The following is a 72,089-nucleotide window of genomic DNA, read 5'->3' on the forward strand; positions in this document are numbered from 1 at the left end:
ATCATGCAAGTTAAATGTCCCCTTTCCTGACTGACTGACTAAATCCAAGGGGTTGGGTTGTTTGGGGGAAGAGACCAAACAGCAAGGTCATCGGTCTCATCGGATTAGGGAAGGATGGGGAAGGAAATCGGCTGTGCCCTTTCAAAGGAACCATCCCAGCATTTGCCTGGAGCGATTTAGGGACTTAAATCAGGATGGCCGGACGCGGGATTGAACCGTCGTCCTCCCGAATGCGAGTCCAGTGTGCTACCACTGCGCCACCTCGCTCGGTCCCCTTTTCTCTAAAGAAGTATTCGTACTCCACTTTGGTACAAATTTTTCTCTCTTAATCTAGAGCAATTAAATCAGTTGCTTTTGGATATCCCTTCAGCTTAGTAACTTAATGTAAGCAGACCATTTCCTTTAGTTTCTGTACCAGATTATAATGTTTCCTGCATTTCAGTTTCTCACCTCACAGCGGCAAGATCGGCAGAAAAGAACAAATCGTCGTCGTGCGAACTGCAGTTACTATTCAAAGCACAAACTGGTGACTGCACAAGCATGCTCTGAGTGGGCGTGTCAGCCAATCAACCGACTGACAACATGCGCTAGACTTCGATTGTGCAGTCAAACTTAAATGACTAGAAATTACTTACGACTCCCATGCCGCCGACCACGATTTTGAAATCGTAGCCTAATATGAAGGCGCCTAGTATGGAGCACATGTTGACAGAGTCAGACACGCCGTACCTCTCCACTAACTACGCGCCTGGTCACCTAACGGAGGAAGTAGACAGACTCGTTCCACACACCTGTTTATAGGCAGCTTTCCACAGATAACGCTTTCGCCGTATCACGGCTGGACGAGTAACTTCTACCAAACAATGCCCTATACTTATCTGCTTCATTGAACCTTACTGCCAATAGCTTAGTATAAAAAAATGTAAAAATCGTATCTACGTATATTACGGAACGACTACCCCATACTGCAAATAGCTTAGTGCAAAAAATGTAAAGTCGTATCTATATTACTAAACGACTATCCCGAGGAACTTTAAGGCCCCTACACATGCGCCAACTGACCGACCGACCGACCGACAAATTGGACGAGTGCAGGCGTTTGGAGAGACGGGTCGACAAACTTTCCTTGTCGAGATGTCGGGAGGGTAGGACCACCCGACAGTCGACTCCCCCTCCACCTCCTCCCTCCCCCCCCCCCCTTCCACCGCACTGACCAACAGATTGCATCGTGTGTAACGCTGTCGTGCCAAAAAACGTCGGACAAAAGTTCGTCTTGATTCAATGCTGTTCTATAGAATACGAAGCGGACGAAACTTTGACAGGGTTTCTGAAGAAATTTAAAGACTGGAGATGTTTGTGGGTCACGTCATGAGAGGAATATGCCAATAGATATGCATGAAATGAAGCACTTGTTTCATTTTTTAAGGAACCCATAACGGTTTATGTGGCACATAGAGTGAAAGATAAATATTTTAAGAACTGAAGTCCCTCGACTTCCTCTGTTTCGGTTTTTAGGTTTTAGTTCCGATACTTGCCGGAAATGAAATGTAAAGATCTAAACACAGACAGATTAGATCTTAGATTTCATTTCCGACACATATAGGAAGTAAAACAGAAATATAGAAAGCCAATGGATTTTTATTTATAAAATACACTTTCTTCGTTTTTATAAGTGTTAAAAACTGGCACGATCACCGTTTGTAGTCTCTCTTTGTCTCTTTTGAAATGAAACTTACTGGCGATCTTTTATACTACATATAAAAATAAATTAACAAAGTTTACACGAACACATTTTGTTTTGTTTATTTTGCCTTAACATGATGTATTTCCTCAAAAAAATGGTTAAAATGTCTCTGAGCACTATGGGACTTAACAGCTGAGGTCATCAGTCCTCTAGAACTTAGAACTACTTAAACCTAACTAACCTAAGGACATCACACACATCCATGCCCGAGGCAGGATTCGAACCTGCGACCGTAGCGGTCGCGCGGTTCCAGACTGAAGCGCCTAGAACCGCTCGGCCACTCCGGTCGGCTGTATTTCCTCACACAACCATGAATGACGTTGCAGGTTTCAGGAATTATATATGTAATAATGTAGGGATACAACAGCACTGACTTTGAGGACCTCGTAACTTCTGTCAGTAGAAATTGTAATGTAGCTAACAGCCTCTCCTCGCAGGTTACAGTCTCTCTCATGTTTCCCATAAGAATAGTTTCTTGATATTCAGCAGCTCCGAAATGCATGTTCCATCCATTCTTAGATATCTACGAATATCATCAGGTCGCAGCTCCTTACGTAACAGAGCGCAGGTGAATTTCTTTCTCCGCATTAGCCACATCTTTTCCTATAGCTTTCTCTCGGCTTTTTTCGCCTTGTTATCCCTAAAACAGCCAAGACAACAAGGTAAAATCTAATTTTTGTTTCTTTGCATAACCAAAGGCGATCTTGTAAAACAAAGAAATGAACAAGCTTAAGATAAACTAATCACGACAACAGAACGCCCCTGAAATCGCTGCGTGCAATTGGTCGGGACGTTTGTATGCTGACACGAAATTGATCGCTCGGTCAGTCGGCCAACAAATTCACTCAGGTCCATTTGCAGATTGGCTACGTAAAGGAACCTATAACGCACTAACCGACAAATTGGACGTGTACACGTTTTGACCAGTCTACCGACTGATTTTCCTCATCGGGCGTTCGATTGTGAATCACCCAACAAATCGTGCCGTGTGTAGCGCTGTCCTGCCAGCCGCCCGACGAAAGTTCGTCTTCTGTAACTGTACGCGAGAAAAAACGCTGTTCAAAATGGTTCAAATCTCTCTAAGTACTATGGGACTTAACATCTGAGGTCATCAGTCCCCTAGACTTAGAACTACGTAAACCTAACTAACCTAAGTACATCTCACACATCCATGCCCGGAGCAGCCGCGTGGTTCCGGACTGAGCGCCTAGAACCGCTAGGCCACAGCGGCAGGCAATAAACGCTGTCCAAATATGGCTAACACGACAGAGTGCGAGACGAACTAAACTCTGAACACACAATTTCTGGAGAAGTATAAAGATTGCAGATGCTTATAAGACATATCATGCGAGGAGTATGGCAACAGAGATGCAAGAAGTAAAGCAGTAGTTTCATTTTTTAACGAATCCTTAATGGATTAATGTGGCACACAGAGACAGTGAAAGGTTTAAGAATAATAACCCTTCGACTATCTGTATTTCGATGTCAATTTTTGTTCCCGAAATTCTTCGGAAATTAAATCTAAAAAACGAAATACAGACAGATTTGAAATTAATTTCCGATACATATCGCAAAGAAAACACAATAATCGAAATATAAGCACTCCACTGACTTTATTCATAAAACATGATTGCTGCACTGTTAGGAATGTTAAAAAAATCTAGCCAATCGCTATGCCTTCTGCTATGAAGAACAAAGTGTACGACATTTTTATGGTTCGAAGAGTTTCATGCTACCTGCTCCATTTCTTATACGTCTTTTGTTGTCTTTACTACGTAATGCGCGTCACCACCATTATTAATCTTCCTTCATCCAATTTTAAGTGAGTTTCTTAAACTCTTAGGTGACGTCTGTTACTCTAGACAGAATGTTCACAAGAAAATAATTTTTTTTATTTGCTTTGCTTTATCAAGGGGTATTTCCTCATACAACTATACATCAGTTTTCGGATTTCAAGCATCATTTTAGATAATAATTGTGAGGATACAACTGCTGTGAATTAGAGGTCTTCGTAACTTCTGCCAGTAACTAGAAACGGTAGCATATGAGAGTGAGCTGAAAAGAAATTCCTCCGAATTATTTATCTGAAAACTCTTAAAGCTTCTTAAATAATATTTAACTAAAATTCTACATCTTCATTCTTCATATGCACATATTTATTTCTCAACATAGTCACCCTGCTGACGAACAAATCCTCCCAGTAAGAGACCAGTCCATTAATACGACACTGTAGAATGTTTGACTTCATTGATGGAACAACAATCTCATCTCTGTTTGCACTGCTTCGTCATTATCAAAGCTAAGTCCTTGAAGGTGTGTTCTTTAAGTTTTGGAAACAGACGAAAATCGAATGGGACCAAGACTGCACTGTATTTAGGATGGTCAGTGACAGAGAAACTAAGGCGTCAGATTGTTGCAAATCTCACAGGGCTTGCATGTAGTCTGGCGTTGTCATGCTGAAGAAGAGGGCGCGCCAAGTGTGGACAAAATTTTCACATTAGTGCTTTTAGTTTTCTGAGCTGTTTCTCACACACCAACATGATTACCTTACACACGGTCTTATTACATGCTACAATTAGGAACTCTCTAGTGTAGAGGGTTGCAAATGTGTGGATGCAAAGAAAAAAAATTTAATGTGTTAATAATGTTTGTTTTATTTGAAAAGCTTCAAGTTTTCACATAAAAAATTCCGAGGCATTGTGCTTCAGTATGCCCTCATAGCTAGAGTGTGCACAGAATAACACAGCCAGTAGATGTGTTATCGGCAGGGCATGTGTGGGGACAGCAATGGTGTTGGGGGTTAAGGACAAGAACTGTAGGAGAAATGCTGAAGGGAAAGTGCCATTCTAAACTGAAGCCTTAGTTCAAATTTTTTATAAATATTAAGTGGAGAAACTCCATGCTCACAACTACATGTTGACTATTCAAGCCGGACGGACTGGCCGAGTGGTTCTAGGCGCTACAGTCTGGAACCTCATGACCGCTACGTTCGCAGGTTCGAATCCTGCCTTGGGCATGGGTGTGTGTGTGTGAAGTCCTTAGGTTAGTTAGGTTTAAGTAGTTCTAAGTTCTAGGGACTGATGACCTTAGATGTTAAGTCCCATAGTGCTCAGAGCCATTTGAACCATTTGACTATTTAAGAAGATCTGCTTTGGTTAGCACCTAAAAGAATCCCTCTAGTAGTAAGTGGGTACATTAAGTGCACTTGGGGGAGAAAAAGAAAGACCATCCCTTGGGGTAAAAATAACAACTCTGGGCAGTAGCACAGCAGTGAGTAAGAGTAATTAAAAAATTTCAATTAAGCTAAAAATACCAAATTGTGAAATTCATTATCTTTATTTTTCATATTCTTCACTTCATTGAATCTCAATTTAACCTGACCTTCTTCAAAAATTTGAAAATCTCAGTTAGTCATTAATTTCAAATATGTGTTTGCTAAAAAAATGCTAAACTCTTTAATAAGCCCCATACAAGCTTTTTCTCCATATCAAGTATTAAAATATTCACATCCAGTAATGTCATACAAAATAATTACCTCTAGCTAATTAATTTTTTAAACAAATTAGAATTTAGTGCATTATTCAGATTCTTCAGAAGGGATTCCATTTATACAGAGAAATTTTTATTAAGATTAAAAAATTATACATCAAAACAGACAACAGTGACAGCAAATACAAAATTATTCAAGTTATCAACTAGATTTTTTAAAAGAGAAAAAATATTTAAATGAAAAAGAGAAAATATTTGCAACAATACATTGTTTAAAAAAGAACTTTGCTCCAAAACTCTGATGAAATGAACAAAATAGAAAAATTTCTTATTCTCATAACTAACAGACAAATGCTTAAAGGAATTAACAAAAAACTTAAGAAAAACCAAACAAAATATATATGCCAAAAATAAATATTTATAAAAAAATTATATGTTTGTTGAAAAAATATTAAATAAAGAAGAAAGTAAGTATACTTAATAAAGCCTGATATATTAAAAAATATTTTTCATATTTCTTACTTTCTGATTCTGATATTTTTTTATTCTCAAAATTATGAATTAAAAACAAAACAGATTTAGAAAATAGAAAAAAATGGAAATGTCGTGTGGCTAGGGCCTCCGGTCGGGTAGACCGTTTGCCTGGTGCAGGTCTATCGATTTGACGCCACTTCGGCGACCTGCGTGTCGATGGGAATGAAATGATTATGATTAGGACAACACAACTCCCAGTCCCTAAGCAGAGAAAATTTCCGACCCAGCCGGGAATCAAACCCAGGCCCTTAGGATTGACAGTCTGTCACGCTGACCACTCAGCTACCGGGGCAGACTTAGAAAATAGAGAATAGAATAAAGCAATTACTGTATTTATATAATTGTTTTACAGAAATTCCTGGTACAAATTATATTTTTATATTGTAAATATAGAAAAGTTATTTTATTTTTGATAGCCAATGTCACTGTATCACACTTTTCTAGAACTACTCTTTTGTGATACTGAAATAAGAATTTCCTTTTTGTTTATTTTTTGTGTTAACATTTCTGGTTATCTGGTTGTACTCTAATTGAATCGTTGTTTTCACATCATTCTCAGTTAATCTTATCATAGATTTGACATTCAGCTTTTGAACATTCTTATAGTTTGTGTATGTAGGGGAAACAGCATTACCAATAATGGCATCATAGAGATGTTGGTAGAACATAATCCCTACCACTTGGCATAGATTATTGATTTTGTAATTCTAATTATGTGATGAATGAAGCTAACACATTGCTAAAATTTCTGGGTTGTGACAAAAGCTTGAAATTGCACTTTCTCAATCAAAACTCGGGCTTCTTTCCCAAAATTTCTTGTAATGGGAAATGGTTTAGCAAGAAACGAATGCAAATTTCAGCAGCCATGAAATGTTATTGTGACTGCTGTTTAACAGACAAGAGTTGCAAGTTACTCACAAGTGTCGGAGTTCCAAATCATGCTTTAAGAAATAATTTTACATGATTTTTTTTATTGATTTCAGAAATCTTGCTGTATTGTTACATGTAGTCATAGGAGAAATCCAAGGAAACACTGAAATATATACATATAAACAGTTATGTGGTATTCAGTTACACAGGACTCACTGTTCATAGACATTTATCGTTCTTATAATATGTCTCTATATAAATTCATCATATACAGATTCAATGTGATACAAGTATATACTAATTACATTATGTTGTCATATTTGCAAATAAGTCATAACAAAGAACCAACGGTTATAACTATGAAATGATACAAATAAGTCAGATGAAAGTAAGGTATAAATGGTAACACATGCATATTTAAGATACATTCAACAAAGTCATTTTTGACTAGCACTAATGAATTCATATGCAGAACAAAAGCAGTGTTTCTGTAGCATTGATTTCATTTTGGGTCTGAATTCTTTCTGATAAGACTTAACTCTCAGGTGGCTTCTTGTGTAAAAGTACCCCCATGTGCCATACACTACTTTGGTTTTTACAAAGCCGAGGGATGAATTATAAATACATCCTTAGAATTCAGAGTTTCGTGATGGTGAACATGTTCATTTTTTGCATAAATGTGCACATTTACATGAATAAAAACATTGTCGTTTTAGTGTAGATACACTGCTCTAATAAGATATTGAGATCCTTAAAGAGCTGACTAGTGGTGGGACAGTAAGGTACTTGTTTCATTGTCTTAATTATTTGTTTCTGTGTAATTCACATCTTCTTGTAGAAATTGCATCAAAGTGGAATGCAGTACAATATTATTGAGTGCATTAATGCAAAGTAGGCACGTTTTACTGTTTCTGTGTCACAGATTTATTTAACGCATGACATGGACTACTCATCCTGCATAATAATTTAGCTTTGTATATGTTCCACTATACCATGTTGTATGTTCACACTCCAACGAATTTTGTGGCTAGTTTTTGGTGTATGGACATGTTCACTATCCTGATATTATCCATCATTGATGATATCTTTTATTGACATGCGAAAATTAGTATAGATTATATTTATTTAACAGAACCTAATCTTTATGTAACCAGTTTATAAGATTACAGTTTGGGTCGGCAGTTTTGTTGCTTCGCCGATGAGGACAGATTTGATGGTCAAATTTTATGTAATTTTTTGTGGCCGTTCTCACATGTTAGAGAAAATCTGTGGATACATGTGAAATCACCACACTAAACTATGTTATTATCGTTATCATATAATTTCAGACATAGTTCTTCATAATACCAGTTTTGGAGCAATATCCTATTTTAGTTTAGAAGTTCCCTTTCAGGAACATTAAAATTGAATGTTCAGTTAAGAAGAGGCTAAGATTTCTTTATCTCCTTAGATTTTTCACTATATCGCTTCCATTAATGACAAACGAAGTATTATTTCGTTTCTTTCAGCGCCTGAAGTGAATTCCGTAAGCTGTCCTCTGGCAAAATTATGGAACTGAAAGTGTGAGTCATCTACCAGATAAAAGTTAAAATCCTAGTTCGATGTTTAACATGAATTACATTCGATACCGTACTGAGTACACTGTACAGCAATACACAGTATTATCTTTGCGGGTGGGAGCGATATTTTGAAATGATGGTAACTTGGTTTTAGCAACAAAAAAATATCATTGTATGAATGTCGTACCGTACAGTTTTTGTTTTAAGTATGTAATATAACATTTTCCTTGCAGAGCTACGGGCTAAATGATTCGAGAGAGTTGCACGATTCCAGTTTGAATTTTTCACTCTCTGGGGAGGTGAGTAGTTTGTCTCACTTACCAATAAATCTTTTATAATTTAATTTAAAAGATGCTAACATTGTTGACATCTATCGCAAAGGTTAGTAACCACTTCCACTGTCACAGAAACCACTCACACATCGTTGTTCCTCAGAATTAGCCTCCTCTGCTGTTGGTGTTAGTATTCATAGACGTAAACATGACGGACTCGTAGTGTGACAGTTCTTTGCAGCATATTGCCGAAATCAAGAGTCTTTTTGTTTTTAGTTGAGTTGATGGAATGGCAGTAGATGGAAACATAATCTTGTTCCCAACCAGTTCAGTTATTTTACCGAGACTTCTGATGGGAGTGCTTTGCTTGAAAGAATTATAACCTATCATAATATGCAGTTCAGTGCGCCAACGATACAGTTATGTTCCGTCAAAGAAAACTACAGGCTAAGGTATAGCTCTGCAGTGAATGAGTATGTGAGTGTGTGAAAATTATTGAGAGAGTAATGCTACACAAGAGTGGTCACAATCTAACTGAAATTGCAAAATACTTTATACAAGTCAAATGACTACTTTTTTCTTATATTGTAATGTTGCCATGCAGTTTGTGTCTTATCTGTAAGTAAAAGAGAGATCTTAAATTGATGCCTTCTCACAATAACTTACTGTTAATATTCTGTACAGTCTTTATGTAGTGTACAAACTGTCTAAAATACTTGTTTATTTTTGCAATGCAGTTAGGTGGAATTAGTAGGGTATGGAAAGAAAATAAAACTAAATACTGATATATTAGTGTATTAATCTTTCATCAAATTTTGTACCTGCTGCAAGTACACGAAGAAAAATCACCCTGTTTTGGAGATATGATTAGAACCAGTATTTTGATAAATTTGGATTACCAGATGATTCACTATAGTTAATTTTTCTATAACTAATAACTCGCAATACACGTGCACAGGACTTCAGTGTTACATGAAGTTCAAGTTTGTGCAGTCTCTCCTGTATTTTACTGAGGCTCAACATGCCTCTGTTAGTAAAACTGACACACTATTTGTACAGTGCTTGTGTAAATGTTGTGACAATCATACTACATGATCTGTTTCCCGATTTGTTCGATTGATAAGATTACTGAAAGTAAGGTCATTGCTGTGTTGTCACTCAATCAGAATGATTTACGAAAGCCACAAATTGAGGAGACCTGAGCAGGGTCTAGAACCCTGCCCCTCCAGAGCAGTGTGTTGAATGATGCATGACTTTGCCCAGAAAAAATGAAATGATTGTATGGAATTTATTGGCTGGGATATCCCCTTGGGGTTCGGCCGCCGTATTCCAAGTCATTTTAGTTGACGCCACTTTGGCAACTCGCGAGTCAGTGATGATGAAAATGATGATGGGCCAGTCTCCTGCGAGGAATCGAACCCGGGCCCCCTTGCGTGGTAGGCGGTAACGCTACTGCTGCACTACGGAGGCAGACTAACAGATCTATTAGTGCAGTGCAACCATTTTCATATGCTCTCTGATGCATATCTTTTTCTCCAGTAGTACTAGAACAGGAGGTCAGTCAATTATAATGTACAAAACAGGGCGGTGGTGCGAAGCATTGTTTTTTTTTATGAAGCCCATATCCATTATCCACATATACCTATTAGAAGAAACTGCAATCAGTGACAAGTATCACTGAGAACCTTTTCTGATCTTAGCAGCAGCTGTACCAATTTATAGATGAAATTAAAACTTGAAATTAAGTTAGTTGTGTTTTGCACAGATCATATTTTAATTTCATCCTTGATGAATAGTTTCCTTGGAAAGCATACATCTGTGAAATAATGAAATACTTCACCAGTTAAGTTTTTCTCTTGCCCTGCAGTAGTCTTTTTATGGTATTAATGTATTGTGCCTCTTTCGTTAAGCAAATGTTATACACAGAAACACAACCAAACCATCACTAACACTATTTGCTTTATGCAGAATTGTAGTACAGTACCTTGGTACTTGAAAATGGGAATAAATTCCTGTATTCCGTATGCTACATTTGAAGGAGCAAAACTGGTGCTGCACTTTATTATTTAAATCTTAGATCATCTTCACACTAAATCTTATGACGTGGAATGTGTCTTCAAAAGAATGCATAGACCAAAAGCTGTTTATGTAGCTACTTGCCAGCTATTTACAGGTTTGGAATTGATTACTTACTTATATTGAAGAATTCTTCTATGGTGTAGAAGTTTCGGAGAAGCAATGTTAATATAAATTTTAAAACCCATCACCTACATCAGACATTTAATTTCATGATTAGATGATTAAAGATCCTTAGAGCTGTATATTTTATTCCTTTCTGTGCCAAAGTTAGTTCACCGTAATTTGAACTGACATTGCAGTTGACAAGTCAGTGAACTGATTGGTAAGGGCCAACCAATCGCAGTTCTTTCTCAAGCACCATATGCTCGCTATATTGCCTGTTTTGGAGGTAGTCACACAGCCTTGTCAGGTGTGGCTGCCCCATCCCTGTCACCTGTACTGCAGTCTATCATTCTCACATTTATTTTATTTGATGCATAGTGGGAACTATGGATCATTTCTCCTTCTAATATTGTATTGGATAATGTCTCTGTTACTCTCAATCTGCAACAAATTGTTGACAACATGTTTCATTGGTGAATAAATGTGCAGTGAAGATGTGGTTATTATTCTTGAAATACATGCCTGCAAGATGTGTATATGTGAACTGCACAATAATTCTGATTAGTTTCTTTCGTGCAACAAATACTTCTTGTGTAAGTGAAGAGTTACCTGAAAATATTATCCTGTAAGACATAAAATATGTGAACTTACTGATTTCTTGTCCGCATAGTAGCCAGTTATTATGACCAAAGTGTCATGTTGGGAGAATGGAAAGAACTAGGAATGAAAACAGAGGGCCAAATGCACATTCCTGGGAGCAAAAGAGAAGCCCAAAATCTCGATAGATAGATAAGCTATGAAATTTGAGCACATGGGATGTATTGTAACAGAGAACCTAATATATGACACAGAAATAAGATTGATAGTAGCAATAGTCGAGGAAGTGTTTAACAAAAAAGGGGTCATCTTTATTCAGGCCACAGAATAAAACCCTGAGTATACAATTGGCCATTGGCTAGTCTCCCTCCTCCCACCCTTGAGAAGACAGCAACTGTTCCAACAAGGAATTGAAGGATGATTAAGGTGAAGAGAGGGAGGTATCAACTAAGAATGATGTGTGTGGGGAGGGGGGGGGGGGGAGGGGGGAGGGAGAGTACATGGAACTGAAGAGAAAAGCATGAGGCAGGGAGAGGTCCGAGTCTTCTGCATGGTGGAACTACTACTGATTATTTTACATCACGAAAACAGTTAATGATCAGAAAACAATCAGGAACTAGTGTGACTTTAGAATTAGCAATTTATTTGTCCTTGACAATTACTTCCGTTGTTTTGCAAACTGTATCATTTGTTTTGCGTTGGATGTTGTGTATAGGTTTGCTTTCACATCATTCGGTGTCCAAATGGAAAATTATATAGTTTTTTTTTTCTTTTATAGAACCGAATAATCAAGTTAGTGTGTGGAATGATATCTGGAAGTTTCTCTGTGAGGTAATAGGTTGAATTCCGTTCATTTAACAGTACGAGATGGAGGATTTAGACTTATATCTAAAACTATTTTATGTCATTAAGAACATTGAAGGTAGTACATACATGTAACCATATTCTAATGCACATCCCCAATGCTTTCTACTTGGGTACAAAGTGCTCTTCTTAAGTCGTCAGGTGAATTTCCTCTTGTGCTTCAGCAAATATCTGTAATTTTGTTTTTTCATTGTGTAGCTTGAGTTAGCCAAAATAAATAGTCATCACGTCTTTCGTACAGCACCCAGCTTCACTGGAAAGTGTCAGTTTGTTTCTCGTTGCAGACAAAGTTATTTTGAAAGCAGAATTTTATGTGCCCATTTGGTAGAGTGGTCCCAGATTAGCCTAGTAGGATATTTGTTTTATTGATATGGATTATCAGGGACAGTACTCCAGCAGCGACAGCACTGCCCTGTGCCGTGCTGACTGGCAGCACCAAATGTGCAGTGCTACAGAGTTGCTCCCATATTACTGCTTGTTCATCATGTTTTACTGTACCTATTAATACATGTCAATAAAAGAAATATCACACTAGATTAATTTGAGAGTGTTCTGTTGAAAGTGTGTGTAAAATTTTGGTATAAATATGATTTTGCTTGTAATGGGAAACAAACCAACACTTTCTGTTGACACTGGGTGTTGCATGAAAAATGTGACAAGCAGTAAATTGCTTGGGCTGACTGCAGCGGCACAGTGCAAAAATGAAATTGAAGATGTCTGCTAAAACACCAAAGAAAATGCATCTGACGACATCTTGGGTGGCTGTAGTTGCCGTACCTACAAGGTTGGCTGCATCTGACAACGGTTCTCTCTCTCTCTCTCTCTCTCTCTCTCTCTGTGTGTGTGTGTGTGTGTGTGTGTGTGTGTGTGTGTGTGTGTGTAAAATGAAATAAAGGATTGTTAAATTACCATTAATTTTTAATTATGTTTCACAAATCTGTACACATCAGCTTTCATCTTGGTGTTCTTGTGCGTTTTTTGCAGCTCGATTCCTCTCAATCAAAAATTGGGAAAATCGATTGCTCGCAGTTTACGAGGTCTCAAACTATAAATCCTGTTTTGCTTCCACCTTTTCTGTTGGGAGAATCTTCAGCAAGGGTAAGTCTTCCATATACTGAAAAGACAGTATCCATTTCTTGAATAAAATTTTTTTCCCATTATTAATTATTGCAAATTAAGACTTCAAGAAATTTCCTTACCTATCAAGGATACAATGTAAACTTCTACTTTTATAATTATCATTTCCATTGGATGATGTAGGAATTGTAGGAATATGGTACACATGCATGACCTCAGAATAATGAGATTTTGTCAATCAATCAATTCATTTCTGAAGAAAAATTACATTTATTCTCTGTACATCCATCTTCACATGAATGTATGTAAATGGTATTAATTCAGTCTAACGTGGTTAACATTTTAAAGTACCTGTAGATGTTATGATACTATTTTGCTGTTTTTTATATAGTATGATCAATAATGTGTTTGCTGTATCTGGGAGCGTGAAGATGGTGTATTGTAGCATCAAAACCAGCTGCATATCAATAAAACCAGTAAACACTCTTGACAAAAAATCAAATGCTTTTTGAAACAAAAAACCACAAAAGTACAACAGTACTGAAAATATGTCAAAACCATCCAGAGCGTAGCAAACACCACTACTGAACTGAAGCAAAAAAATTTTTGTAGAGACAGGTGAAAACGTTCAAAGATTACTAAAGGTTCTTCATTATCTATAACCTTCTAAATGGTAACCCTTATGTTAGAATGTCTACTACCTGTCTATTGGTTGACGTGAAATTCAGTCTAACCTTATTCTCTTTAACTGATTGACGAATGCAATGATACCTAGTCTTTGTGTGTTTTAATCCTACAGAAAATCCTGATTAGTTAGTAAATTTGATAGCACTTTGGTTATCTATTTGCAAAATAGGAATGGAGGACTCATCACCAGCTGAAATTTCTTTCAGAAGTTGATCTGACCACACAAGAGATTTGCAAGCTTGACTTGCAGCCACATATTCTGTCTCCATTGAAAAAGAGCAACACACTGCTACAATTTATTTTTCCACACAACTGGCTCTCTATGGAACTCGAGTAGGTTGCCACTTGTTGAGCGTCTTGTGCTTCTGTCCCTACCATAATCAGCATTGCTAGAAGTTTCAATATTACTGTCTACATTCTTATCAATACCTTCTGTAAATGAATCCAAAGCAACCAACCAGTTGCAACTAAAGATGGCTTTATACAACCTTTTACTGTGGTTTTGATAGATGTAAACACATCATCTTCAGAAAAATGTGTAACCTGCAGCAAATGTAACAGCAATAGCTACAAACCCAGAAACATAGATGTCAAAAATTAGTGTCATACAGAGACTTGATCCCCACAAAGGGTTGGGAATGTCACATATATCATAAAATATAACTGAAAGCATAAAAAGTAGAATGTACTTACAGAATTTCACATTGGAAAAACACCAAGTAATGAAACGACCTGACATTTGTCCAAGGAAAATATGCTGTCAGTGCACATTATGAAATATACTGGCCCATATGGTCAGGGCTTGACAAGTAAGAGTAGTTAAAAGTCCAGAAATGAAACCTATCAAATAAAATGTCACACCTTTTTATGTGCCTCGTGCCAACTGACAGGAAATGGAGAGTGTGAACATCAGGAAAACAAGGCAGGTGGCATATGTACCAAGATCGATGTACACTTGCAGCATAAAAAGCTATTAAGGGGAGTTGGAACGCCCTAATCCAACAATGTTAAATTTAGTGACTTGGCATCCCTGTATTTCAGGAACCACTGTAACCACTGACATGAAACTTTTACAGGACATTATCCTGCATACTTATCGATTCTACAAGGTGGGCGTGGAATATTCATCACGGCACACATTGTTCCTGCTGCAGTGTGTCCTTTGCCAATAGCGCTCAATCCATAAAACCACCTAACATTTACTTCAAAACAATTGTCTTAACACTTATTAGAATTCCAAACTGAAGGAGTATATTTACAACTGGCACAATTAATGATAAGTTTCCTGGTTAGTCCATTTGATACCTCACTGTCTTCATGTAAACTAACTGGCCCTCCACGTAGTTTACAAAACACACATTCACCTAACACCCTTGTTAGGATGCGTAAATCTATAAATCTATCAAAAAATAACGTAATGTACCATTTACATCACTTTCGCTTTGAGAAAACTGCGTATCACAACGATTAAAATAAATCTTTGAAGCACTAATGGGTGTTTCTCTAGATAATAACGAGTTTGCCTATATTTCATTGTCTGTAACTTGACATGCCACATGTTGAACACAGTGTTTCCCTTTATTTGAATATCTATTACCATGAAACCCACGTTTCTTAAAAACACTTCATTTTGGCATCATACTTTACTTTTTGAGAGATTTACCAATCTGTTAGTCACTTTTCCTCTGGAAAACTTCACAAAATATAAAATGGGGGGAAAGAAACGTGTGAACAAATAATGTATATTAGAATTTTGAGGTATGGGCAGCTTGTAAAGGCTGCTGGCAAGCGCATGAAGATTTTATGCACAATATAGGTTTGAAGCCTTCAAAAAGCTGTCTGCAAACAAGGTGCAGCAGGTCATTCAGTAAATTTCTGTCCTTGAGCTATGGGTGTTGAAAGATCTCTGGTTCTTCCCAAAGATCCAATTGGCACATTTTGACTTCTCTGTACAAAATAACTGTCTCTTCCAAATTTTTCGGGCTATGATTAGTAGTCGGTAAGTGTTAAGCAACTGTAGAATTATGTACATTCACTCCTTTTTTATGTAACAGATGCTCCTTGTATCTTGTCTTCACAACTCTGGCTGTTGACTGAAGTAACAGCATGGGGCGTCATTACAGGTCAGTTTTTAGATGCCTGATTTGGAAAACAGTCACCTGTATTTTCCACTTTACTCACAAGGGAACCTCCCTATCGCACCCCCCTCAGATTTAGTTATAAGTTGGCACAGTGGATAGGCCTTGATAAACTGAACACAGATCAATTGAGAAAACAGGAAGAAGTTGTGTAGAACTGTGAAAAAAATAAGCAAAATATACAAACTGAGTAGTCCATGGGTGACATAGGCAACATAATGGACAATCTGAGAACAGGAGCGGGGTGGTCCCGTGGTAACGTGAGCTGCTGTGAAACGAGAGGTCCTTGGTTCAAGTCTTCCCTCGAGTGAAAATTTTACTTTCTTTATTTTTGCATAGTTATTATCTGTCCATTCTTTCATTGACGTCTCTGTTCACTGTAATAAGTTTAGTGTCGGTGTTTTGCGACCGCATCGCAAAACCGTGCGATTAGTAGACGAAAGGACGTGCCTCTCCAATGGGAACCGAAAACATTTGATCGCAAGGTCATACGTCAACCGATTCCTCCACAGGAAAACACATCTGATATATTCCATACGACACTGGTGACGGCATGTGTGTCACATGACAGGAATATGTTGTCGACCCACCTAACTTGTACACTTGGCGAATGGGTAAAAAGATTCTTCTACCTTGCCCGATTTAGGTTTTCTTGTGGATCTGATAATCACTCCCAAAAAATTGATGAAAACATAAGAGTTTGTCACATAAACTGAAAATAAAAAATTAAACTTTTCACTCGATGGAAGATTTGAATCAATGACCTTTTGTTCCGCAGCTGCTCACGTTACCACGAGACCACGGCGCTCCTACGTTCTCAATGTCCTTGATATTGCCTATCTTCCCATGAACTACTCAGTTTGTATATTTTGCTTATTTTTTCACAGTTCCACACAACTTCTTCCTGTTTTCTCAATTGATCTGTGTTCAGTTTTTCAAGGCCTATCGACTGTGCCAACTTATAACTAAATCTGAGGGGGGTGCGATGGGGAGGTTCCCTTGTCAGAAGCTTTTTCTTTAAATTCTTGTCTCTAAAGAAGGAAACACTAAAGTTATAATTTTTCAGTAGATGATGTTTAATCCCATATGAAACATTTCCTAAGAATGAAATAAATATGAATTTAGTAGCAACCTTATTTTTGAAAGAAGTTGTGTTGCTCAAAGTTGAAAGTTTTTGAGAGATTTTGTTATTGGAGATGTAATGTACCATGCCCTGATCATATCCATTGTGACTGGTAGGTTTAATCACGTTTAGTTCATGTTGGTGACTGGCGGGCGATAAAAGTGTGTTTACCTTACAGTGTATGGAGGGAAAAAAAGAAATTTAGTTTCTGTGCTTTTGGATGAGTGAGGTCGGCAGGGATGACATTGGCTGAACATGTTTCATCATGGCAGATATTAAAACTGATATGATCATTTCCTGTACAAAAATTGTTAAATTGAATAAATTGATTCCATGTTCTTAATTTTGAACTTCTTTTCTGAAATAGATTTTCTCATGGAAGTCATTGAATGTGCTGAAAAGGAACTCTAACTCGTGATCATTACTGTTAAACCCAGTGATAATATCAACAACATATCATGCATAAAATTTAAATTTTTTGATGTTGTTCTGAATTGATATTTAAACATTTTGTTCATATTGCTCTTGAACGTGAGGTAATTATGTTGAAGACCAACTTTAAGTAAACTGGTTAGTTCACCAGTCCGAACTGTATTCATTTTTATTTGTTGTAGAAGATTCTTCTCTATGAGAACTATAGTTGTATCAATTCAGGAACAGGATCTAAAATATCAAATGCAATCAACCTAGTGTCAACTATGCCTTGCATCATTGAATTTTGTTGATTAAATCTTTACTATTTTTATCAAAAAAGTTATGTTCCTATACAAACAAATCCATAATTTTATAATGCAGACACCTAGCAACTGTGTGATGGGTGCTGCCTATCCCATTGACCAACAGACTAATCAGGTGATCCTGTGTATGCAGCTTGAATTGACTTCAGAGGACAGGAGGCTTTAGATTCATGTTTCCACACCTACATCTGTACTTTGCATATCACCGTGAGGTATACGGCATAGGGTACATCCCGTTGTACCAGTTGTTAGGGTTTATTCTTGTTCCATTCATGTATGGAGCATGGGAAGAATGATTGAATGCCTCAGTGCCTGCAGTAATTATTCTAATCTTATCCTCAATATCCCTTTGTGATCCAAAAACATAGGGGGTTCTCGTATACTCGTAGATTTATAGCTGGTTCTCGAAACTTTACTTTCTCAGGGTAGATTACGCCTTTCTTCAAGAGTCTTCCAGTTCAGTTCCTTCATTATCTCTTTGATGCTCTCCCATGGAGTAAAGAAACCTGTGACTATTCATGCTGCCGTTCTCTGTATACATTCAGTATCCCTTGTTAGCCCTATCTGGTATGGGTCCCACACACTTGAGCAATATTCTAGAACTGTTGCATGAGTGATCTGTAAGCAGTCTCCTTTGTAGACTGATTGCACTTGCCCAGCACTCTACCTATAAACTTAAGTCTGCCACCTGCTTTATCCATGACTGAACCTTTGTGATCTTTCCATTTCATATCCTGACAAAGTGTTACACCCAGGTATTTGCATGAGTTTGGCCTGTGTGAAGTGCAAAATTTTATGTTTCTGGGACATTTAAAGCAAGTTGCCAATCTCTGCACTACTTTGAAATCTTATCAAGATGTGACAGAATATTTATGCAGCTTCTCTCAGATAGTACTTCATTATAGATAACTGCATGCTCTGCAGAAATTATGAGGTTACTATTAATATTCTCTGCAAGGTCATTAATATACAACATGAACAGCAAGAGTCCCCAACACACTTCCCAGGTGCACACATGAAGTTACTTCCACATCTGACGATGACTCTGCATCCGGCCTAACATGCTTTGTCCACCCTACCAAGAAGTCCTCAATCCAGTCATAAATTTCACTTGATACTCCATATGATTGTACGTTTGACAAGAATTGTTTGTGTGGTACTGAGTCAAATGGTTTTTGGAAATAAAGAAATACAGCATCTTCCTGATTCCCTTGATCCAAAGCTTTCAGTATGTCATATGAGAGAAGTGCGAGCTAGGTTTCACATGATAAATAGTTTTGGAATCCATGCTGGTTGGCATTGAGGATGTCATTCTGTTCAAGATACTTCATTATGTTTGAGCTCAGAGTACGTTATAAGATTCTGCAACAAATCAGTGTCAAGGATATTGGATGGTAGTTTTGTGAATCACTTCTACTACTCTTCTTGTAGATGGGTCTGACCTGTGCCTTTTTCCATGAACTGGGCATGTGATTTTGTTGGAGGGATGTAACATATATTTTAGTTCGAAGAGGGGTAACTGAGCTACCAACTCAATGTAGAATCTGTTGGATTCCATTGCGCTGTGAAGCTTTTTTCAGTTTTAACGATTTCAGCTGTTTCTCAACACCACTGACACTAGTACTTACTTTACCCATCATCTTTTCAATGGTACGAGGATTAAAGTGGGGCAATTCTCCTGGGTTTTCCTTGCTAAAGGAACATTTGAAAATAGAGTTAAGCATTTCAGCTTTTGCTTTGCTACCATCAGTTTCAGTTCTTGTCTTATTCGCTAGGGACTGTACAATAACTCTGGTGCCACTAACAGCCTTTATATATGATTAGAATTTCTTTGGATTCTGTGACAATATTGTGCTACAGTTGTCATTGAAGGGATCGTGTATTGCTCTCTTGACAGCCAAACGCATTATGGACTGGTTTACTGTGTACATTATGTGGTCAACTATTCTTTTAAACTTGAGCCATAGTTCCTCTACATGCTCCATCCCTGCGCTGAAATCTTGCGTTCCGTAGTGAGATATGACACTACCATTGTTTTTTATCTAGTTTACTTAGTGTATATCTAAAAACAAAGATGATGTGACTTACCATACGAAAGCGCTGGCAGGTCGATAGGCACACAAACAAACACAATCATACACACAAAATTCTAGCTTTCGCAACCAACGGTTGCTTCGGCAGGAAAGAGGGAAGGAAAGGGAAAGACGAAAGGATGTGGGTTTTAAGGGAGAGGGTAAGGAGTCATTCCAATCCCGGGAGCAGAAAGACTTACCTTAGGGGGGAAAAAGGACAGGTATACACTCGCGCGCACATATCCAACCACACATACACAGACACAAGCAGACATTTGTAAAGGCAAAGAGATTCGGCAGAGATGTCAGTCGAGGCAGAAGTACAGAGGCAAAGATGTTCATTACAGGTGAGGTATGAGCGGCGGCAACTTGAAATTAGCGGAGGTTGAGGCCTGGCGGATAATGAGAAGAGAGGATATACTGAAGGGCAAGTTCCCATCTCCGGAGTTCTGACAGGTTGGTGTTAGTGGGAAGTATCCAGATAACCCGGACGGTGTAACACTGTGCCAAGATGTGCTGACCGTGCACCAAGGCATGTTTAGCCACAGGGTGATCCTCATTACCAACAAACACTGTCTGCCTGTGTCCATTCATGTGAATGGACAGTTTGTTGCTGGTCATTCCCACATAGAATGCATCACAGTGTAGGCAGGTCAGTTGGTAAATCACGTGGGTGCTTTCACACGTGGCTCTGCCTTGGATCGTGTACACCATCCGGGTTACAGGACTGGAGTAGGTGGTGGTGGGAGGGTGCATGGGACAGGTTTTACACCGGGGGCAGTTACAAGGATAGGAGCCAGAGGGTAGGGAAGGTGGTTGGGGGATTTCATGGGGATGAACTAAGAGGTTACGAAGGTTAGGTGGACGGCGGAAAGACACTCTTGGTGGAGTGGGCAGGATTTCATGAAGGATGGATCTCATTTCATCTCATTTGAAATGAGACGGCGGAAAGACACTCTTGGTGGAGTGGGCAGGATTTCATGAAGGATGGATCTCATTTCATCTCATTCAACCAAACAAGTCTAGTAAACATGGGCACAAAAATGCAAACCTTAAGAGCTATAAGAAGTGCTCATAACTTTTTAAGATACATGTTTTAGAGCCCATGTTGACTAGACTTCCTTGCTTCAAATGATCGTTTTTGTCATACCCCTGAATATTGACCATTCCTCCTGGGACACTGTGTATTACAGCTATTTGTTATTAAAGAGGTGCTGCACTTCCGGTCTGTAAAAGTTACAATATTTAAGGTTCTATATAAATCATTTAAAACTAACAGTTAGTATTTTTTTACAGCATTCAGTCAGTGGACAAACAAAACCAAAGGAAGAGAAAGTGCAAACTGACGGCTCTTTCACTGCATCCACACCTGAATCAGAGAAGTAAGTCTAGTTCTTTTTCAGAATGCATTATTTACCTACCGTATGAATCTCCCCAATATCAGAGATTACGTGTTACACATTAGACCTATACTAATTCATTTGACAGTTGATGTGGAGTAGGAATTTCATGCCACAGAAGGTAATTACTGGTGGCAGTTTCCACCCGAAAGTATTTTTGCATCAGGTGGGTGGCTGTGACAAGTGATTGTGTGGTGTTCTTGTGTTAGTCTAATTGATGACTATGGAATGAAAGCAAGAGAAAGACCTAAGCACAGTGTCTTAACCTCTCAAACAGTACAAGGGTTGCTGCGAAGCTCAGCACTTACAGTGCTGGTCTCGTAGGTGACTGCTGGTACCTGCAGGGTGGCTGAAATGTGTTTTTTTTTTAGAAGTTATTAGTTATTTGTGGGAAACTATAGTTGGAAATTTGTAAAATTTTTTGGAGTTTCTGCCTTCAACACACAATTTTTGCTATTGAGTGTCGAAACTGGATATGCAGATGGAACTCCCAACTCAGTTCTATTTCTTGAGGGAAAGTAATTGAAAGATATTAATTATTTTCAAATACATAAGTAAACACATGATATTGTGGTCTACATTTCTTTCACAGCCAATTTGTATGACAATCAAACGTAATACAGGATATCAAAGTGAAATTCGGTATTCATAGTGCACTAAGGAGAACGCGCAAGTCAGTTAATGACTGTAAAGTGACAGTAATAAAGTTTTCAGCAGTAATGAATATTTCATCAGTGCCAGCCACTAACAACAACTGGTGTTCACAGTACAAACTACGAAGTCGGTTGACCCACTGAAGTTTAAGGTGTGTGTCAGTGCAGGTGAGCCGTGGAGAGCCATCATCTGCTCTATGAGTTGCACTCCAACCTTATGTCGTCAAATTAATCTTACTTGCTGTCATCAACATTGCTGTCAGTGCCTCAGTTATAAGACTCCCATTCTTCTTCTTCTTCTTCTTCTTCTTCTTCTTCTTGTTTTAATTAAATAAACACATTTGTCTTCATTTAAAAGTTTTTCTCTGTATAAAACTTCATTTTATAAATATCATATTTCAGTACGACCCTGACAAAACATAATACTTTATAAGACATACGATGTAAATGTTGCAGACTCTCTAATATGACCAATTAGTTCACTGTCCTTTCATGACCACTTGTTGTTGACAGACAGAAAAATAACCCTCAGCCACAGGTTGAAACTATTAGATTTTAAATAATTCTGCAGTATATCATGTGAATCTGTAGCCTTTTCCAAAGGTGTTTTATTTCTTTTTCCATAACTTCTTATTTATGGCGCACACGCATACACATTTTTGTTTGGAAATTAATTTGGTAGTGGAGAATTCCTTGACATCAGCTGTATGATGTAGAGACCTCTACTACCCATGCATGCACTGGTAGCGGAAGTGGTTAAGATGACTGCTGGCGATAAGGGAGAAATCTGGATTTGAGCCCCCATCCGGCACAAATTTTCATATCTCCAAGTTGAGTAGTAAATATATATCGAAATCAGGTGGATCATTTCATGTCAGCAACTAACCTTCGCCTCCCTGCTTGATCATCACAGATTTCGTTGAAATTTTAATTGAACATTCACTTATGTCCCCAGTATTGGAGGGCAGTGTGGAGGGTAAAAATTGTAGAGGGAGACCAAGAGATGAAAACACTAAACAGATTCAGAAGGATGTAGGTTGCAGTAGGTACTGGGAGATGAAGCAGCTTGCACAGGATAGAGTAGCATGGAGAGCTGCATCAAACCAGTCTCTGGACTGAAGACCACAACAACAACAACAACATAGTCACTTGTATGACTCCGTGTGCAACTTTACACTGAGCAAGTGTGAATTTATGGTGACTCTGAGCTGTTAGATGTCAGGCAGTATTTTGTTGAATCTGGTAATCTGGTCTGTCATTCTCATATTTTGTAATCTTCTTCACACTTCTCATATTTTGTAACCTTCTTCACACTTCTGTCCATGATATTTTCATCCTCAACTTATTTTGTCTGGAAACATATGGCACCCTGAATTTTCGATTTGAAAATCACGCGTTGTAAATGTGCTTCTTGTACTACCATTTGACCGAGCGAGGTGGCGCAGTGCTTAGCACACTGGACTCGCATTCGGGAGGACGACGGTTCAATCCCATCTCCGGCCATCCTGATTTAGGTTTTCCGTGATTTCCCTAAATCGCTTCAGGCAAATGCCGGGATGGTTCCTTTGAAAGGGCACGGCCGATTTCCTTCCCCATCCTTCCCTCACCCGAGCTTGCGCTCCGTCTCTAATGACCTCGTTGTCGACGGGACGTTAAACACTAATATCCTCCTCCTCCTACTACCATTTCTTTCAGATCCCTCTGCACTGGATCCAGTGTACCATGGTTCTCTTGTACACAACAAACTCTAGTATGTAACGTTTCAACCTCCACTGGTCCATTCTAAGGATGTGTCCAAAGAATGTGATGAGTGTTTTATTTAACTGTAATAATTCAAAATCAAGAGACAGTAAGTTCTTTTGGACCATTTGTCAGCATATGTGGTTGGACAATTCTAGATCTGTGGTTCCGATGGAAGTGTGAGCAAACATTAATAAATTGCATCAGAATACAAGGGTGATTCAAATGAAGATGTTAAAATTGCAATAAAATTACCAAAACTTGTACTATTGCTTTATTATTTGACTGGTGCGATCCTTCTGTTTGGACAAATCATCAAAGTTGACAGAACATTGTTGCAGTGCAGAAAAGTTGTCCGTGCAAAGATGGCCGCCCCATTCTCGCCTTGCATTGCAGTGGAGCAATGATCTTTGATACATTACTTTAGAAGTGCAGCTGTTAAACCTGTGGGAATGCATCACAGGATGAAAGCACAGTATGAGGGTTTATGTGTGCCCCTGCAAAAAGTGTGCAAGTGGTACAGGAAGATAAAAAGCTTCTGACCCAGACACATGATATAATGATGAACAGAAACATTACTGCAGTTAAAGAGCTTGTGAAGGAAACAGGTGCCTTACTGCAAATGAAGTAGCCACTGTTTTGAATATTGGTGTTGGTTCAGCACACAAGATTGCCCATGACATACTGCAATTGAATAAAGTGTCTCCAAGACAGATGCGACGTTGGTTGTCTGCTGAGTTAAGAGAGATCATCGTATTGTTGCCTGTGAAGAACTTTTATGTCATTTCCAGGTCGAAAGTAAAAAATTTCTGGGTATTTTTTTTATCACCTCAGCTTTCTCTCCTGTACCAACCTTTTCATCTAAGAGTAACACTTGCACCTAGTACCGTTCATTACTTATTGTATACATTCCAATCTCTTGTGTTTCCCTTCAGTTTATTACACATTTTTATTAGGCTGCTTTCTTGTCTGTACGTTAAAAGTTTTGAAATTGATGTATACTAACTTCCCCGACCCCCCCGTGAACCATGGACCTTGCCGTTGGTGGGGAGGCTTGCGTGCCTCAGCGATACAGATAGCCGTACCGTAGGTGCAACCACAACAGAGGTGTATCTGTTGAGAGGCCAGACAAACGCGTGGTTCCTGAAGAGGGGCAGCAGCCTTTTCAGTAGTTGCAGGGGCAACAGTCTGGATGATTGACTGATCTGGCCTTGTAACACTAACCAAAACGGCCTTGCTGTGCCGGTACTGCGAACGGCTGAAAGCAAGGGGAAACTACAGCTGTAATTTTTCCCGAGGGCATGCAGCTTTACTGTATGGTTGAATGATGATGGCATCCTCGTGGGTAAAATATTCCGTAGGTAAAATAGTCCCCCATTCGGATCTCCGGGCGGGGACTACTCAAGAGGACGTCGTTATCAGGAGAAAGAAAACTGGCGTTCTACAGATCGAAGTGTGGAATGTCAGATCCCTTAATCGGGCAGGTAGGTTAGAAAAATTAAAAAGGGAAATGGATAAGTTAAAACTAGATATAGTGGGAATTAGTGAAGTTCGGTGGCAGGAGGAATAAGACTGTTGGTCAGGTGAATTCAGGGTTATAAATACAAAATTAAATAGGGGTAATGCAGGAATAGCCTTAATAATGAATAGGAAAATAGGAGTGCGGGTAAGCTACTACAAACAGCATAGTGAACGCATTATTGTGGCCAAGATAGACACGAAGCCCACGCCTACTACAGTAGTACAAGTTTATATGCCAACAAGCTCTGCAGATGACGAAGAAATTGAAGAAATGTATGATGAAATCAAAGAAATTATTCAGATAGTGAAGGGAGACGAAAATTTAATAGTGATGGGTGACTGGAATTCGGTAGTAGGAAAAGAGAGAAGGAAATGTAGTAGGTGAATATGGATTGGGGAAGAGGAAGCCACTTGGTAGAATTTTGCACAGAGCACAACTTAATCATAGCTAACACTTGGTTGAAAAATCATGAAAGAAGGTTGTATACATGGAAGAACCCTGGAGATACTGACAGGTTTCAGATAGATTATATAATGGTAAGACAGAGATTTAGGAACCAGGTTTTAAATTGTAAGACATATCCAAGGGCAGATGTGGACTCTGACCACAATCTATTGGTTATGAACTGTAGATTAAAACTGAAGAAACTGCAAAAAGGTGGGAATTTAAGGAGATGGAACCTGGATAAACTGAAAGAACCAGAGGTTGTACAGAGTTTCAGGGAGAGCATAAGGGAACAATTGACAGGAATGGGGAAAAGAAATACAGTAGAAGAAGAATGGGTAGCTTTGGGGGATGAAGTAGTGAAGGCAGCAGAAGATCTAGTGGGTAAAAAGACAAGGGCTAGTAGAACTCCTTGGGTAACAGAAGAAATATTGAATTTAATTGATGAAAGGAGAAAATATAAAAATGCAGTAAATGAAGCAGGCAAAAAGGAATACAAATGTCTCAAAAATGAGATCGACAGGAAGTGCAAAATGGCTAAGCAGGGATGGCTAGAGGACAAATGTAAGGATGTAGAGGCTTATCTCGCTAGGGGTAAGATAGATACTGCCTACAGGAAAATTAAAGAGACCTTTGGAGAAAAGAGAACCACTTGTATGAATATCAAGAGCTCAGGTGGAAACCCAGTTCTAAGCAAAGAAGGGAAAGCAGAAAGGTGGAAGGAGTATATAGAGGGTCTATACAAGGGTGATGTACTTGAGGACAATATTATGGAAATGGAAGAGGATGTAGATGAAGATGAAATGGGAGATATGATACTGCATGAAGAGTTTGACAGAGCACTGAAAGATCTGAGTCGAAACAAGGCCCCGGGAGTAGGCAACATTCCATTAGAACTACTGATAGCCTTGGGAGAGCCAGTCCTGACAAAACTCTACCATTTGGTGAGGAAGATGTATGAGACAGGCGAAGTACCCTCAGACCTCAAGAAGAATATAATAATTCCAATCCCAAAGAAAGCAGGTGTTGACAGATGTGAAAATTACCGAACTATCAGTTTAATAAGTCACAGCTGCAAAATACTAACGGGAATTCTTTACAGACAAATGGAAAAACTGGTAGAAGCCGATCTCGGGGAAGATCAGTTTGGATTCCGTAGAAATGTTGGAATACGTGAGGCAATACTGACCCTACGACTTATCTTAGAAGCTAGATTAAGGAAAGGCAAACCTACGTTTCTAACATTTGTAGACTTAGAGAAAGCATTTGACAATGTTGACTGGAATACTCTCTTTCAAATTCTGAAGGTGGCAGGGGTAAAATACAGGGAATACAAGGCTATTTACAATTTGTACAGAAACCAGATGGCAGTTACAAGTGTCAAGGGGCATGACAGGGAAGCAGTAGTTGGGAAGGGAGTGATACAGGGTTGTAGCCTATCGTCAATGTTATTCAATCTGTATATTGAGCAAGCAGTAAAGGAAGCAAAAGAAAAATTCGGAGTAGGTATTAAAATCCAGGGAGAAGAAATAAAAACTTTGAGGTTCCCTCTTGACATTGTAATTATGTCAGAGACAGCAAAGGACTTGGAAGAGCAGTTGAACGGAATGGACAGTGTCTTGAAAGGAGGATATAAGATGAACATCAACAAAAGCAAAATGAGGATAATGGAATGTAGTCAAATTAAGTCGGATGATGCTGAGGGAATTAGATTAGAAAATGAGAGACTTGAAGTAGTAAAGAAGTTTTGCTATTTGGGGAGCAAAATAACTGATGATGGTTGAAGTAGAGAGGATATAAAATGTAGACTGGCAGTGGCAAGGAAAGCGTTTCTGAAGAAGAGAAACTTGTTAACATCAAGTATAGATTTAAGTGTCAGGAAGCCATTTCTGAAAGTATTTGTATGGAGTGTGGCCATGTATGGAAGTGAAACATGGACGATAAATAGCTTGGACAAGAAGAGAATAGAAGCTTTCGAAATGTGGTGCTACAGAAGAATGCTGAAGATTAGATGGGTAGATCACATAACTAATGAAGAGGTATTGAATAGGATTGGGGAGAAGAGAAGTTTGTGGCACAACTTGACTAGAGGAAGGGATCGTTTGGTAGGACATGTTCTGAGGCATCAAGGGATCACCAATTTAATATTGGAGGGCAGCGTGGAAGGTAAAACTCGTAGAGGGAGACCAAGAGATGAATCCACTAAGCAGATTCAAAAGGATGTAGGTTGCAGAGGTAGTGGGAGATGAAGAAGCTTGCAGAGGATAGAGTAGCATGGAGAGCTGCATCAAACCAGTCTCAGGACTGAAGACCACAACAACAACAACAACTACTACTACAACTACTTCCCCGACAAGCTAAACACTTGAAATTTTAAACATAGTTCAGGACTGGATGACAGTGCAACATTAACTCTCTATGTGACAATGCAGTATTTACTCACTTTCTTGTTAGTGTTTTTGGTAGAGATGGGGGTGAAAAACATTGGTAACGTCTGCCATTTTAGCTGCCTGCAGGACCCGTGTGTTGTACGGGTAGTTTCATAATGTGTTCCAGGTGGTGTGCAAGTGGATGGGCACAGCTGAGCAAAGAAATGGGGAAAGGGGAAGATACGTGCAGTATATTATGAGACATATGTGTATGTGAAGCTGTGGGTAAAAAGCTTGTGTGTGTGTGTGTGTGTGTGTGTGTGTGTGTGTGTGTGTGTGTGTGTGTGTGTGGGTGAGTTATTTAAATAAAAATATTTTTTAATAGAACAGTTTTTTACATTGGACTAAAAAGTATAAAATAGTTTCTCTTGGCCTCAAGCAGATAATCCTAAAATTTGTACTTCTGCATTTTTAATAACTATGACAATACTTGTAATATTTATAATGAAAAATATGGGACACATGCAATAGATAATAGTTAGGAGATGATCTATTAATGGATAAATTGTGTATTGTATGAGCCCAAGGTTTTTCGTTACAGATCTTACAAGTATTGCCATAGCTGTTAAAAAATTAAACTCACAAATTTTCAGGACAATCTGTATGAGATAGAAATCTTAGTCCAATATACATTAAAAATTTATTTTTATTTAAATAATTCTCTCTACAGTGCCATGGAAATTATTCCCCAGTATATTGAGACATGATCTATTATCCTGTCCTTTCTCCTTATGTGTTGTGCATATGCTCCTTTCCTTGCTGATTTCTTGGAGAACCTCCTTTCATAACTCCTCAGTCCACTCAATTTTCATTATCTTTCTATAGCACCGCATCTCAAACCCTATGATTCTCTTCTTCTTCAGTATTCGCACATCCACGATTCACTTATCTGAAATTTCTTCCTCAAATTGTATGATATTAGTTGACTTATTTTTTTACCAGGAGATGAAACATTTGCACAATTGTGTACCCAAAATGAAATGGCAATTTGTCAAAAAAAAAAAAAAACCGCACTCAACTGTTAGCAGGTTAAGTTATGCTCACTCTGTTTGGTGTGCTAAAGGGGTAATGTTGGGGAGAATACATGAAAAGGGGATTAACAGTGATTAGTAATTAAAGTCTAAATCTGGTACAAAATCACCTTTGCCCTGCAGTCAGGAAAGAACAGTGAGGGCTTCTGACTACAGGTTTTTTGTTGCAACTCAACACAGCTCAACTACACTCTGCCTGTTCAACTGTAGCAGCAATAAGGATATTAAATCTAAATGTCCTGAACATCAACGGAACTTACTCAAACTTACCCTAAGTGAATTTTGTGTGCTGACAGCTCAAAGTAGCACTGGGAAGCAAGTGTATCGTAAGCAATGAAGAAATGAAATCTGTAGTGCAAGAGAGACAGCTTTCACAATCAGAGGCATTCTGAAGATTCTGATTGCTCACTAAGCTAATTTTCGAATATCTAGTAATGCTACAAAATAAAATTAAGCATACTGGCAACTATAAAACTGAATAGTTTTTTACAACATAATATACATTTTAAGAGAATGAAACTGACTTCTTTTTTACTCAAAAGTCTCTCAGCTGAATGAAGCCTTTTCTGTATTTACTGTTTCATGTGATCTTATATGTTACTATGTGTAGGTACTTACTTTTTTCTACAAAATGTTATGTCAGACTTGTGCCAAAATGTTTTCAGTTTTGAATGCAAATTTTAAATTTGATTTGCGTAAAGACTACTCAGTTGTCACATATGTTGTGCTATGTATGTTTACTATTGACTTGGAAAATGGTTATATCATGGTAGTTGTGGGACTTGTTCTTTTTGCTTTCTTTTAAGTAAATTAGTTTTTTAGGATATGGTACGCATTTCAGAAAATGCAGTAATGCCAGCCAGACTGTTACGTGTAGCTATACCCTCTACGTGTAGACATATTGTATTGTTGAAAGTGCAGAAATCTAAAATGTGTTAACTTCACAAACTTACCAGTTCTGTAATTTCACCTGTCGTGGAATTTTTAATTAATAACTATTCTGAATAAGAAATTTTTCAGGAAAAGTATACAGGACTTTTGATTCATTGTTAACTGTTGGTTGATAGTGTAAATATGACAATGTTCTTCACTATAGGAAGAATACTCTTCCAATGTCTCACAGTTTGTCATCAGTAACACACTTTAATATATTTACAGACCTAAATGGCCACCAGTAAGGACACAGAATGACTTACTTGAAAATTACAATTTTGAATATTCACCATGGTATCCAAAGAAGCCATGGGACATCGAAACTGATAAATTGTAAGTATATATTAAAAGCTGCTGATTTTCTTTATATTGTATCTTACCTGTAAATAATTCAGAGAATGAAAATGACTTACGTGTTTTGCATATATATACACACACACACACTGTGGCTAAACATGCCTTGGTGCATGGCCAGCACATCCTGGCACAGTGTTACACCGTCCGGGTTATCTGGATACTTTAACTGACACCAACCTATCAGAACTCCGGAGATGGGAACTTGCCCTTCAATATATCCTCTCTTCCCTTTACCCACCTGGCCTCAACCTCCGCTAATTTCAAGTTGCCACCCCTCGTACATCACTTGTCACTCAACAACATCTTTGCCTCTGTACTTCCGTCTCGACTGACATCTCTACCCAAACTCTTTGCTTTTACATATGTCTGCTTGTGTCTGTATATGTGCGGATGTGTGTGTGTGTGTGTGTGTGTGTGTGTGTGTGTGTGTGTGTGTGTGTGCGCGCGCGCGCGCATACATGTCCCTTTTTCCCCCTAAGGTAAGTCTTTCCGCTCCCGGGATTGGAATGACTCCTTACCCTCTCCCTTAAAACCTGCATCCTTTCGTCTTTTCCTCTCCTTCCCTCTTTCCTGATGAAGCAACCGTGGGTTGCAAAAGCTTGATATTTGTGTGTTTTTTATTGTCTATCTACCAGCGCTTTCCTGTTTGGTAAGTCACAGCATATTTTTTTTTTTTTTAAATAGGGGGAAACACTCCACGTGGGAAAATAATATACGAGGTGTGGCTAGAAAAAAACCGGACTAGTACTGGTGAAACAATAAAACGAATGCAATAAGGCTGAAAGTCGCGTGGCCTGTCACGTGACTCTCGCTCCGCCTACTGCTAGAGTTTCATCTGCCTCCTGCACTCAGTCTGCCCGTGGCGTCTGTTTTAAGTAGTTGACGTTTTGTCTGTGCGTCGGAAAATGTTGAGTGTACAGAAAGAACAGCGTGTTAACATCAAATTTTGTTTCAAACTAGGAAAATCTGCAAGTGAAACGTTTGTAATGTTACAACAAGTGTACGGCGATGATTGTTTATCGCGAACACAAGTGTTTGAGTGGTTTAAACGATTTAAAGATGGCCGCGAAGACACCAGTGATGACACTCGCACTGGCAGACCATTGTCAGCAAAAACTGATGCAAACATTGAAAAAATCGGTAAACTTCTTCGACAAGATCGCCGTTTAACAATCAGAGCAGTGTCTGAGTTAACAGGAGTTGACAAGGAAAGTGTCGAACAAGTTTACCGATTTTTTCAATGTTTGCATCAGTTTTTGCTGACAATGGTCTGCCAGTGCGAGTGTCATCACTGGTGTCTTCGCGGCCATCTTTAAATCGTTTAAACCACTCAAACACTTGTGTTCGCGATAAACAATCATTGCCGTACACTTGTTGTAACATTACAAACGTTTCACTTGCAGATTTTCCTAGTTTGAAACAAAATTTGATGTTAACACGCTGTTCTTTCTGTACACTCAACATTTTCCGATGCACAGACAAAACGTCAACTACTTAAAACAGACGCCACGGGCAGACTGAGTGCAGGAGGCAGATGAAACTCTAGCAGTAGGCGGAGCGAGAGTCACGTGACAGGCCACGCGACTTTCAGCCTTATTGCATTCGTTTTATTGTTTCACCAGTACTAGTCCGGTTTTTTTTCTAGCCACACCTCGTATATAAAAAACAAAGATGCTGTGACTTAACAAACAAGAAACAGTGACCTGGTCATTTTGGCACATTGATGGATGACTGGAGTGTGGCTAATCTCCACCAATGTGCAGCCATCTTTAAACCAGTTGTACCACTCCTTATCTGTGTGATGCCCATAGCATCTTCATCAAAAGCCATCTTGCGTCTTCCGAATGGTTTCTACCTAGCTTTCACCCAGTTTCTGGCAAAATTCAGTAGCACTGCTCCAGTCATTCCATTATTTCTTGAAGAAAAAAAAAAAAGACACAAGCACTGCACGCTACCTCCCTCAACTGCTACTTGCCAGCAACTGACACTATCAACAGGTGGGAAAAAATTCACGCATGTGCACAAAGCTTCAAGGTCGGCTCGTGCAAGTGTACTAGGTTCAAATCCAACAGGGGTCTGCAGAAAGAAAGATACTTTTCTAATGGACCTCGTATGTGTAACATGTGAACATAGCTTGTAATATTGTTCAAATTCCTGCAATTCTTTAGTTGTTAATACAGTAATTACTTTCCATGACAAAGGTCGAGCAATGCAGCAGAGGCAAATGGCCTGGACAAGCGCAGCCACTGGGCACGGCTGTGGGTCACAGTGCTCGGAGTGCCACCATCGCTTCTCGGGCGGCGGAGGGTGTTAAGTCTCGTGGAGGACGTCTGCCGAGGTGGCAGGGGGTCGATATGTGAGGTAGCTGGTCCAGTCATGGGAGGCCGCAAGATGCATCTCCGCATGGTTACAGCAGAACTCGCTTCTCGCCTCTTGAGGAACAATGGCGGGCTTCTCGAGATGCCAGTTGAGGGACCTCCGATTCGTGCAGAACCGTGCACCAATCAAGTGAGTGTAGATTTATTTGAAAAATTGTGTAGTGTTGTAAATTGCCTGATCTAGTTGCAGTTCTCTCTCTCTCTCTCTCTCTCTCTCTCTCTCTCTCTCTCACACACACACACACACACACACACACACACACACACACACACACACACATACATACAGGTATGCACATGCCTTCCCACTTTCCCCCTTTCCTTGTATTTCTTGACTGCATTTTTCTTTTAATTTTTCATCTTCTCCCCATCTTCACTTCTCACTGTTCCTAGACAAAGTTCAGTGTTTCATTGGTGTTAACTGCTGGGTGCTGACTCGCTGAATATCATCCTATTCAAATATGTATAGGTGTGCATAGGAATAATAAATCGCTACCAAAGATACACAAAGAAGGTTTTCCTATTTTCCTGATTGTGAACTCAAGAAACAGACCAGATTATAAAATTACAAACAAATTTAACTCCATTCTCACCAAGAAATGTACATACACTAAAAACTACACACAAAAAAAAAGTCAACATCAACATCCCTCATTCACCCTTCTAGTATCATTTGACATCACAAACCTATAATCAAACATACCCATCCCAAAAAACACATTACGTCATCAGGTCAAACCTTATAAAACGGCCCAGACTATCACTGCCAGAAATTATTGAATTCATGGACATCCTTGAACCAGTACTAAACTACAACAACCGGGCTATCTGCTTCGTGTGGCAATTTCGGTGGGGCTGGGAGGGGGGGGGGGGGGGTCCGCCAAATTCATATTCTTGAGGAAAAAACCTTGTTTCACAAAGTGCCGAGCATCCAGTGCACATTGGTCTATCAATTATTCATATGATTTTGAAACTCATCCCTGTTAATTTTTGAATACATTCCAAGTTGATTTCTGGATGAATCATAAGTTGATTTTTGAATTCGTTAATAGTGTACATGGCGTCTCTGCCAGAGGAATCTCCGTTGCATTTAGAAATAAACTCTCATGCAGACAAAAGGGACAGGGTTTACGAGCTGAGTGGAATAAAGCCAAACAGGTGAATGTCAATCACTGTTTGTGGCTGACTGAGTTTGCAAATGATCAGCATTGTTATAATTATGAACAAAATCCATAGATTCTATCAGAGTGAGAATAAACGACTAACAGGAATAAAAGGCACGAAAAATTATGTATTAACTTTTCGATGTATCCAAGAGAATGATATTTTGACTGACAGTTTTTGGCCAAATGGCTACACTAGTAAGGGCCAGTTGTAGAGTCCCCAGCTAGCAGCCATTTAAGTTCTGTTCTGGGAGTAGCACGGAAAACGCATTGTACAAACACGTAATAATGCCTAACCAGAGAATAAACGTGGGGTAACTAAACCGGTGATTGTGGCAGGGCTAGTGAAGTTAACCGGTGAATAAGTTTTGATACTGGCGGGAATAGTTACATAATTAGTGATGACAAGATTGATTGATTGATGGAATGATGAAGGAGAAGAAACAGGGACATGACACAAATTACAGAAGAATATGAAGACTCCAAATTTATATAAAAATTTTGTACTACTACATTTTGATCTCATGCTTGAGAAGCTGGAGCGCATGACTGAAATGTGAAACAATTTCCTAATGTAAAGCTTTTTGCTTGTAGTAGGCCTAATAGGCATTTTATATTGGTACTTCATGAATTATATTCTGTTGTGTTATAAAACTGACCATTTGTGCCAAAACAGTCTCGCTTATTTGGTGTGTGTTAAAAGTTGCTGCAATATTAGGCAGGCCTATTTTGTTTTATCTAGCAGACAGTGACAAAATATTAGTAATCAGATCAAGAAACCACACCAGTCAGGGGTACTATTTGTACTAACAGCAGTTACAGTATTAGACGACGACATTTCGTTTTTTCATGTAGCAAAACATTTGACGATCTTTGATGAGGTAATAGATTTTTTCCCAGAAAGGAAAGCATGCCAAGTAAAGTTTTAGTAAGATCAGAGAGAAAAAAAATGCTGGGACCTAAGGATCGAAGAAATGAGTACTGTCTTTCTTGTCTCGTCTTTACTGGTTTTATGTAACCTATATTTAATTTTATGTCACACAAAACAAAGTCATTAGCTAATAGGCAAGAAAGAATGCTATTTTTCTGAAGAGTTAATAGCTTCTTCCTTTTCCAATTGTTTTTTTTTTTCTGCTTTATGGTAGTTGTCTCCTCTATATACTCCAGTGTCTCCACTTCCTTATACACAAATATCCCGCACGTTCAGGGCCTCGCTGCGATGGAGCACTTCCTTTCACGCCGATCACCTGCCACCCTACCCAAAACCTCTTTCCTCATTACCTTAGCCAGCTTCATCCTGACCCACAACTTCTTCACTTTTGAAGACCAGACATACCAACAATTAAAGGGAACAGCCATGGGTACCAGGATGGCCCCTTCGTACGCCAACCTATTCATGGGTCGCTTAGAGGAAGCCTTCTGGGTCACCCAGGCCTGCCAACTCAAAGTTTGGTACAGATTTATTGATGACATCTTCATGATCTGGACTCACAGTGAAGAAGAACTCCAGAATTTCCTCTCCAACCTCAACTCCTTTGGTTCCATCAGATTCACCTGGTCCTACTCCAAATCCCATGCCACTTTCCTTGATGTTGACCTCCACCTGTCCAATGGCCAGCTTCACACGTCCGTCCACATCAAACCCACCAACAAGCAACAGTACCTCCATTAAGACAGCTGCCACCCATTCCACATCAAACGGTCCCTTCCCTACAGCGTAGGTCTTCGTGGCAAACGAATCTGCTCCAGTCCGGAATCCCTGAAGCATTACACCAACAACCTGACAACAGCTTTCGCATCCCGCAACTACCCTCCCGACCTGGTACAGAAGCAAATAACCAGAGCCACTTCCTCATCCTCTCAAACCCAGAACCTCCCACAGAAGAACCACAAAAGTGCCCCACTTGTGACAGGATACTTTCCGGGACTGAATCAGATTCTGAATGTGGCTCTCCAGCAGGGATACGATTTCCTCAAATCCTGCCCTGAAATGAGATCCATCCTTCATGAAATCCTCCCCACTCCACCAAGAGTGTCTTTCCGCCGTCCACCTAACCTTCGTAACCTCTTAGTTCATCCCTATGAAATCCCCAAACCACCTTCCCTACCCTCTGGCTCCTACGCTTGCAACCGCCCCCAGTGTAAAACCTGTCCCATGCACCCTCCCACCACCACCTACTCCAGTCCTTTAACCCGGAAGGTGTACACGATCAAAGGCAGAGCCACGTGTGAAAGCACCCATGTGATCTACCAACTGACCTGCCTACACTGTGACGCATTCTATGTGGGAATGACCAGCAACAAACTGTCCATTCGCATGAATGGACACAGGCAGACAGTGTTTGTTGGTAATGAGGATCACCCTGTGGCTAAACATGCCTTGGTGCACGGTCAGCACATCTTGGCACAGTGTTACACCATCCAGGTTATCTGGATACTTCCCACTAACACCAACCTATCTGAACTCCGGAGATGGGAACTTGCTCTTCAATATATCCTCTCGTCCCGTTATCCACCAGGCCTCAATCTCCGCTAATTTCAAGTTGCCGCCACTCATACCTCACCTGTCATTCAACAACATCTTTGCCTCTGCACTTCTGCCTTGACTGACATCTCTGCCCAAACTCTTTGTCTTTAAATATGTCTGCTTGTGTCTGTATATGTGTGGATTGATATGTGTGTGTATGCGAGTGTATACCCGTCCTTTTTTCCCCCTAAGGTAAGTCTTTCCGCTCCCGGGATTGGAATGACTCCTTACCCTCTCCCTTAAAACCCACATCCTTTCGTCTTTCCCTCTCCTTCCCTCTTTCCTGATGAGGCAACAGTTTGTTACGAAAGCTTGAATTTTGTGTGTATGTTTGTGTTTGTTTGTGTGTCTATCGACCTGCCAGCATTTTCGTTCAGTAAGTCACATCATCTTTGTGGGAAACATTCCACGTAGGAAAAATATATCTAAATATACCCATGTATCTCCCTTCTATTCCAGTCTCGTATTGTTCGTGGAAAGAAGGATTGTCGGTATGCTTCTGTGTGGGCTCTAATCTCTCTGATTTTATCCTCATGGTCTCTTCGCGAGATATACATAGGAGGGAGCAATATACTGCTTGACTCTTCGGTGAAGGTATGTTCTCGAAACTTTAGCAATAGCCCGTACCGAGCTACTGAGCATCTCTCCTGCAGAGTCTTCCACTGGAGTTTATCTATCATCTCCGTAACGCTTTCGCGATTACTAAATGATCCTGTAACGAGGCGCGCTGCTCTCCGTTGGATCTTCTCTCTCTCTTCTATCAACCCTATCTGGTACGGATCCCACACTGCTGAGCAGTATTCAAGCAGTGGGCGAACAAGCGTACTGTAACCTACTTCCTTTGTTTTCGGATTGCATTTCCTTAGGATTCTTCCAATGAATCTGTCTGGCATCTGCTTTACCAACGATTAACTTTACATGATCATTCCATTTTAAATCACTCCTAATGCATACTCCCAGATAATTTATGGAATAAATTGCTGTTTCCTCTTCATTTATTGCTCTCAGGTCAAATAAAAAGCTGTCAAGTGAATTAAAAATACATGTTATTAGTTCCTGATTTTATTTTACTTCCACCTTTCTGGACATCTAGCATTAATCGCCTTGCAGAACAATGAAGTTATTTTTGTCGGCTTGCTACAGAAATTTATCTTTTATTAATCTTTCCCGCTGGGGCAGTCAATTTATTTGAAACTAAGTTTTTAATTCCAAACTATTGGTTGTTCGCTGCATTTCAAATGCACATTCTCATCTTCTAGCATGTGTGGCATAATGCCACAATAAAGAACCAAACATGAGATAATATGGTACTGATACTCCAAGAAAATTTACATATGAATGTGCATTTTAAACCGAATATTACTTTTTAGTATGGTTCACAAAATTCCGATGCTCTTAGAGTATTTTCTAATCTTTTGTTTCTTTTATCATATAATGTAAGATCTTTTAATGTTTTACACGTACGAACATATGGGCTCCCTGCCTCGTCATAGCTGCGCAAGTGTGGTGACATCTGTTATTTGGCCTCCTGTAACAACTGCAGAAATGGACCTATATCTAACTGGCCACAGGAAAATATTGCAAATGGTTGTTTGAAAAGTGTTACTTTCAAAGTAAATTTCCTTCTACACAAGATGAACTATGTGCGAGAATGTATGATGAATTTCTCAAGTCACAGAGCCTTTGATTCTCATCTGAAAATGAACTCTTTGAGTATGATCATTTGGAAGAATTTAGAGTCCAGATCAGACATTTATGTCATTGTTAAAACTTTTACTGACACCTTTGTGTGATGTAAATGTGCAAAAAAGATCAACATTATATGTGAAAGCTTAGCTTAGCTTCTCTTGCAGCTTATTAATCTTTGAGATCATTATAAGTGAAAGCTTTTCCTTTCTTGTAGCAACACTGTGTATATTAATTTAAACTATTAACTTTTCCTATTTTTGTGTTTGCACTACTTAACAGTGATGCTGTTGGCTGACTACATCACGTGCCCTATGCTCTGAATATCTGCTGTCATCGGCTGGTGAGATCATGTGACATGAGCTGTGACTGGCTTACAAAGGCTCATCGCAATATCGATTTCAATGCTCTGGAAAGTAACATACGGTGTTCGGTGGAATTCGAATTTATACTTTCTTAATATGAAAATATGCAGTGTACAAGCTGCTACACACCAAAGATCTTTCCAAAATGTGTTTTTTTCCCTGGGTTTTGTTGTCTAAAGTGCCAGGAAATTCTACGCTGGTGTATACAACCACAACCATTTAAAGGATTGATAAGTTTTATAGTTCCGAGGAAAAGTATACTGCCACTTAACACATTAAAAATGTATTTTCACCCTTGAGAAAGTGTGTTTTTAATCTGGAAATCAGGGATTTCTTTTTTTCCTTGTCTGCTTATACATCATGATTAAAAAAGTATTTCTTTGTTAATTTTGAATTGCCCTGTATGTAACTCCTGTAGTTAGAATTTCTGAGACAGCTTACAGTGTTAGATTGGTGTTGAACAAAATGCGATGGATAACTTACAACAGAACGCGTGCTCACTCGCAAACAAAATGTTCTCTGATGATGTCAAATGGAAGGGAAAGTGCATTTGCTAAACATTAATGCTGACATATGTTCAAAGTCATATTACTGGTGTTTGTTGCAAAAACTAAAAACCAATTCTGGACCAGCAGACTGTAGGCTTGGGAAGTTGAGATGTCTGTAGTTTTGGATATTAAAAGCAGGGCCAGTTTCCACCAGTACCACACTACCTGAAGATGGAGTAAATCCTCGAAGTTCCCAAACCTTTACCCCACACAACACTTACATGCTTGCGGTGGGCTTCAGTTGTAGTCAGCTTGCTGTCCTGTCTGGTCATTGCACCATGTGACTTTGTTCATGTCCACAGTTGTAGGAGTTTTTACTGTTGTTCATTGTTACAGTTATTCGTTGTGTGGTACTCAACAGTGTCAGCAGGAGGTTCATCAGAAGTAATAAGTGGAAAAGTTTGACATCGTTCTCCTGCCTAGAGGATTGCCATACGAAGGCAGTCAAGAGAAATGGTTTATGCGTTTACTTTGAGTGAGAATGAAAAGCTTAATTGTGGCCCACTGCTCTCTGTTACCAAAGTAATAGAACTTCTTCAGCTTTGAACACAAAGAAAAACACTTGTTGTGACATTTGGGAAGGAAACGTTCGACAAAGAAAGGGAACCTGAAGAACGATAAAAACTTAACACCTCTGGAGTGGAAAACGTCATATGGATAAATGGATTACCAACGTAAATTCATTTCCAGAGGATGCAGTTTGTTGTCTTGTTGATGATTATTATCGCAGGAAAGAACACCTGATGCTCAGGAATTTATTGGTCACAGTTAAAGAATCAAGACTTTTTCAACACAGTCGCACATCCTTGTCCACAGTTTTACACAACTTTGGCTTTCACTATAGACATTTCCGTGCCCATAAGCTGTTAATGGAGAGGGGGAATATAGCTCCATGGCGAAGCCAATTTTTAAAGGACATCCGTAGCGTAAATATTGATGAAGTGGTGTGGCTTGACAAAATGTGGGCAAAATGTGGTCACATTGTCAAGCAGGCCTGGACAGACAACCCATTAAAGGAACAATGGCAATGCTTTCTGGTAAGGATGACAGACTTATTCTTTTTTATGCAGGCACCTCCCAGAGTTTTCTTGAAAACATTCTCCTGCTTTTTAAATCAAAGTAAATAGTAGAGTATCACGAAGAAATGAACCACATTATGTTTACAAAGTGGTTCAAAGATTCACTAATATCAAATCTTGGAAAACAGTCAACACTAGTACTAGATAATACTCCTTACCATTCAGTTGTTGTTGAAAATACATGTAACATGGCAGACAGAAAGGAGGAAATGATTGATTGGTTTCAGCATCATAATGTCGATGTAACTGATGACCTTAAAAAGATGAAGCTGGTAGAAAAAATAACACTCCATAAGCCACAGTTCCCCCTATACAAAATTGATGAACTGGCAAGAAAACATGGGCATACAGTCATTAGGCTACCACCTTACCACTGCCATTTCAACCCAATAAAGTTAGTGTGGCCCAAATTAAAGGCTATGTTGCCCGGGGTAATAATAAATTGTGACCCTCTCTGCAGTTGAAGCACTCACAAGAGCTGTCAAGAATGTCACCGCTGAAGATTGGAAGAAGGCTGTGGTGAAACGTACGTAGAGCATTATGGAAAGTGCATGGCAGAATGAAGATCTTTCGGAAAATTCAATGGAGGAGATGACAATTTATTAAATGACGACAGTGACAGTGACACTTCAAGAATCTGTCATAGCAACGAGAGATACTTCATTAGAATTTCTCCATTATCCCCGTAGAAATGGAGCACAGGCGGATCCAGCTATGTGCTTGGCATGCGCAGTTTACATCTGTAAGTGCCTACATAACAAAAGTATATCGTCACAAGTTTTGAAATTTTAATAAGAAGGCCTTAACAGCCACTAATTTCATAGGAAATTCATCTCAGAAATTCAGTATGCATTACACATATATTATTGCTTACTATATAACTGCTATAATACAGATGCCGTGTTATTTGTATCGCCTATATTCTTTCTGAATAATAGATGTTGCACTATTTAAGATAAGTTTTCCCACTGTGATAAACATACTTAATCTTATTTTTGGTTGCGTTAGAATTAAGTAGGTGGATCAGAAAATCTATAACAGTTTCATTACAAACCTATATCTATCCGTTTCTCATGCTGAAACTGTACGGGCACCCGATTAGCGGACAATTGTGCATCATATTTAACTCAAATTATCTCATATTAGAGATCTCCAACAGAGTTCTGGTTTCGAACATATGGAAATGTGATGTATTCTTGAAATTTCATTCGTGTAATGTATTCACCTAACTTCAATAACAAAAAAGTTTCCCACATGTCGAAAATTTAGTTACGTTGTGAGGAATTGCACTTCTGTAAACTGTATATCATCTTAATAATTTGTTGCTGCAGCTAAAACTAAAATCAAAATGTAGTATAACTCTTTTAGAATGCATTGATGCAATTTCTATATTTATAAACTGAATAGTTTGCCTGTTTGAACGAGTTGAATGAAATGTAAGATTGCGTGTGCTCTTTGGGGGATGTGGCAACTCTGTTCTGCACCTCTAAATGCTCCTGCACAAGTGTCAATCCTAAAGTAGTTCTGAACAGACTATAGGAAGGTGTGAATGTTGGATAGGTGATGGAACACCACTTTTAGAGGGGTGGGAAGAATCTTGGGCAGGATGTCCATTTCAGGGCACAATGATGACTAAACAAAGTCCTGGCAAAGGATATCATTTACTTGCCTGTCTGTGAAGGCCTTGCTGAGACCTTCAGTGTACTGGGCGAGGAAGTTCTCAGTTAGATTGACAGACTGATGACCTGCTGTATTTTGTGTTTGTCATCATGCACACTCCTTAAAATATGATTTTTTCCAGTAATCAATAATTCAAGGGGAAAGTATCACCTACAGTTAAATATGGTAATACTATATTATATAATTTTTTATTTATTTATTTAATTTTTTTTCCAGAGTATATTGGACAGATACGAGGAACTAGGCAAAACACAATCCTCAGAGCAACAGAGGCGTATTCTCTCTCCAGTGGCACAACCATCCTGGCGTGGTGCTAACGAAACGGTGGGGTGGGCTGTTCGCCAGGCGCAAGCGAGGTACTCGGTAAGTAATTATAAGTGTATTGCACGTACATCATTTTTCTACAGGTGCTAGATAATTATGAAGGTGACTGCCTGGTAGCTTCAGGACCTTGCGTTACCGTTTTTAGCTCGAGTGCAAGTGACATCTTACCATCTGTTCCTGTATGGTGCATACATTTTCCTTTCATAATTCATATTTATGTTTTCAAACAATGGAAAATCCAGGATGGAATGTAACAATACCAGAGAAGGAAGCCTGCATCTTGTGGTCGTGCGGTAGCGTTCTCGCTTCCCACGCCCGGGTTCCCGGGTTCGATTCCCGGCGGGGTCAGGGATTTTCTCTGCCTCGTGATGGCTGGGTGTTGTGTGCTGTCCTTAGGTTAGTTAGGTTTAAGTAGTTCTAAGTTCTAGGGGACTTATGACCACAGCAGTTGAGTCCCATAGTGCTCAGAGCCATTTGAACCAGAGAAGGAAAGTTGCTACTCACCATATAGTGAAGATGCTGAGTCGCGATAGGCACAATAAAAAGATTCACACAATTAAAGCTTACGGCCATTAAGGCCTTTGTCAGCAGTACACACACACACACACACACACACACACACACACACACACACACACACACACACACACAGCTGAGACCACACTGCGAACAGCAGCACCAGTGCATGATGGGAGTGGCAACTGGGTGTGGGTAAGGAGGGGTGTGGCGGTGAAATGACGGCTGTGTAGTGCTGGAATGGGAACAAGGAGGGGGATGGATGGGTGAGGACAGTGACTAATGAAGGTTGAGGCCAGGAGGGTTACGGGAACGTAGGATGTATTGCAGGGAAAGTTCCCACCTGCGCAATTCAGAAAAGCTGGTGTTGGTGGGAAGGATCCATATGGCACAGGCTGTGAAGCAGTCGTTAAGATGAGGGATATCATGTTTGGCAGCGTGTTCAGCAACAGGGTGGTCCACTTGTTTCTTGGCCGCAGTTTGTCAGTGGCCATTCATGCGGACAGACAGCTTGTTGGTTGTCATGCCTACATAAAATGTAGCACAGAGGTTGCAGCTTAGCTTGTAAATCACATGACTGGTTTCACAGGTAGCCCTGCCTTTGATGGGGTAGGTGATGTTAGTGACCGGATTGGAGTAGGTGGTGGTAGGAGGATATATGGGACAGGTATTGCATCTAGGTCTATTACAGGGGTATGAGCCATGAGGTAAGGGATTGGGAGCAGGGGTTGTGTAAGGATGGACGAGTAGATAGTGTAGGTTCGGTGGACGGCGGAAAACCACGGTAGGAGGGGTGGGAGGGATAGTGGGCAGGACATTTCTCATTTCAAGGCATGATGAGAGGTAACTGAAACCCTGGCAGAGAATGTTATTCAGTTGTTCCAGTCCCGGCTGGTACTGAGTTACGAGGGGAATGCTCCTCTGTGACCGGACTGTGGGACTTGGGAGGTGGTGGGACACTGGAAAGATAAGGCATGGGTGATTTGTTTTTGTACAAGGATGGGAGGATAATTACAGTCAGTGAAGGCTTCATTGAGACCCTCTGTATATTTTGAGGGGGACTGCTCATCACTGCAGATGCGATGACCGCAGATGGCTAGGCTGTACGGAAGGGACTCTTTGTATGAAACGGGTGGCAACTGTCGAAGTGGAGGTATTGCTGGTGGTTAGTAGGTTTGATATGGACGGAGGTACTGATGGCCATCTCTGAGGTGAAGGTCAACATCTAGGAAGGTGACATGTTAGGTTTAGTAGGACCAGGTGAAGCAAATGGGGGAGAAGTTGTTGAGGTTCTGGAGGAATGTGAATAAGGTGTCCTCACCTTCAATACAGACAGCAAAGATGTCATCAATGAATCTGAACCAGGTGGGGGGTTTAGGATTCTGGGTTTTTAGGAAGGATCCTCTCGATGGCCCATGAATAGGTTAGCATAGGATGGTGCCATGCGGGTGCCCGTAGCTGTACTGCAGATTTGTTTGTAGGTAAAGCCTTCAAAGGAGAAGTAATTGTGGGTGAGGATATAGTTGGTCATGGAGACTGCTTACCCCACCCTCCAAAACTCCCACCTACCACCACACACAACACTGAACCTAAACAGATCCGCAACACAGTTATGAACTTTTTCTCCAGAAGCCTTAGTCCCACAGAAATATCAATCCTTTCCAAAGGCCTGCCTGGGGGAAATTAGAGGGATATATGTTTCAGGGGGGGAAAAATATTTAGGGTTACTACTCCCACCTCCCCGCCCCTCCACTCGACAATTTCATTGTTGACTCCCTTTTACCGTCCCACCTCACACTCGCTTATCCGACAGTGTGACAAATTATTTAGGGGAATTTGAAGTGCAGTGTATGGGGAAACGGTGCACCAGGGTTGGCATCATTGCTACATGACCATTGTCTAGAACGTAGGACCATTGTGTTCTCGGTTCTGCTGTGTGATTTGTGTACTCTGTAGTAGTTGTTGGCTGCGTATCATGGAGGTGTTGATTATTTTTTGTGCAGGATGGCAAAGAAATACGATGCAGTGTTCAGAAACGTATATAAGGAAGAGAAACATGTGCAAACTAAAAAACACATGGAGAGTGTCCATTGTGTAGGACTGAACCAGAAACTTAACTTCTCGTGTAAACCTCAAAATGTAGATTCTGTGACGAATGCCGAGGCTTTATTTACCTCATTTATTGTAGAGCATAACTTGACTATAAACTGTACCAACCATGCTGGGCCTTTGCTTCGCAAAATGTTTTCCGATTCTGAAATTGCGAAACAATATGGGTGTGCCAGGTACAGGTACTGAATTATTGCAACTTTGTCAGGGATGTGTTGTAATTCACAATAGTGCAGCGCTAAAATTCTCCTGATTTTTCACTTTTGAAAGTTGGCATGTCTGCATAACAAATACAGAAAATGCAAGAGTGTTGTAACTAAGCCAAAGAAACAAATAATGAATATTGTTGAAATGAGTTGTAAGTAAATAATACTAGTATTTAAGTTATCGAGCAGCTGACAAGTTTCCATGTCCTAAGCACTGGGTTAGTTCATCCCTTTGTTCAGAAGGGGAGGCCAACATTTGTTTGCCCATTCCGTCAGTCACGAGCTGTGATGATGAAATAAAGGCATACACCTTCAATTTTACAGAAAATGCTTACTAAATTTTTTTCATTTTTGCATTACTTACAGCTTTAACTGTCAACCTCATCATTTCGTTAATGGTCATAGTTACTGAGATTTACGCATTTAAGTAAGACACTACATGAAATTCAAAGAAGTTTTCAATGGAAAATAGCCGTTACTGTGATTTTGCATTTGGTGCATATTACATAATATATTGCTGTATATGGAATTCACACTATTGGCCATTATAATTGCTACACCAAGAAGAAATGCAATTGATAAAAGGGTATTCATTGGACAAATATATTATACTAGAACTGACATGTGATTACATTTTCACGCAATTTGGCTGCATAGATCCTGAGAAATCAGTACCCACAACCACCACCTCTGGCCGTAATAATGGCCTTGATACGCCTGGGCATTGAGTCAAACAGAGCTTGGGTGGCGTGTACAGGTATAGCTGCCCATGCAGCTTCAACACGATACCACAGTTCATCAAGAGTAGTGACTGGCGTATTGTGACTAGCCAGTTGCTCTGCCACCATTGACCAGACGTTCCCAATTGGTGAGAGATCTGGAGAATACACTGTCCAGGGAAACAGTCGCACATTTTCTGTATCCAGAAATGCCCGTACAGGACCTGCAACATGCAGTCGTGCATTATCCTGCTGAAATATAGGGTTTTGCAGGGATCGAATGAAGGGTAGAGCCACGGGTCGTAACACATCTGAAATGTAACGTCCATTCTTCAAAGTGCTGTCAATGTGAACAAGAGGTGACCGAGACGTGTAACCAATGGCACCCCATACCATCACGCCGGGTGATACGCCAGTATGGTGATGACGAATACACGCTTCCGATGTGTGTTCACCTCGACGTCACAAACACGGATGTGACCATCGTGATTCTGTAAACAGAACCTGGATTCACCTGAAAAAATGACATTTTGCCATTTGTGCACCCAGGTTCGTCATTGAGTACACCATCGCAGGCGTTCCTGCTGTGATGCAGCAACAAGGGTAACCGCAGCCATGGTCTCCGAGCTGATAGTCCATGCTGCTGCAAATGTCATTGAACTGTTCGTGCAGATGGTTGTTGTCTTGCAAACGCCCCCATCTGTTGTCTCAGGGATCGAGACGTGGCTGCACGATCCATTACAGCCATGCAGATAAGATTCCTGTCATCTTGACTGCTAGTGATAAGAGGCCATTGGGATCCAGCACGGTGTTCCGTATTACCCTCCTGAACCCACCGATTCCATATTCTGCTAACAGTCATTGGATCTCGACCAACGCGAGCAGCAATGTTGTGATACGATAAACCGCAATCTCGATATGCTACAATCCGACATTTATCAAGGTCAGTAACATGATGGTGCACATTTCTCCTCCTTACACAAGGCATCACAACAACGTTTCACCAGGCAACGCCGGTCAACTGCTGTTTGTGTATGATAAATCGGTTGGACACTTTCCTCATGTCAGCACATTGCAGGTGTCACCACCGGTGCCAACCTTGTGTGAATGCTCTGAAAAGCTAATCATTCGCATATCACACCATCTTCTTCCTGTTGGTGGTTAAATTCCGCGTCTGTAGCACGTCATCTTCGTGGTGTAGCAATTTTAATGGCCAGTAGTGTAGCTAACATATTAAAGTTTTCTTTAGAGTTGTGTGGAGGTCTCTATCTTTAACCAGGCTGGAGAAAATTGATCCGATGTAGCACTCTCATTCGTGATGAGGCATGCCAGCGGTAAAGCCAGAATGAGATATCAAGAATATTCCTCATATTTCATAAATAGTTTGAGATATGGAAATGAGAGTATGGTAAGTGATAGCACGCAAAGAGGAGAGCATTTTGCCATATTGTTATCATGGAAAACTTCATTATGTGCCACATTATTCCAGTAGCTAAAGACTTTTTCGATAAAATAATGTAATTGTTGGTGAAATGAGAAATGCTATTGCTTTTGGAACAATACAAGTGAAGACGTTATATGTTTATTTTTGTACCAGGGATGTGCTTTTTCATGAGCTGTTGACCTTACTTTTCCTCTTTTTCTCATGTAAGAAACTTAATACAGCTGTTTCAGAATTCTCTCACAGTTGGATCTGCATAACATGGTAGTGAGGTGACATTGTGTAAACTCCTGTCTGTTTTGGAAAAAGAAGCAAATTTTAACATAGCAACGAGAGAAATGTATGTTTTACTCAAAACATGGCGAATGCCTGACCACACGCAGAAATTGCAAAATTCCTAAGACGTCAACTGAGATTACTGTCAGAAACAAGAGTAACTGGCAGACCTTGTGCGGAAAAAAATTTTTGTGGGAGCCAAATAGTGTCTTCAGTAGTGGCAGAGGAGCACCAGACCAAGCACGGGAAATGCAAAACCAGTCAATGACAGTCAGCCAAAACACATTCAAATACAGAGCCACAAAATCCACATGGATGCATTCACAGGGCTGGGTTGCTGCTGGAGGCCATAGGGAGAACAAAGCCTTGGGAGCCACCTGTGACTAGCGCATTGGGGACACACAGCAACCAAATTCTCCTGCTCCCAGTCAATGCCGGGCCAGTAAACATGTCTGAAACCTAAATCTTTGGTGCAGAAAACATCCCGGTGACCCTCATGTAACACCTGCACGAGCTCCTGCCCCAAACTCCCAGGAATAACCACCCTGGAAGCAGCAGCATCCATGGAGAGGAGGAGGAGGACCCCATCTGCAACTGGGAGACAGTGACGCAAAACAAAATAGTTATGAAACTGATTGGAAGCGCAGTGTGGAGGATGAGAAGACCAACTCTGCAGGACAAGGACTAGCTGTTAGGGGATGGGGTCGGACACTGTTGCCATGGCGATTTGAATAGTAGTGTTCAGAAACTAGGGCTGTAGGAGATAGCCACTAAAAGAAAAAAGAAAAGAGCTCAACTCGATTAAATTTGGGGTCCAAGCAGACTGGCAGCTGGGATAAGGGATCCACGTTGGCGTGGTGCCCATTGGGGCAAAAATGGATCTCATAGTGGTATTTGGAGAGGAGTAAGGCCCATCACTGCAGCCTGTGGGTATCATTATCGGGGACCCAGTTGGATGGGTGAAATAACAAAACTAATGGCCTTTGGTCCATAATGAGTTTGAATTTTGTGCCACACAAGAAAACATGAAGTATCGTGACCGCATACACAATGGTCAGAGCCTCCTTTTTGTCCAGCATGTAGTGGACCTGTGCTGGACTGGCAAATGCTAGTGGCTGTGTGGAGCCATTTGCATTCCGATTGGTGAGGACTGCTCCATGCCATACTACGAGGTGTCCTTAACCAAAACCAGTGGTTTGTTGGGATCAAACATAGCTAGACACAGTGCTGATCTGAAGGGGTCCTTGAGCTTGGGGAAGGGCTGGTTGCATTCCAGAGACCAGACAAAAGGAAGCACCCTTGTGGAAAAGGAGGCAGAGAGGATGTGTGCAATGTTGAATGACCTGGAATGAATCAATGATAATAGCCAATTTTACTCAGGAAGCCTGTAATTGTTGCAACAGTGGGGTACACAGAAGATCTACAATGACTGATAAGATTCACAAGGAGTTGGAACTCCTGCCGTGATTGGTGTGGCCCAGATACTCAAGAGATAGTTGGAAAAATTTGGACTTCTGCAGACTGCAACCCAGATCCACAACGCAGAGTTTTCGAAAAAGAGCACAGGGATTGTGCAGATGGTCGTTCATAGAATGTTCCATGGCAATGTCATCCATGTGGTTGAGACAGTATGGAATAGTGGACATGACCTGTTCCAGAGAGGATTGAAAAATTGCTACCCCAGACATCAACTGTTTATATCAATACAGGCCGAAAGGCAGATAAAGAACTGTGAAAGACTAGACTCCTCATCCAAGGGTAACTGGCGATACGCTTCAGAAAGATCAGGTTTGTAAAAGAACTGACTCCTTGCTAAGTGTGTGGACATGGCAGTGGGTATGTGTCGACCACAGACTGTGAATCCACAGTGACCTTAAAATCCCACAAAGTCATAATTTATCAGAAGGTTTCCTCACAGTGACAAGGGGTGTGCCACTCACTAGAGGAAATGCGAACCACAACACTGAGATACGAGCCGATCCATCTCCATATTGACTTGGGAGTGTAGGCCTATAGGAATCCGCCTAGCTCAAAAAAATTTAGGGTGAGCTGGTTATGTGGGCATGGAAAGTCTGTGGCACGTCATAGGCCTACAAAGATATCCAGAAATTTTGAGCACAGAGATTCCAATGATTGATAAGGGCTTTGGCAGATAGCAGCTGTATGGAGTCTGTGACTGAAACGCCAAAGGCATCAATCCATCAAACCTGAAAAGGTTTGCTAAACTAGCATCATGGATGACAATAGAGTCGCCGGTATATAGGTAAAATCAGCAGTGAACTGACCAAGCAAGGGGAGTTGCTGTTTACCATATCCACATAGGCACGTGTTTAACAGCAACAGTGGTGGAGAGCTGAGGTCCTAATATGTTTGGGCATTAAGCAAAGAAACTGTCACACCATTGTCCACTTTCAGGTGCATCTGTCATGAGTGAATGAAAACCTCGATAAAAAGTTTGTAGGAATCCCGATCAGGAACTGGCCGTGACGATGACACTTCCTGGATATCAGTATCTATGTTCTCTAACACAGTCCTGTGTTGAGTGGAAGACTGCTGCAATGTGGCCTTTTACACTTAATGCCAGACGGGCCAATGGTGGGATGCTCTGATCTATCATGTTGGAGCAACGAGAGGCACACAACGGCAACAGGGAGCAGTGGCTGGAATGCCTTTTACGTACTGTGTAGCAACCAGTGGATCGGCTGTGTCGCACCACCGTGATGCCACCCTCCTGGGATGCAGCGAATGCAGCTGGGCCATTCCGTACACCCGTGCCTTCGCACCATACTTCTAGCTGCTGACCAGCAGTGTGAGAGACATACAACTAGACAGTTGACAAAACCTCTTCGAGGGAGGTGTTTTCTAATTGGAGGGCCCATTGCCTGACTTCCTTATCTGGGGCAGAGCGGATGATAACATTGTGAACCGTGACATCTGCATACGATTCTTTTGACTTGGCTGTGACAAAATTTCACTTGTGAGTAAGGCTGTGGAGGGTCACAGCCCAGGCATGAAAAGACTTAAGGGGCTGCTTCTGGCATCGGTAGAATTCAACCCTAGCTGTGAAGACGTGTGTGCAGTGGGGATATTAGAAAGATGACAATAAACATAAATTGTCAGACGACACTGAGGAAGGTTCCTGCAACGGGGCAATTGCTGCAATGTCTGATAGAAGGTTAAATCTGTAACAAAACCAGTGCACGACATACTCCCACATCCGAAATGTGCAAGGTGTGGAAATTTGCTGTAGGCAATATTCATACACTTCTCAATCTTCTGCTGCCTTGACACTTGGCAGGAGAGGAGGGGGGACCGTAACTGGAGATGAAGAGGGAGAGAGCAACACCGGCATAGCCTGTCACATGGCAGTAGGAAGTTCCATCTGTTGTTGCACCAACATTTGAAGCAGAGGCTCTGTGTCACAAGAAGATACAAAAAGCAGCTGCAGAACGAAGCCCTTGGAGCTTATTTGTCACCCATGTTTTCTGATTACAAGAACTCACAGATAATAACTGACACAACACTTTATTACATCTAGAATAACTTATACAAAAGACATTTCCCACAGGGTGGATACACTAGTAGTCCAATAAACATGGACCAAATCTCAACGTGTAACTGAGAGTGTGGCTGGCCGGAGATGACTCTATAAGCCATCGATTGGCCAGTAGAGTGCAGTGCGGAGGACCTGCGCGTGAATCTAAGAGTGGCGTCCACTGCCAGTGCTAGCGTCTTCATACTTCTGTCGTGTGACATAGAACTGAGCACCAGGATTGTGTGTGTGGCATCTACACTGGTCACTACGGTTACCTTGACTTTTTCCATTATTTTCATTCCACACTGTAATTTCAGTAACCAGAATTACTATAAATATTTATGAAAGGAGTATCAGTTTCCCAGCCACCAAAACAAATGTTGCAGTGCAGAGACATGCAGCAGTTAAAATTCAAATCTGGCCATCCTGATTTAGGTTGTCTGTGATTCACTAAATAGATTAAGGAAAATGCCGGGATGGTCGCTTCAAAAGGGCATGGCCGATTTTCTTCCCCATTCGTCCTTAATCTGAGCTTTTGCTCTGTCTCCAATGACCTCAACAGGATGTTAAACGTAATCTTTCTTCCTTCGAGCCTTTCCTGAGTCGTACAAATTGATGGTTGCTGTATTATTCAAATTGAATTGGCAGATTTTGTGGACTTACATTTTGTTAAAAAAAGTACCATGTGATTACAGCCAAGAGGCATATGTAATACCAAAACTTGTATTTTATTGTGTGAACTAAAAATGTTGAAAGCATTGCAGATTTTGGCCATTGCCACCCCTTTAATTTTTTTTTTCAAATAGCCTCTAAAAAATGAATCACTTAATATTCTTATTTGACTTTTGTTTTCTTTCTCTGACAAAAAAGATGAAAATTGTAAGGGTTAATTTTTTCATAACAGTTGAAAATTTCCTGTTGATATCAATGCTTGCAGTAACAGTGATCTGTCAACATATTATTTCTATTCTTGTGTTGAACTAATGTTCAGACAGACAGCAGAACACTTTACAGTTTTTCGAGGCAAACTTGTTGGCAGTGTTCTTAATTTTTAACATAAATGTTTTGAAGCTCTCCATTTATCAGTGTCCAGCGCTCGAAGTGTCATTTGTCATAATCTGTTCAGGATTTGCTGTCTGAATGAAACTTTCTTCTCACAGTTTTGTGCCACTGAAGATATTGTCATTGTTAAATGTCTTCCCTTTTTGACAGGTTAAACCGGAAGTCGTCCCTCCTCATAAACTTCGACGGAGTTGGCAGGAGGAACTGGTACATCGATATTCTCTGTAGCATCACAGTGTATGAGAGAAATGAAAAAATGATTTTTTATAACTGGAAGACTGACATGTGTTTCTGAAGATTTTAAATGACTTCCAGATGACACAAATTGAACAGGTGCATGTGTAATAACATCTGGATTCGCTGTAATGCAGTATTTTATCAATAAACATGTTTATATTTTGTAATTTTTGTAGTGTGTTCTTTCTATTCTCTTTGCTGTGTGTCCAAATGATTTCGTGCTGTTTCCATGACAATTTCTTCACTAAATCTGGGGCATTGATTATTGTTGTAAACATTACAGGAATAGATGTGTGCCTTAGAGAAATATTGTCCTGTAAGATTTTGGTACTGTATTCACTGAGTGTGTGTGTGTGTGTGTGTGTGTGTAATTTGCAATCTTTTTTTTTTAGTTAAACAATCAAACTACTGAAATATTTCACCATCTCAGGTTTTGTAGGCCACCATGTTAACAACAAAAGGCTGAACTTCATTTAGTCAGCCAATCATAAATTGTTTTGAGAAAAATTTAATCATTGTGCTAAAACTATGCATATTGTTTGTTCAATTGAAATTTTCCCCCAAATTGAATTTCATTTGATTTCTGTAACATTTAATAGAATTGTAAAGCTGATAAATACGATTTACAAAACACAAAATTATATATTAATATGGAAAGAAATATTCTGGCAAAATATAAAAAATCAAGAAGTAAAGGAGGCAACTCACAAAATAGTAGAATTCTTGAGTTGTTGACAAGCACGTAAATAGGAATGAAAACTTCACTAGCTTTTGTTATCACATATATATCACCTGATGGCTCCCTTAATTGTAAACCTCATGTCACCCGTCCTTTGTTACTGTTTCATACTTTCCTTACAATTATACATGTTGAACCAGCTAACACTTGCTTTACAAATAATTCAGACATGGAAGGCACTATGTGGTTTTCACATAACTGAATTTTAGAGTGGGAGGAGTGGGGCACATATTTGCAGCCAGTACACAGTTTTTGATAAATTTATGAAAGTGCAATTATTTATACCAGTCCAAATTTTAATTGTGGCAGTTGTTATTGACAGTAAAATCCTAAAAGTTGTGTAAATGAGAATTTCCGTGTGTTTGTTGCAGGAAGCTAGTGCAAGTAGTTGAATTACCATACTGTGAACATTGTAAACAATCATAAATTGCATCGTATTGCTTACATCCTAGGTGACAACATTGTTTGTTTACATTGTGCTGTGTGTACATTGCAGTTGCACTGCAACTGTCCTGTCAGTTATTTTGAAATAGTGAATGCATTAGGATGTTGTTGGAAAATGGTACTTCCCAATGCAGAAAAAGTGGGCACACTCATAGTTTATGGTGAATGTAGGAAGAATGCCATTTGTTCGTGTACTGTGTGCACCGATAGATGTCGACCATTGTGACAATTATTTGTGAACTTCTTCAAAAAATTAAATGCTTTTGGTAATGTAATGTCAATAATACATAGCAGAATGAAACGTGACTGGAGAGGAGGATGAAATTAATGTTCTGGCTTCTGTAACAGCAGATCTGCAAAACAGTTCCTGTGCAACCACATGAGGAAGCAGCATGTGTCAGTCAAGCGTACTTCATTATCATAAGTACCATCCCTATCACCTCTCTCCACCAGATGTAGCACGGAAATGATTTTGCAAATTGTGTGAACTTTTGTACATGGGCATTAAGACATAATACTCCGTATGTGTCATGTATCTTATTGCCACGTGAAACAACATGCACTACTGATGTGTTGACAGTAGTCATTGGCTTCTTCAGTTGGAACATCATAGTCCATGGAGCTTAAATGTGTATTGTAGAATACTGTACCATCACCTCACAGGCAGATTGTTTGTGGAGGGAACACCAATTTCACAGAAGTTTGTCTCAGTATCGTAACTGACCATCTTCCACAGATACCAGAAGACTCTTCATACTAGGAGGAACCTGTCATGCCAACACGACGGCTGTCTGGCTGATAGTGTACGAATGATGACTGTGTGCCTTCAAAGTCTATTTCCAAACTGACAGATTGGATAAAGTTTTTCAAACTATGCTATTCTAATTTACTCTACTTTGACATGACCCGTGTATACATTTAGTGATTTTGCTGTTTCCTCTTCATTTACTGCTCTCACATCAAATGAAAACAAAACGGATTTCTGTGGCTGGGAGCTATCAAGTGAATTAAAACACATTCACATAATTACGGAAGGCTAAAATATGTTACTAGTTTCAGATTTTATTTTATTTCCAACTATCTGACACTGAAGTATTAATCACCTTGCAGAACAATGAAGTTATATTTGTCAGTTTGCAAAAGAAATTTGCCTTTTATTAATCTTTCCTGCTGAGGCAGTCAATTTATTTGAAACAAAGTGTTTTAATTCCAGACTATTGGCTAGTTTCAACCGTCTGCTGCATTTTAAGTGCATATTTTCATCTTCTAGCACATATGGCATTATGCCGTAATAAAGAACCAAACATGAGGTAATACGGTACCGGTACTCCAAGAAAATTTACATCCCAAAACCACACTGAAAATCTTAATATCAGGTCGAGGCCTACTTCATTGGGAATCTGGACGTACGAATGTGCGCTTTAAGGCAAATTATGCATTTTTTAATATGACTCATGAAATTCGGATGCTCTTGGAGTATCCTCTAATGTCTTGTTTCTTTTATGACATAATGTAATATCTTTTAAGGTTTAAATGTATGAACATACAGGCTTCCTACATCATCGTAGTTGCGCAAGTGCGGTGACGCCTCTTATCTGGCGCGCTCTGGCAACTGGTGTAGCGAATCTATTTCTAACAGGTCATGGGAAAATATTGCGAATTGCCGTTTGAAAAGTGTTATTTTCCAAATAAATTTCCTTTTCCACAAGAAAATGTGTGAGAATGTACGATGAATTTCTTAAATCATAGAGCATTTGACTCTCATTTGGAAATCAACTCTTCGATGACGAGCTATTTAGAAGAATTTCAAGCCCAAAACATCAGAGATTTATGTTAGTATTAAAAACATTTTACTGGCACATTTGTGTGGTGTATCTTAAAGTGTAACATGCGCAAAAAAGATGAACATTATATGTGAAAGCTTAGCTTCTCTTGTAGCTTATTAATCTTTGAGACAAATATTATACGTGAAAGCTTTTCTTGTAGCAACACTATGTATATTAATTTAAACCATTAACTTTTCCTGTTTGTGTTTTTTCTCGCTACTTAAGAGTGATGTTGCTATTGGCTGACTAAGTCACATGTCCTATGCTCTGAATGCCCACTGTCATCGGCTGGCAAGATCACGTGACATGAGCTATTACTGGCTCACAAAAGTGCATCGCAATCTCTATTTCAATGCTTCGTAAAGTAACATGTGGTGTCTGATGGAATTCAAATTTATACTTTTGTAGTATGAAAAATGCTGTGTAGATGTTTCTGCACATCAGAGATCTGTCCAAAACGTGTTTTTTTGGCACCTGGTTTCTTTTTCTTAATTGCTGGGAAATTCTATGCCCCTGCATAAAACCGTAACCATTTAAACGATTGATAAGTTTTAAAGTTCCAAGGGAAAGTATACTGTCACTCACCACGGAAAAAGTGTATTTTCACCTGGGAGAAAGTGTATTTTTAACTGGGAAATCCGGGAATTTTTATTCCTTGTCCGCGTATACACTCTGAACTTGACGTGTCTTCTTTACGGTAAGTAGCAATCTGTCTTTTCCTACATTGTTGAAAAACAAGAACACACGCAGTTTATATCAAGATATACCACAATTGACGTAACAGAAAATGAAGTGTAATAATAAAAGTATTTAAAAACTACGAAATGCAATTTGCAGTGCTATGACAAGCTCCTATGCGCATACAGCACAACAAAGTAGAAATGTACACACACTGGTTATCACTGAAACCATTTTGACATCACATAGTTATAACAGGACATGCAAACATTACAAAAAAAACATAAATAGGCATTATACAATCAGAAGCACAAACGAATATAGCATGTCTAGTTTTTTTCCTGCATTTTCCATAAAGACGATGCATCCAAATAGGAACTGACACGTAGCTCTATCACAATAAGTAGTGTGGTGATGGAGCAATTAAGAGTAAGGCAAGTGTGTGAAGAACAAGAAGACGCAAAAAGGGGCAACAATTGTGTGTGAAAAAGTTGTTAAATGGCGTTGTAATGTAAACCAATCATGGAACTGAACATTACTAAATCAAAATTTTCTAAGTGATGAGGAAAAACAAGGCAACAAAACAGTGTAGTAGCACAAGCCAATGTATGCTGAGAGTCTTGGGCCACACAGTAAAACTTGTGACCCACAACAGTAGCACATAACATACTCAAAACTCGCAGCTATCATCTGGTTGACATCAATCCAAAATCCATAAAAATCATAAAATTGATCATAAGGTGTATGGTGAAGTAAAGGTCACAAAGCTAGAACTATACTAAACCAACCAAATCATGAGATACATTCAAGAAACACCAAATGCCCTACATATGACCTGGGGAATATGCCAGTTTAGTTCTAAAACTGTAAATGCAAAAAATGGCATGCAAACCAGTTGTTTACAACAAATCAGATCATAAGGAAACAACAACAACTTCGTTGTCCTAAATCATCATAGGGAAAATCTCATCATAGATGCGTATAAGCTTGCAAAAGACCAAAAAATGATCAATAATAACAATGTGCTATGTACCAATAGTATGGAATGTTATAAAGTGAGACTTGGAGAGTTGCAGAAACAACAAAGATCTGAGAGATATACCAATACTTATATTGATGGCCCCTTCATTCCTGAAATTTTTGAGGTACAAGTTTTAGGTGATTTGTCCTGCATATTAGTAATGGTAAGGATAAAAATATTGATAATTATCGTAGGTCATTTTGCTAACTGAAACTAATATCAAAATTTGTTAACCTAAGTTATAGCCCACATTGAGTGAAGCCACTTGCTGCTGAGTTCAGCGTGCAGTATATTTAGTGTCATAGTTGTATGTAAGAGGTTTTGCTGTGCAAAAACTGCATAGTGTGAATGTAGTATCGCTGTATGTCTCTGTCTTAAAGAAGCCAATAATAACATGGTACACTTAGTGTAAACTCCTCTTATATATTTTGACATATATTCTGTTCATAAATGGTAGTTCTAGCTTCAGGAATTGGGAACTGCACAATTGAAGGAGATAGATTAGATACATCAGTGGCTGTCCTGTAAAACTTCTGCCTACAATCATATTGTGCTTTGCACTCTATTATTATAGGGAACTCAAGTAGTGACCAAAGGCACAAAAACAACATTTTCTGTGAAATGTTGAAAATAGCACTTAGATTCCTATTTCCTTCAAGCTTTCAAATATGAGTAGACTATAGTAAATGTAAAATACTAAAATGTAGACTTTCACAGCCGGAAAAGTCATGTTCATAATAATTATCCGGGCTGTTATACCGTGGTTGATGTCAATTCCCAATGTTTCATCCCCATCTACGGAGGGCATCTTCAAGGGGGTCTGTAGCTCGATGGAAGGTCCGACACACCCATTGGCTCGCTACTGACTGCCACTAAATGCCATGTCTGCGCACTCCCACACTGAGGCATGACATCATGTGTTTTGAAAACGTCAGTGCAATTGGCCGCTGTCCACTGCCGTCGATCGCTGTTGCCGTTTTACCTTCCATCGAGCTACTGACCCCCCTAGAAGATGTCCTCTGCAGACAGGGACGAAACTTTGGGAATTGACACAGAATTCATCAATCGACCACGGCATAACAGCCCAGATAATTATAATGGACATAAGGACATAAACGCAAAATGTCGAAAAAGTGTTGCTTGTTAGTGCCAAAATAAAAGGTTTGCATATTGAGGTACATAATATAACTTGCGTTTAGCAGAATATTTGAGGATTATCTTAATGTTACATCCAGGCCCACCTCATCCAGATAAACAAGGTTCTTAAGTACTACAAATGGCTGCCACATGTCAGTCCACATTCTTCAACTGACAATAGCCCTGATGCTACACAGTTATTAAAAAAAAAAAAAAACTTTCAATGACTTCTCATTCATCTCTTGGCTCAAAACACTTCTTATTACTCTCAAAATATTCCTCTGTGAAAATTAGCTTTCTGTGCACATGTGTAGGCTGCAGGGCGAGTATCACCGTCAACCACTCACCGCAACCTGTGTCAACCAGCTGAAAGTGCGTGCAATCCACTAGGGAATCCCTTTCTGCTGACACAAATACTCTTTAACATCCAGAAATTTTTAGAATACCAGCAATACCAGGCCCACGAGAAATGGACAGCGAATATTAATTGTTGATAAGGGCACAGGTCACAGTAGGAATAGATCAGCTCGTCCTACAAGCTCCATTTTACGGGACGAAATTGATGGGTCAGTTGATAACCACTTGTGGAGAATAATGAACTAGTTATCCCCTCTTCACAAAGCTCTGTTTAATGTCACTTATTAACCACTACCAATTTCAAAGCACCAAAGGCTTCATTGAGAACATGTGCTGATGACCAGTGTACTGTGCAACTGCAAAATATTTTATAATTGTGGGTCATTATTGAGTGTCACTCTTTTAATTGGTAACACCAGCCAAAATCAATGATGAATACATGAGCACTTTGAAATCAATAGCAATTAATAAACAACATTAAGTGTGTAAGAGAATAAATAGTTCAATATTCTCCACAACAAGGTCAGCTGTAGGTTGATGATGTTGGTGTGATGTTACCATTTGAACTTGAAGTTAAATACAAAGATATAATTCAAAATGTCCATTAAATAGAAGGTATACAGAGAAGTGGGAAGAATTGGATATGTTGTATTTTTGCAATGTCATATGTGCGTAAGGTGCTTCATCTGTTGAGAATGCACAGAGAGGCCAACTGTGTTCCTGATACCAAATGCAATTGGGAAGGGAGAGTCAAGGTGAAAGTACATTTGATATAAAAAGTATGGTGTTCAGTACAAGAAAGGGGAGAAGGGATACGAATGTGGACTGAGGACTAGAAGATTCAGAGTTCTGCTCCAAATGACAATATGTTTGAAAACTGCTTGCAGGTTGGGAATGCCGTACCAAAAACTCCTCCAATTATTAAGAGCAATAATCCACACTTGGTCACTGGCTTATAACCACCTTGCTCAGCTCATCTTCCCTCCCTCCACTGCAAGCCTTTTTGTAACTGCTTTGACTCCGTCATCTGTTTGTGGAAGACTGTCGAGGTAGTTGTTGCTGTCATTGTATTGGTCAGGTTAAGTCTTGTTCGAACAAATGTGCCAGCAAAATGTCGGAAGTTGCGTTAAGTATTTAATGTGTTCTGGTTTCTTCTCATGACATCCCATGATGATCACCATGTTTAATGTAAACTGGACAGCAGTAATGAATTAAATCTTTCTATACAACTGGTGCTACTGTCTGAATATTCAATTATTTGTGAAAGTATGCCGCAACACAAAAAAATGGAAGAAAAACGATGCACCTAAAATTCTTTAGCTTGAAATTTGTGGATCATCCTCATTATTCATTGTTGAAAGTATAATGTAATTGGATAGATAAAAATATCTACTCACCAAGCGGTGGCAGGATGAAACGTATACGAAGGTTAAAGAAATGTGCAAGCTTTCTCAGCCAATACCTCCTGCCTTTAGCTTCGAAACCTTGCACATTTCTTTAACCTTTCCAGTGTTGCTGTTTTTTTATTCATCCACATCATACTTTCAAAAATTTATTATTTTTGTTCATTGTGTTCTGCAGATCCCACTGATGAGCAGAACATTCAAGGATGTGCAACAAGCTACGGCATATATTAACCCAAAGATGAGGAACTCATACAAACAATATGTGCAGTATATTAACAGTAAACTATTAGTACATTGACTGGGACAAAAAACACAACATTTCAATTTCTTACAAAAACTAAAATTTATTTTAAATATATGACACTAGTCCAATATCTTATGATGGAATATTGCGGTACAGTCCCATATAAGTGTCGAACAATGAAAACAGAAAGAGGATTATAAACAAATTTAACAATAAGCCAGAGAGGCACACTTCAAGGAAACTTTGAATATGCTCCTAAAGGTACCGTAATTCACATCTGTTTTGATGTTGCGCACTTCAGACTTTACTTCACAGACCTCTGTCAACATCTTCAAAAGCATGTATTTCCAAAGTAATGTCCTGTTGATGAATTATATCCCATTCTTCGAAGAGAGCATTCTGTAAGTCCTGTAGGGTCTCTGGATAGTGCTGATGGGCTCTTTTCCTCAACTGGTCCCAAACGTGCTCAATAGAATTCAAATCAGAGCTTTGAGCAGACCAACCCATAGCATGAATTCCTGTTTCACACTTCTCGCAACATGTGGGTGTGCATTGTTGTGCATTAGTGTTAAATCATCACCAATAAATGGAGCTCAGGAACAACATGCTCCATGAGGATTTCCTCCACGTACTGATGTGTGGTAAGGATTCCACGCTCCACAAAGACCAAATCTGTCCTTGTAGCTGTATTGATTCCTGCCCACACCATCACTGAACCACCCTGAAATGGCATCACGGGTGAGAATGCGCAAGGGGAATACCTTTCCCCTGGCCTTCTCCAAACCCCCTCTCTTCCATCAGGCGATTGGAGGCCAAATCACAACTCATCGGTGAACAACACTTGATCCCATTGTTGTACTGTCCAGTCAAGATATTCCCTTGCGAAATTTAGTGGAGCTGTGCAATGCTCTCTAGTGATTTCCGGACTTGTAGCAGGTCTTCTGGACTGAAGAGTGGCTTCTTCCAGTCATCTTCAAATGGTTGTCTCACTAACGTTGACCCCTGGTGGTGTGACAGTAACAGAGAACTTGAAATTGTAAGGAGCGGTCATCACTGTCCGATGTTGCTCTTCTTGGGCTTGTTCACAGTCTCCTTGCAAAGCTTCCAGTATCCCTGTACCTTCATACATTTCTGGAAATCATGGAAGTAGTAGTCCTCAAAACTTCTGCATAGTAATGAATGCTGCAGCCATCTTCCACCAAAGCGTACCCAGCAGATCGGGTGGTGCTAGAGGTGCAGGACGCACTCCTGCTCTTGCAACAGCAGGGTAAGGATGTAATTTTCTGCTGGGTTCCAGGGCACATAGGGATTCCTGGAAATGAACTTGCAGATGCGGCTGCCAAGGAGGCTTGCTCCATCCCACCTCCTGCTCGCTGTTCCGTCCCCCTGCAGGCCATTACGTCTTTCGTGACTCGGAAGGTCATGTGTTGGTGGGAGGCTCAGTGGCTGGACGTGAGGGATAATAAGTTGCGAGCGGTGAAGGATTCTGTCCGACCGTGGCTCACCTCCTTCCGACAATGACGCGCTGAGGAAGTAGCCCTTACACGGCTTAGAATAGGACATTGTCCTTTGACACATGGTTTTCTGTTACGTCGTGAGGAGCCACCAACGTGTCAGACATGTGGGACACAGCTGTCGATACGACATATTTTAACTGAGTGTGTTTTATATGCGGGTTTGAGGGAAGATTTCAGTTTCCCACCAGACCTACCCTCTCTTTTAACTAATAATGAGGCGAGTGTCGCTAGAGTTTTACGTTTTTGTGTGATGTCTGGCCTTCTTCCCAAAATATTGGGATTGAAGTCTTAATGTGCTGTCCAGTGGTTTGGTCACCCATTATTTGTACGTGGTCACTCAGCCACCGTTAATTATTTTTCCCTGTTTTTACTGCTGTTTTATTTTTAGTTTTATCTCCCTGTTTTGATGTGCTGTGTCCAATCTTGCAATTTGAACAATACCAATTCTCTCACAATTCGGCTCTGAATTGAACTTTTGGGAACGGGCGCTGATAACCTCGCTGTTGTGCACCCTAAAACACTAATAATCATCATCATCATTCCACCAAAGCAACAGCTTTCACAGCTTGTTCAGGGCTGAACAGCATGCTTACTCCAGAAAGCTGATTATGACAATCACGGAAAGAGCCTACAAAATTGTGTGATTGGAAGGGAAACAACTCGGGGTACTACAATAAGTGCTACAAGAGTGTGAAAACATTATTCGCTCCCATTCAGTGATTTGTTTTCCAAGTTGTGCAGGAAACAACTGAGGCTTATGTAATAAACAATCAACACCTCGTTGTTTGCTCACAAAGTGATGCCAGTAACATATCCTGTCTCAAAAAATTGGTTGAAGTGGTTCACTTTGATTAAACAGATTATTACACAATGTTTATACATCATTTATTGGGTGTTGCATTTTTCATGCTGGTCGTTGTGCATTGCATAATGCTGTTCACACTGATATATCTAAACTGAAGCAAGTAAATAACAATCAAAGTTTCTACTTTGAAAAAAGCTGCTGCCTCCTCAATTACCCCCGAAAGACACTGTTTATTTGCTTGGTAGCTTCATGGTTAACGTGATTTCAGTAATATTTTTCGAAGAAAATATGTACCTGTTTGTAAATACTCAGTCCTATTTACTGCACATTACGACTTATGATACAGCCTTACAAGAAACAGAGTGATTTGCCATGCAGCTAACAGAACTTTTCAATCACTGTATCTAGATATTCACATAACATGTTGAAATAGTGGTTACTAAGGAATGTTTTTAACTCTCTTTTAATGGTAGGGATTCCCGATTTCCTGCTTTATGTATGGACAGGAGTTTGTTGAGCATCTTACCACCAAAGTGTGAAAACTCCATTCTGAACACAGGGCTAGGAGACAACATCCAAATGAAAACAATTTTTGTGTGTTGCATTGTGACTGTGAATACCAGTTCAGGTAAAACAGATTCAAGTAAAACCTTTTTGAGTAAATGTATTGGATTCGAAGATCCGTACACAGGCTTCTTCAAGATGTACACCATCTACTGTATGCAGTATTCTTATGACCACTTCTGCTGAATAAAGACTTTATTTACTTTATAATAACAATGAAAATTCCTAGATGAAACAGTATGTAAAATAAGGAAAAGGCAACCATTCACATACAGCAGACTGATGAATGGAGCATAGGAACACACAATGGGAATAGTATTCACACTAGCTTTTGAGCTCTTGTTCTTTTTCACTCACACAAATCAGACAGATGCCCAAATGCACACTTTGTGGAGAAGCTGTGAATGTGTGTGCTTCCACTAGAAAAAGAGCAAGAACTCGAAAGCTGGTGTGAAGAATGTTTCCTGTTATGCGTTTCTATGCTCCACAGTTTATTTACTTTATGTGCATTGTCACAGAACGCAATCCCATGAGACAGAGGGAGTGAATATATGCAGAATAAGCCAACACTCTTGCCTTTGGGTCAACACAATGAGAGATGCTTCTGAGGGCAAGTTGCAATGAACTTACGGTCTCTATTAGTTTATCAGTATATTGACTCTGTTTTTACTCAGTGTAACTTGATGCGATGGAATGTTACGCAACGTGTTTCACGTAGTGTATGACCATTAATGAGTACTTCCACTACTAACATGTTATTACTGCCAGTTTGAAATTGCACAGGAGTAGTCTTTGTGAGACTAAGACACAAAGCATTCACTGTGAACCACTTGGAGGCTCGTTCAGCTTCCATCTGAATTGCCTGTGAAGGTCACGTTTGGACCTTGAATTACTACACTAACGTCGTCAGCAAATCTCAAGTAGTTAACTAGCGATTTCTACTCCTTCACACCACTGAAGAACCACTTTGGTGATGGGTATTTAACATTTTTGGCATATATTTGGCACATCGCCATGACACAGCTTCAGGGGCTTGTAACAGATTGGTTCCAGTAGACATTGCTGCCATGACTTGCTCTGAAACAAGTTTGGACTGTTCCAGTTCCAGTAATGAAAAAGAGAATCTATATCTATCATGCCTACCTGCAAACTACAGCGAACACTATATCACTCTAGAGCATACTAATGTTTTGTATACAGTAGTGCTGCACCTAAATACTGAAATGATGACAGGCTTCAGAAGTTTATCATTAATCTTGTCACCAAATACTGTCTTAGTCTTGGTCCTGCAAATTATCTTCCATTTCAAACAGTGGAAACACTATGTAGAAATATCAACAATATAGGAAAATGCAGATTGCTACATACCGTAATGAGGGCACGCTAAGTTGCAGACGGGCACAATTAAAAGACGCTTACACATAAGCTTTTAGCCACAGCCTTTATTAAAAAAAGAGAAACACATACCATGCAGTCACACAAGCACCCCTGCCACCTTCAGAATTTGAAAGAGAGTATTCCAGTCAACAATGTCAAAAGCTTTCTCCAAGTCCACAAATGCTAGAAACGTAGGTTTGCCTTTTCTTAATCTAGCTTCTAAGATAAGTCGTAGGGTCAGTATTGCCTCACGTGTTCCAATATTTCTACGGAATCCAAACTGATCTTGACAGCTTCTACCAGTTTTTCCATTCGTCTGTACAGAATTCGCGTTAGTATTTTGCAGCCGTGACTTATTAAACTGATAGTTAGGTAATTTTCACATCTGTCAACGCCTGCTTTCTTTGGGATTGGAATTATTATATTCTTATTGAAGTCTGAGGGTATTTCGCCTGTCTCATACATTTTGCTCACCAGGTGGTAGAGTTTTGTCAGGACTGGCTCTCCCAAGGCTGTCAGTAGTTCTAAAGGAATGTAGTCTAATCCCGGGGCCTTGTTTCCACTTAGGTCTTTCAGTGCTCTATCAAATTCTTCACGCAGTATCATATCTCCTATTTCATCTTCATCTACATCCTCTTCCATTTCCATAATATTGTCCTCAAGAACTTGTAGAGATGAAAATTTGGACGCTGTAAAATTCGTCTAGCACTTGTGCAGTATTCGATGTGTGCTTCAGATGCAGCCACAGCACCCAACACAACACAGTGCCACAAACAGAATCGAGAGGAGTGGAAAGTTGGAAGTAAGGTGGACGGCTGGACCAAAATACCTTGATGGTCAGTAGTCTCAGATGGTCGGTGTGACAGCCTCCCGAACGGAAAGTTTGGCAGACCTGATGGTCTAGACAGTACTTGTAGTTCCAAGATAATCTCGCCGTGACTGTGGCCGAGACAGGGTTGGCTTGTTATTGACGGTTTATTGTTGACTTTCTTTTTCTGACTTGCACATTTATTTAAGTAATGGTGCCCTGTTTAGTTGAGAGCGAAATAACAGCACAGGATTAGCTGGTTGAATTCAGAAATATCTAGAGAAATTCACTTGTGCTCTTATCTTCTTCCTAGCTAAAAGGTTATCGGAATATTTTTCAAGATTCAATTTGTCACGTTGACAAAGGAGGATAGACACAGAACTGCTGTTGTGCACAGTCTGCATCGAAAACTGCAGTTATGTGTAGAACTCACGATAATGCATGCGAATCTATTTTTACCTTTTCCATAGTACTGCATGGGGATACTGCCTGACTTGCTGAGTTGTGACAACTTGGAAGTTATGAGCGAAATCGGCAGCAATTTGCGGAAGGGTTACACTTCTGTCACGTTAAACGATTTTCTTCAGTCGTCGCTGTTCCCATTCTTGCAGGATCTTTTTCTGGCGGCAGCTATGTCGGAGATTTGATGTTTTACTGGATTACCGATATTCATGGTACACTCGTGAAATGTTCGTACGGCAAATGTCCACTTCATCACTACCTCGGAGATACTGTGTCCCATCGCTCGTGCGCCGATTATAACACCGCGTTCAAACTCATTTAAATCTTGATAACCTGTCATTGAAGCAACAGTGACTGATGTAACAACTGTGCGCACCTGCACCTGCACATTTGAAGGAGGGAGATATCCTCGACTGAGAGCGCAGTTCTAGCGCACGAGGCGCTTCACCTTCTGGCATGACGGTTTGGCTAGAAAATTACATGGCTTACGGTGCTGCTTGGCTTTTGTGCATTTTTCCTTTTTTTGTGATTTTTTATATTTTTTATTTTAAAATAAAAGAAAGATTAAAGGATAGTGAGAGGGACAGTGAGAGAAATGGAAAACGAACGGCCTAAGTGACTGGCCGGTGGTTATAGTAAAAGTCTCCGCTACGCCTGGTAATTGCCTAGCGTGTGTTCATTACTGAACTTGGCCCTGTAATTGCCCTTTCTGTCTAAGTTCGTCTCTAGCAAATATTTCATCGGGAAGCTTCTTCCTTCTGTCTCTCCTACCCGACCGGAACTCTTCCCACACCCACGATACTGTAATGTCGACCAGGTTGTCCCATTGGGAGGGCGTGAATATAGGGTAAGAGTTGATGATGGCTAACTCTTTGTCCGTGGCTGCTTCTGCTAATATGGTACGCCATCTACACTCATGGAAATGGAAAAAAGAACACATTGACACCGGTGTGTCAGACCCACCATACTTGCTCCGGACACTGCGAGAGGGCTGTACAAGCAATGATCACACGCACGGCACAGCGGACACACCAGGAACCGCAGTGTTGGCCGTCGAATGGCGCTAGCTGCGCAGCATTTGTGCACCGCCGCCGTCAGTGTCAGCCAGTTTGCCGTGGCATACGGAGCTCCATCGCAGTCTTTAACACTGGTAGCATGCCGCGACAGCGTGGACGTGAACCGTATGTGCAGTTGACGGACTTTGAGCGAGGGCGTATAGTGGGCATGCGGGAGGTCCGGTGGACGTACCGCCGAATTGCTCAACACGTGGGGCGTGAGGTCTCCATAGTACATCGATGTTGTCGCCAGTGGTCGGCGGAAGGTGCACGTGCCCGTCGACCTGGGACCGGACCGCAGCGACGCACAAATGCACGCCAAGACCGTAGGATCCTACACAGTGCCGTAGGGGACCGCACCGCCACTTCCCAGCACATTAGGGACACTGTTGCTCCTGGGGTATCGGCGAGGACCATTCGCAACCGTCTCCATGAAGCTGGGCTACGGTCCCGCACACCGTTAGGCCGTCTTCCGCTCACGCCCCAACATCGTGCAGCCCGCCTCCAGTGGTGTCGCGACAGGCGTGAATGGAGGGACGAATGGAGACGTGTCGTCTTCAGCGATGAGAGTCGCTTCTGCCTTGGTGCCAATGATGGTCGTATGCGTGTTTGGCGCCGTGCAGGTGAGCGCCACAATCAGGCACACGGGGCCAACACCCGGCATCATGGTGTGGGGAGCGATCGCCTACACTGGCCGTACACCACTGGTGATCGTCGAGGGGACACTGAATAGTGCACGGTACATCCAAACCGTCATCGAACCCATCGTTCTACCATTCCTAGACCGGCAAGGGAACTTGCTGTTCCAACAGGACAATGCACGTCCGCATGTATCCCGTGCCACCCAACGTGCTCAAGAAGGTGTAAGTCAACTACCCTGGCCAGCAAGATCTCCGGATCTATCCCCCATTGAGCATGTTTGGGACTGGATGAAGCGTCGTCTCACGCGGTCTGCACGTCCAGCACGAACGCTGGTCCAACTGAGGCGCCAGGTGGAAATGGCATGGCAAGCCGTTCCACAGGACTACATCCAGCATCTCTACGATCGTCTCCATGGGAGAATAGCAGCCTGCATTGCTGCGAAAGGTGGATATACACTGTACTAGTGCCGACATTGTGCATGCTCTGTTGCCTGTGTCTATGTGCCTGTGGTTCTGTCAGTGTGATCATGTGATGTATCTGACCCCAGGAATGTGTCAATAAAGTTTCCCCTTCCTGGGACAATGAATTCACGGTGTTCTTATTTCAATTTCCAGGAGTGTATATGTCCGTAGGTCGAGCGGTTGATGGGGGAGGGGAGGCTTTGGCTGGCCGGGTGGGGTGAAGGGGTATGGGAGATCTCTGTGCCAGACACTTGTTGTCTTATATAGGCGTTGCCGACCGCAGCGTCGTATTCTGCCTGTTTACATATCTTTGTATTTGAATATGCACGCCAAAACCAGTTTCTTTGGCCCTTCAGTGTATGTGCGAGGCGTGTTTTTTAAGCAAGTACCGTGTTGAAATTAAAAAAGGCGTGCTAAGATATCTCAATAATTTTATTTTTACGTGAAAGCCTGTACCTTAATCTGCCTTTCTCCATAATTTTCGTATATATCGAGGCACTTGTCATAACGTTGTACCAGTTTTTGAATACCCTCCTCATAGAAGTCTGCCGCCTGACTTGTTAACCACTGCATCACCACTGTTTTGACTTCGTCATCGTCTTGAAGACGCTAACCGCCCAGGTGTTTCTTCAAGTGCTGGAACAGATGGTAGTCACTGGGCGCAAGATCGGGGCTGTACGGAGGATGATCTACAGTTTCCCATCGAAAACATGTGATGAGATCTTTGGTCTAATTCGCCACATGCGGACGGGTATTGTCTTGCAGCAAAATGATGCCCTTGCTCAACTTTCATGGACTGTAGCTTTGATTCTGGTGTGACGTAGCCCCCCCCCCCCCTCCCTTCCCACCATGTTTCATCGCCCGTAACAATTTGGCTTAAGAAATCATCACCGTCATTGTGGCACCGCTCAAGTCAATGCACTGTCTAAACGTTTGGTTGTGTGCACATCCGTCAACATTTTCGGTATCCAACGCGCGCACAATTTTCGGTAATTCAAGTGGTCGGTCACAGTGTCATAAAAAACACTACGAGAAACATTAGGAAATTCATTCCGCAAGGAGGAAATCGTAAAGCGTCTGTTTTCTCTCACCTTGTTGTCGACTTCCTGCACCAAACTTCCATTAAGCACGCCCACTCCGTTGTTCATCATGCACATTTGTGCGACCATCTTTAAATGCTCTTTCCCACTTTCTTACCATTCCATCACTCATAATATTTTCTCCGTAAACTGCACAGATCTCACGATGAATCTCGATCGCTTTTAGGCCTTTAGCACTAAGAAATCTTATAACAGCCCGCACATCACAGTCGGCGGGACTCACGATTATCGGAGACATCTTAAACACTCAGTACATAACGTAAACAAGGAAGAATCAGACTGTAATGGCGCCAGTGCGTAGATTAAGGTACAGGCTTTCATGTAAAAATAAATTTATCGAGATATCTTAGCATGTCTTTTTTTAATTTCAAAACGGTAGTTACTTATAAAACACGTCTCGTAATTCATTAGCGGCATCGTGAGATGCACGCAGGCTGCCACCTGTTGCCTTTATATGGCGCCTATATTCTATAGCTTTCACGCAACTCTGTGTTATTTCGGCTTCCGTAAGAATTTGTTTCCATTGAGCGTCAACGTTAGTCTGTTTTTCCACGATCCGCTCGAGTCCGAGTTTATTTTCCAAGACATCGAGTCTTTGCTCACTGTTTGCGACTTGCTCCTGTGTCTCCTTCAGAATTTGTTTGCCCTGCTCTTGCAGCGTGAGCAAGACCATTTTGTCTTTGCCACTGTACTTTGTACCACCTTTACTCGCTACAAGAATGTAATTTTGTGCTTTATTAGCATCCATTCTCGCCACACTGACGTCCTATACAGCAGTAACCCTCGATTCTAACGCCATATTCTTGACCTTGCCTAAATCACTCTTGATTTTGTCCATGGTCTCCAGCATGGCCTTCTCGAATTCTTTTCGGTTCCTCTCCAATAGTTTGCCTTTCTCTTTCCGTTCTTCCTCTGCTAATCTGATCTGCTGATCTGTTTCTTTTTCTCTTCGTCCCCTGTCTAGCTTGATCCTCTTTTTTTTTTTTTTTTCTAAGCTACTGGCCATTAAAAATGCTACACCACGAATATGACGTGCTACAGACGCGAAATTTAACCGACAGGAAGAAGATGCTGTGATATGCAAATGATTAGCTTTTCAGAGCATTCACACAAGGTTGGCGCCGGTGGCGACACGTACAACGTGCTGATATGAGCACCGATTTCTCATACAAAAACAGCAGTTGACCGGCGTACCCTGGTGAAACGTTGTTGTGATGCCTCGTGTAAGGAGGAGAAATGCGTACCATCACGTTTCCGACTTTAATAAAGGTCGGATTGTAGCCTATCGCGATTGCGGTTTATCGTATAGCGACATTGATGCTCGCGTTGGTCGAGATCCAATGACTATTAGCAGAATCGGTGGGTTCAGGAGGGCAATACGGAACGCCGTGCTGGATCCCAACGGCCTCGTATCACTAGCAGTCGAGATGACAGGCATCTTATCCGCATGGCTGTAATGGATCGTGCAGCTACGTCTCGATTCCAGAGTCAACAGATGGGGACGACAATAACTGTCTGCACGAACAGTTCGATGACGTTTGCAGCAGCACGGACTATCAGCAAGGGACCGTGGCTGTGGTTACCCTTGACGCTGCATCACAGACAGGAGCGCCTGCGATGGTGTACTCGACGACGAACCTGGGTGCACGAATGTCAAAACGTCATTTTTTCGGATGAATCCAAGTTCTGTTTACAGCATCACAATGGTCGCATTGGAAGCGTGTATTTGTCATCGCCATACTGGCATATCACCTGGCGTGATGGTATGGGGTGCCATTGGTTACACGTCTCGGTCACCGGTTGTTCGCATTGACTGCACTTTGAACAGTGGACGTTACATTTCAGATGTGTTACGACCCGTGGCTCTATCCTTCATTCAATCCCTGAAAAACCCTACATTTCAGCAGGATAATGCACGACGCATTGTGCAAGTTCTGTACGGGCCTTTCTGTATGTAGAAAATGTTCGACTGCTGCCCTGGCCAGCACATTCTCCAGATGTCACACCAATTGAAAACGTCTGGTCAATGGTGGTCGAGCAACTGGCTCGTCACAATACGCTAATCACTACTCCTGATGAACTGTGGTATCACACCATCCAAGCTCTGTATGACTCAATGCCCAGGCGTATCAAAGCCGTTATTACGGCCAGAGGTGGTTGTTCTGGATACTGATTTCTCAGGATCCATGCACCTAAATTGCGTGAAAATGTAATCACATGTCAGTTCTAGTATAACATATTTGTCCAATGAATACCCATTTATCATCTGCATTTCTTCTTGTTGTAGCAGTTTTAATGGCCAATAGTGTACCTTTGCTTTCTCTTTCCTCCTCATACTCTTCTCTTTTTCTGCATCTGCAAAGAATTTTGTAGTCATGGACTTCGACTCGATGTTTGGTTCTGGAGATGCTCTACGCGAGATGCACGCTCTCAGATTGTGGCGCGGTGAAATTGACCTATCCCTGTCCTCTCGTGAACTATTCTCGCCATTCCCTGTTATCAACCACTATGTCATCAACCACTATGTCATCATCCACACTGCAGTCTATTGCATCTACATGTCCTGCTCTCTGCGCATCACAACCACAAGGACTACTACTGTGTCGCTCTGCACAGAAATTAATTTTGTTGAGTGACACATTTTGACACTTTCTAACTGGCTCCTGTTAAATGTGGTTCATGCATTTCACGTTATAAGCAAGCACGATTTCTCATCGACATACAAATCCTATATACTCACTAAAGCTGACAAAATGATTACCTTTATTAAACTAACAATACCAACAATAAAAAGCACTCCGTCTTCAGGCCATGAGTGGCCTACCGGGACCATCCGACCGCCGTGTCATCCTCGGTGGAGGATGCAGATAAGAGGGGCGTGGTGTCAGCACACCGCTCTCCTGGTCGTAAGATGGTATTCTAGACTGAAGCCGCTACTATTCGGTCGAGTAGCTCCTCAATTGGCATCACGAGGCTGAGTGCACCCAGAAAAATGGCAACCGTGCATGGCGGCCTGGATGGTCACCCATCCAAGTGCCGACCACGCTCGACAGCGCTTAACATCGCTGATCGCACGGGAACCGGTGCATCCACTGCGGCAACGCCGTTGCCATACCAACAATAACAGGCACAAATAAACAGC

The 72,089-nt window shown here is 40.6% G+C and overlaps 1 protein-coding gene across 2 annotated transcripts; it reads left to right on the forward strand.

The window, feature by feature from the left end:
- The first annotated feature begins 8,250 nt into the window (after positions 1-8,250).
- LOC126210202 (uncharacterized) lies at positions 8,251-52,471 on the forward strand. 2 transcript variants are annotated; one of them, XM_049939379.1, is made up of 8 exons: positions 8,251-8,335; positions 8,430-8,495; positions 13,095-13,208; positions 21,241-21,326; positions 30,322-30,429; positions 32,655-32,961; positions 42,096-42,242; positions 52,218-52,471. In XM_049939379.1, exons 1-8 carry the CDS (start codon positions 8,330-8,332, stop codon positions 52,293-52,295), a joined length of 912 nt encoding a protein of 303 aa, XP_049795336.1. In that variant the 5' UTR covers positions 8,251-8,329; the 3' UTR covers positions 52,296-52,471. The 2 variants fall into 2 exon arrangements, with proteins under 2 accessions (XP_049795336.1, XP_049795337.1); XM_049939380.1 differs by lacking the exons at positions 8,251-8,335; positions 8,430-8,495 and adding an exon at positions 8,709-8,920.
- The last annotated feature ends 19,618 nt before the right edge of the window (positions 52,472-72,089 follow it).

This window comes from Schistocerca nitens, chromosome 10, assembly GCF_023898315.1.
Source record: "Schistocerca nitens isolate TAMUIC-IGC-003100 chromosome 10, iqSchNite1.1, whole genome shotgun sequence".
In the NCBI taxonomy this organism is placed as follows: Eukaryota; Metazoa; Arthropoda; class Insecta; order Orthoptera; family Acrididae; genus Schistocerca; species Schistocerca nitens.

Bases quoted from the DNA above. Each gene is read 5' to 3' on its own strand.
- LOC126210202 (XM_049939379.1), top strand. The intron at 21,327-30,321 runs GTAAGTCTAGTT...ATATATTTACAG, and splicing joins TCCACACCTGAATCAGAGAA to ACCTAAATGGCCACCAGTAA. The intron at 32,962-42,095 runs GTGAGTGTAGAT...TTTTTTTTCCAG, and splicing joins CAGAACCGTGCACCAATCAA to AGTATATTGGACAGATACGA.